General features: G+C 36.9%; 1 protein-coding gene across 1 annotated transcript; it reads right to left on the bottom strand.

Moving 5' to 3' along the window:
- Nucleotides 1–62,271: 62,271 nt before the first annotated feature.
- Nucleotides 62,272–64,183, bottom strand: LOC110864483 (metal tolerance protein 1). Its single transcript, XM_022113557.2, has 2 exons — nt 64,110–64,183; nt 62,272–63,607 (listed from the first exon to the last, which is right to left on the bottom strand). The coding sequence occupies exon 2, from the start codon at nt 63,578–63,580 to the stop codon at nt 62,456–62,458; it is 1,125 nt and encodes a 374-aa protein (XP_021969249.1). The 5' UTR covers nt 63,581–63,607; nt 64,110–64,183; the 3' UTR covers nt 62,272–62,455.
- Nucleotides 64,184–72,089: the final 7,906 nt, after the last annotated feature.

Genomic DNA, 72,089 nt, shown 5'->3' with positions numbered 1-72,089 from the left:
ACCTACCCACATAACATTTAATGAAACACACGTGTAACCTACTAAGTCTTGTACGATCGTGATATAAAAATATAAAAGCAATTAAGTTTAAGGGCACACGTCAAAGGTCGTGGAGCTTAAACAATGCTAACCTTGTGAATACGGGTTGTCACAGTATGAGTATAGGTACGAATAATAAAGATTACGTATATAATATATGTTAAACATAACAAATTTACTCATAGGAAATCTTTGAGAAATTTGAGTATGTAAAATGTATGATATAAACAAAAACGTCGCGGGGTATCGACTACGGCGTGTATGACGACATGCATGTATAGTTGTTTAAGCGAAACGTGGAGTTTGTCAAGGAAAAAAAATAGATTGAGTTTGATTGGGAAGGTAGAATGTAGTTTGTAAATGTAAGAGGATGTAAAGTACTCATTGGTTATGCATAACGTATTTTGTAATGAATGGAAATGCTACTTTTGTTTTAAAAGAGTTTACGAAATCCGAAGATGGTCGGTCCCCATGAGTCATCTTGCCCACGTGTTTTGGAAAATCGGTGTAGGAAAAGGTCTTCGAAAAAGTAAGTTTGTTTCATCAAAACAAGAAATTTTGAATTTAGGAGGTTTTTGTGAATACATTGATCCTTGGGAAAGGGATTTAGCAAAGGTCTTAGTGTTCACTTTAAAGGGTTTTGACAAATGATTCGTTGATGTTGAAAATAGTCTTTGGTAAAACGATCTTATAACATCTATAAGATCCTATAAGTAATTGAGAAAGGTTGGTTTGTTCAATTAAGAATGGAAGTCTCTAGTATGACGATATAATGTGAGCATGTTTTAGTGATTAAGTCGAATATGAAGTTCATGGGCAAGAGTTTCATTGGACCGATTAAATTGATAGGTAGCATTTCGTAAGGTTTTGAAGTTCGAGTAATAAAACGTTTTAAGACATGATTAAGAATCTCGTGTATATGAGTTGAGTGAAAATAGATTGTAGAATAAGAAGTACGTTTGATAAAACAATGTATTTTGAAATCGGTATGAGTAGGTATTTTGAATAATGATAAATGATTTAGGTATAACACATGATCGGGTTTGCATAATAAAATATTTTGAAGGAATATTTTGGTAACGATCACCTAGGTAAGGGAATCACCCCTAACTCGTTGATGAGGTCGTTTTAAGAAAAGGGGAGTGGAGTTAATTGTCACGGTAAGGAAATCACTCCTATCTCGATGATATGTCTCCATTTGTTGTTATAAGAAATATAAATAAAATTTTATGAAATCATGCATATGTATAAATGTATGGAAGATTCAATATGATGTGTGTGTGAGAAGAAAATATCGAAAGTAAATTCGAATTTGAAAGATTGCATTGTATAAAATAAATAATAGAAACACATGTTTGATTGAAATTTGGATGGTTCCAAAACGGAACTTTGACTAACCAAAGTGGTCGAAAAGTCTTTCGAATTTGAGGAGCATGCTTTGGCCTAATAGGTGGAATACTCTCGCCGACAAGTCGGTTAACGGTATTTACCCTTCCGGTTACTACATATCCCAAATCAATTGAAATTTTGAGACTTGGCGGGATTTATGAAAATCAAAGAATGGAACTAGTCGACAAGGTGTGGGTTTCACCCCTAACTTGACGATTTCGTATCCTAAGTGTGGTTGGTACTCGTGGGGTCAAAATTTAATTTCAACACTTGACGAGGGTCCACTAGAATTTGAAATTTGAATTTCTCCATCATGGAGAGGATTGCACTCCTAACTTGATGGTGAATTTCATGTAAAAGAAAAGTAGATGGTTTGAGAGTTGTTCACCAAATTGTGGGTTTCACGCCTATTTTGGTGAAGTCATCTCGTTTGTGTATTATGAGTGTTTGTGAATTTAGAATAGTCGAGTAAAATGCTTGAGGAAAAGCGTATGTTGAAGATTAAACAAACAAGTATAAACATGTCAAGAATGACACATAAAGAATGACATATTAAAACAAATATTAACACGTAAATAAACATGTATTAACACATAAGAATAGCATGTCAAGTATGATACATAAGGATAAAAATGACATATACGTTTAAAAGGCTCAAAGAGAACAAATAAGAAACACATAAAGTGGCATGCGTGTAGTTTCAAACAAAACATAAAAATAAGGCTCCAAAACTATAGACTAGGTAAAAGCATTCCTACTTTTCCTAATTCCCTATAGTTATGGCTCTGATACCAATCTGTCACACCCCAACCAATGGCGGAAACATCGGGATGAGACGAAGTGTGAAGATTGCTAGAGACATCATAACGCTATTTGTGACAATATTTAATAAACCGATTTCATTTCATGATTCATTTGTCAACATTACAGAGAAATCAAATAACGTCAAGTTCAAAGGTAATACAATACAACATAATCAAAATTGATACAACGATTAAACCTAAACGTCTATATATGTATCTAGGCATCAACGCTACTTCATTTCATAGCATCATCATCCTCAACCTGTAACATGTTTAAAATAAAGTTCAATGCAAAAGCAAAGGCGAGTATACAAGTTTAAGCATAAGTATAAGTATAAGTATAAAAGTTTAAAACGAATCCACATGGTAACTTAGTTTATACGAGATCAACCTAATGTGGCATGCAATATTTCTAGCCAACCTCTGTTTACGCAAGAAAGTTTAATTAATTCAACATGACCCAAGTTTAAGGGGGCGGTGCGTTACTCCTATAGCGCTATACATGTCGAAGGGAGGCTCGTGAGAGCTAATGACTAAAACATATCACATAAGTATGGTCCACGTAAGCATCGAGTATCATAACATAGTATTCATGTATAAGGATTGTTTTGTGCATTGCATAAAGAATAAGTTTAAGTGTAGTTTAATAGTAAAACATGTTACACCCCAAAAAGTGGTAAACATAAAAAGGGGGTTGCGAGTATACTCACAAAATTCGCATATGCTTTCCGATTATCCAATGTGACGAAGTTGATGAGGTTAGAAGGTTGAATATGTTCGTTTAGGGATTTAGGAAGTTAAAACACAAGAATATATGTATTCGAAAGTAATCATCTTTTAACACCAAGTACTTGTCCTTGACACTATGAAACCTCAAGGGTTGATGTTTTCATGAGTAATATACTCATTAGAATCGTAACAAGTCTTATGCCTTAGATGATGTTATTCTAATATCTTGATGAATGAACACAAGTCCACCATCAAGAGTTCGAATAGTATATATGTATAAGTATTATATGTATTATTTAGTCCATTAGTCAAGCATGAGGTAGAAGATAAATCTTCATTTAGGTACCTCTATTGTGTCATAGAATTCGTGTAGGGGGTAGAAAGAACAAGCTTCCATTTAGGTACCTCTTATGGTTCACCACTACACTTGATGTAAAAACATACAAGGAGGGTCATGAACTAATATCAATACAAGAATAAGAAACAACTACACTATGAGAAATCATCAAGGGATGTGGGGATTTTATGTTGGACAACCCAAGTTAGTCCACAATCACACCTTTATCAAGCTTGAAGCTTGAACACCACTTGTGGGTTAAAAACCCTAAACAAAACAGAAAGTATATGAGGATTAACCTCTGATTTTGAATGTCTCAACCTTGTTTTTAAGCCTAACTAACCATAGAAGTGGTTATAAGCATAAGAACATAGGTTTGAGATGAGTTAGACTCAAGTTGAACAAGTTTAGTAAAGATTAGATGAAATCAGAAATGAACAGTGAACTTTGAAGCCTTTTTTCCAGAGTTCCAGGGACTTATTTACTGTGAAAAACCCATGGAATCGAAGCTAAAGTCAATCCAAGCACATAGGAAAAAGAATGGACTAAATCGGACAAGTATTGAGTGAGTTATGCTCACTTTAGTGAAGCTTGCTGAATCTGCCCGAAATTATGTTGTTGTTGCGAATTTAGAGTGGTTTGGGAGTGATTAGAGAGAGTTGAGAGTGTTTAGAAAAGTGAAAATGGCTTGGGGATAACTTGATATTTATAGGGAAGAATTAGGGTTAAGTGGTTGGGCGTTAATTAAATTAGTTGGAGGTTAAATATTAAAAACAAAACCACAAACCTGCCTTGGCAGATCTGCGGCCGGAAACAGCTTTCAACCATCCTTTTCTTTCTTTGTGTGACATAATGGATAAGGCATTACACATATTATATTATGTGATATTAGATACATATAGTTAACTATTAAGTGTGTAGGTGTTTAATAAAAAAAATGCAATTAAGATTTGTTTGGTAGGTCCGATCAGAAGGCTTTAAACAGCCAACTACTTTCCCCCTTTTTTTTGTTGTTTTAACAATTTAGATATAGTATTATTATGTTAAATTAATTAATCATAAGACTAACTAACAATATTGTGAGATTAGGTGGTTTTTTTTTTTAAAAAAAAAAAAGAACAATTAAATGCCCATGAATGCTATTCGATTGGGGCTATAAACAGCCATGCTTTACTTTTCTTTTTTTTAATCCTTTCTAATCATATAAGTTGTGTATTGAGACCATTATATTAAGTTAGTTAACATATAACTAACTATATAAACATGAAGTGGTAGTGTTTTAAACAATTAAAAAAAAGGAGCGTTACAGTGTTCTTCTTTTGTTCATCAAGTTCTTCATAAGTTCTGGGTTTTGTTTGTTTGAAGATTGTTCGAAGATTGAATTATTGATCTTGATTATTATATTATTAATTGACAATTGGGTTTATCAAATGATGGATATTGGCTGAAAAAGTAAGAGTGTTTGACAATTGGGCATCTTGGGAATCTTTGTGTCAGGAAAAGATAAGATTTGGTTTTGTGAAAATATCTTTTCTGTCTGGTCATCTTATCAACGAAGATTAGGGGCGACGAACAATCTAACCTTCGTCAAGTGTATTCTAGACGAACATTCTAACCTTCGTCAAGTGTATTTCAGACGAACATTCCAATCTTCGTCATACTTGACTTCGTCGAACAAACTTATACTTCGTCTCACCTTGATCTTTGACGAACAACCAATACTTCGTCAACTTGTCTAGGACGAAGAATCCATTGTTCGGCTGTTGGAGTCTTCGACGAAGATTAGAGTTCTTCATGGCTATCTCTTTCAATTTTCAACAGAATCTTTGTAAAACTATCTTAACTATTTGTTTTGAGCTTTGTAAGCAGGTATTCATCAACATACATCCAAAATGAGTTCAGATTGGTGGGGTGTTCCATCCAATACAGAAAGCAAGTATACGAGCAAGGGTTTATCGCCATCATGGGCCGAATCTCCCGCACCCGCATCTTCGTCAGTTCCATCTCAAGCGAATCAAATTTCGACAAGTCAATGGGCATTCGTTTCCAATCAAAATCAAAGTATTCAAAGTATACTTTTAAGCGAAAGTGAAACCGGAAGCAATAATCGTCCACCAAAGCTAATACACATGAATGAATATCCGGGATGGGAAGACAGATTCCATACATATATTCTTGGGCAAAACACGGAATTATGGTTATGTTTTACTACAGATTTCGATCAAGCTCTTGATGTTGCCGCTTCAACTGCCGCGACATTTGCAGATCTTACGGCAGACGAGAAAAAGGCATATGATTTAGAAAAGAAAGCATTTTCTATTCTAACTCAAGCGTTGAGCAAGGATATATATCATCAGTTTGTCAGCTTCAAGACGACAAAGCGGTTATGGGATGCACTAAAGACGAGAGGTCTAGGAAATGAAGCATCACGCAAATTGCGACATGATCTACTCAAGAAGGAGTTTGATGGCTTCACATGTATGGAAAGGGAATCTTTGGGAGACTTGACAAGTCGATTTTATCACTTATTGACTGAGTTAAGTAACTTTGGGGTAGTAGTGACTCCAGAAGAAGTTGTCATCAAGTTTGCCGACGCATTACCAGCTCAATGGAATGGTTTCTTTGAAATCTTGAAATACAATGGCACTTTGGCTGTGACAAACATCAATGATTTCGTTCAGCTCTTGGAGAACAAAGATCAAGAAGAAATCAGGAAGGCCAAAAGGATTCCAGTTCAACAGAATCCTGATATGCATTATGGAAACTGTGGACGTTCTAGCACTGCTGCAAGACCTGCTCCACGTGCTCAGCTTCAAACGGCCTTTATATCAAGAGATATGTACGGAAATCCACTACCAATTTCCTCAACTCAAACGGCTTTTGTATCAAATACTGACATGTATGGAAATCCACAACCAGAAGTCTCAAAGCAAAGCTATCAGTCTACCGGAGCAAGAGATATGTATGGAAATCCACTACCAGTTCCACAACAAGCTTGTTATGGAGGCACTTCATCTGCTGGTCAGTCATCTAATCCAAATATAGTTCGGCTCGAGACTTATCTCGAAAGTAAGTGTTGAAGTAGCTAAGGATCATATGGAGCTATTAAACACATTGGTGAGCGCGTATTGTGGGTTAATAGCAGGTCAGATTGGAAACATCAATCTGACACAAGAAGATTATCAGCAGATTGATAAGGAGGAAATGGATATGATGGACATCAAGTGGGCTTTCGCTAGTGCTGTTAGGCGAGCTAAGGACTTCATGGAAAGGACTGGTAGAACCAGCTTGGAAAGCAAGAAAGACACCAAGTACGAGTTCGATAAACAATCAATCAAGTGTTTCAATTGTGGTGAACGAGGTCACTTCAAGCGGGAATGTACCAAACCAGCTCAGTATGGGAACCAGAATCCTTTCAGGAATCAAGGCAACCAGTAGAATCAGAATCAAAACAGGAATAACGAGCGCACCTTGATACCTGTAAACAATCAAGCAGGACCATCAAACAACAATCAAGCTCTTGCAGTACAAGTCGAGGAAGATTTTGACTGGTCAATGCAATTAGGCATTGATGTTTAGGATGTAACAGCTTGTTTCGCTGAGGTTGTCAAGGATCTGAAGCACACCAGTGGTGGAGAATCTTCCGCCAGTGGTGGTGAATCTTCTGAAGATGAAGACAGTTCTGGTTATAGTAGAAGCTCAGATGAAGAAACCTCAACTTCAGGCAATGATCTTTTGGATGAAGCGTCAAGTGTGACAGTCGATGCAGATGATGATGAATTGTTAGGAGGAGCTGAAGCAGGGAATCATAGAAGATCAATCTTGGTGGATGAAACTGCTTATTCTTCTTCTTCTAATCATTCAGCCTTTATGGCTAATGTTGGCGGTTCATCAAACCAGGTATGTGTCGATGATCCAACTTCTAACAAATGTGATAAGTGTGTTAATTTAGGTGATAAATTGTCGGACTTGCAAAGCAAATATGATAATTTGCAAAGAAAGTATGACGTGACATATATCCACAATCAAAAGTTGATAGTGGATCTTTCAAAATGCACAGAGGCTAACATGTTTTATGAAAACCATGAAAAAGAGTTTAAAACGGTGGTTGAAAATTTAAGAGAAGATAAAACCGAGCTAACTAAAATGGTTTCAAGAAAACAAACTGACATAAACTGTTATATCAATCGTCTCGAGGTCATGCAAAAAGAGTTAGCCTGTGTAAAGTGTGAAAGTGAGGCGATCCAGCTTAAGCTAGATAGTTACTCAAACTCTAGGTATGTGCTTGTAACACCTCGAATTTTTGTGTCCAATGATGTGTTAACACGTGTCATTTGATTACACGTGGCATTGATATTAAATAAAGGACTAATTTTGACAAACCTTGAAAGTATGTAAATTCGAGGGTTATAAATGTCAACAAAGGGTAAATATACTGTATAGTAACCCTAAATGATGCTCGTACCTTCAAACGAATAAATCATGGATCATACGGAAGCGAAACGCGGAAGAAAGTGAGAGATTACGAGCTACAGGGGTTAACCGTGTCAACATGTTTAAATTATACCCCCGAGGCTTTTTAACGGTATTATACGCTCACCAGAATATACTATATAAATTCCGCGAAGTTCCGTTTTAAAACGGGAAAGTTATGATCAAATTCGTATGAGAAGGGTTAAAAGCACCAATAATATAATTTAAGGCTTTTCGGATAATAAGTAATATATCCGGGGGCTTAACAATACGGGTAAATAACGTGAGGTCCTTAATTGTAATTAACCGAGGGCCAAATCGCAAAGTTACCCCTTCAAACCCGAAAGGTCAGGTAATTAATTACCAAGATTTTATAATCATTACAAAAGATTTAAAAAGATATTCATTTTAACCCCTTACGGACCGTAAAGGTTATGCCTTACGGACCGTAAGGAGGGGAATGATTGATTTTGATCCGCCTCTGGCTTACGGACCGCAAGGCCGAAGCCATACGGTCCGTAAGCGATGCCCAGCGACAGAAAGTTGGCTGTTGGCTGTCCAAAGCGGTAAAACATGAAGTAATGGGTTTCTCAGGGTCATGGGTGCCCCCTACTCGACCCATAACTCTCTAGGCCACCTGCCATTCATCCATGGTCACTTGTAGAGTGTGTTGTGATGATCTTAAAGCCCTTCTTGCACTATAAATAAGCACATTGTGTGCATAAGTTCATCACAACTCAAAAACACTTCTCTGGTCACTTCAAAAGCTCCCAAGTGTTCTTCTTTGTTCTCTAAGCAAGCCTAAGCTTCTGTAAGTCGTTTAGATCCTTTGTGGTTCAATTTTACTTAGTAATGTAGCTAAAAACCAAACCGTCGTAACTACGGTTTGACTTCAAAATAAATCCGTAATGGCTCAGTCTTATGACGGATCAAAAGTAGTTATGAGTTGGTATTTATGTGGGTAATAAACCTCTAAAAGGGTTCACTCTGATCACCACTCTAACTAGCTCAAATGTCGAGTCAAACGAATGCTTAAAAAGTCAACAGAAAGCTATTTTTGCGATTCTTGCATAATCTGTGATATAAATGATATGCAACCTGTTTAGACACTCATAAAACATGATATTAAGTATATAAACTTGTTTACGCTCGTTTGAATCGACCATTTGCTATATTGACCCGGTTCGGAGCCGAATGTCGCAAAAGTTTGACTTTTGCTTTGACTTCAGTTCTGACCCGTTTTAGTGAGGTATAGATATGCCTTAGGACTCTATTAGGACCAGGTTACATGATGGTATAAACCTCTATGACCGGTTCGTTGGTTGTCCGAGTCTTTTACGCATTTCCGTTAATCGCCTAAAAGTTGACCGTAACGGCCTTTTTAAAATAAAACGAGTATTTCGGACGCGTGAATGGACCATAACCTTGCTTAATAAATTATAAGCATGTCCTTAAAGTTTCACGTCAATCCGAGGTCTAGAATGAAAGTTATGCTAAATAGCGCATTTATAAGAAACTTTTGTAATAAACGGCGCAATTAGCATAACGCCTATCTAAACCAAGATTTCGTCACCAAAACTTTTACCCACTGTTATAAAATAATATTTTTGGAATTTTAAAGATTTTTAATAATTTTTACCTTGCTCATAACCTGCGGTTATGGCTACGGTTCGGTAAATACCGAATATGCCCTTTTCGGCCAAAACTTGAGTTCTACAAGGTCTTTTGACCCGATTCCAGTTGCTACTGATTTTAAATAGTAAATAAAGTATTTTAGACTCTATAAACTATTCGGGAAACTCAGATTTCCTGTGGAACTCGAAAAGCTCTTTAAAAGTCTTTAAAATGACCGAAAAACCCCTACGGGGCGATACATTAACTAAAACTCGTTACGGGCATCACGGAAGGTATCCTACTGATACCACAACCTCTTTAAGGCATATTGACTTTGGAAACAAGCGTAGGACTCTCATGGTTAACCGTTTCGCCTATTGCGCGCACGGTTCGGCTTATGGAACTAGTTTTCATAAATTAGCCGATATGGGTCAAACCATATTATTTTGACCCTAAAATCCAGAGTGTGAACTTTAAACCCATATAAAACAAGTCTCTGAACTTGTTGGGTCAGAATCACACTCCATTCTCGGTTTTCGCCTTTTCGCGCGATTAAACCATATCTACCTTTTGAAACCGACCGGTCTAGGCTACGGCTAATATAAAGACCCGTTAGGATTCTAATAGGTTAATTAAAACCTTCGTTCCAGAATAGGAGCCCCAGTAAAAGCTATCTGTGACGTAATCCATTAAGGAATATACTTACAAAGGTAAATACTTTTAACTTATTTTCCCTTATACGGGCTTGGGATACGGTATATTAATACCGCTTGATTGAGCATCATATCTTCCATCGCTTAGGTGGTTAATTGAATAATGTGATCGGCTCATTTAAACAGTCTTGTTACTTAAAAGCCTTTGGGGGGTTAATGACCGTTGTCCCGGATATCCTTGGCATCATTTTACGAAATGGCCACGACCTCGACATCCCGGTGTAGGCGTACACCCGGTATATTATGTCGACATTATTATTATTAAAAGACGTAGCCGTTGGTTTTTACACCACGGTTTTACGCAATGTGGTGTGTCTATTAATCTTTAACCCGGACAGGATCCGGGCTACTGAACGCATAAAAGGACATGTAATTCGTTCACAAGATTTTAATAATTTTCCCAAGTTATAAAAGAGTTTGTGCCTCGTGCATTCAAATCAATTTTAATAAACATTTTCAAATGTGTCAGTTGAACGTATTTACCAGTGTAAACTGACGTATTTTCCCCAAAAGATTAAGTGCAGGTACTACACGAAATTTGGCTGGTAATAGCTTCCTAGCATCACGAATAGTCTCGCAAACTTGATGCTGTATCTGACTGAACAATACTTTATTTTATTTATGATCCCCTGTGGATACAATTCGACTTCTGTAATACACTTGATATTACATTCAAAAGGTTGAATTATACTTATCTTTATGCTTCCGCTGTGCATTCATATAATTGTGTGGTTTGACTATATTGTTGCCAACTACGTCACGGTAATCCCCCACCGGGCCCACCGGCGATACACGTGGAAATCGGGGTGTGACAGGTTGGTATCAGAGCCAACATTGAGTGAATTAAACACTATCCTAATGGGTTTAATCTCAGTGACACAATTGCACATACTTGAGTCTAGACAAGAACATAGGACAAATTCGAATTTTTATTCCAATTTTGCCTTTTCCTTTTATTATTGGTATTTAAAAGTTTTATAAAGCAGGAAATATGCCGCCAATGATTTTCCGAGGTAGAGGAAGGGGAAGAAGAGGCAGAGGAGAGATCGTTACTCATCACGATCACGAAGCCGGGCCTTCAAATACGCGAGCTCCTTCGACCACGAGGAGTGAAGAACCGCAAAGGCGAAGAGACCTTTATGAACCTGCGAGGCATTCCACCTCGCACAGCTCGACGCCATCATACCGGCACTCATTCGGGCCAAATTCAGAAAATGATCCCAACAACCCGCAACCCTCCTTCATACCTCTACAACGTTCGGTATCGCACCGAAATTTTGACGACCCTACTCCATACTTCAGAGGTCAGTTCAATCCAGCTGACTACATCCAGGAACCTTCAGGCTTTGTCCCGTTAGGGCCACAAGATCATTTCTCCGAAGATCATATGGACGAGGATACTGATCCGATAGAACCTGCTCGTGGTACGCCCACGCATCCAATAGAAGTCTCTGATGGGTCATCCTTCCATGGCACACCCTATCAGGGACCAGATAGCTTCCAAGCGTTGTTCGACCGACATGAGTGGTACTACACACCACCTCAGCAGACATCACAACAACCGCGACATCCGCAGGATCCCTCCGAGGATTCATGCTTCGTGGCAGTTACGCCACCACCTCCGCCACCGGTACAGCTAGTAATGCCTGATCCGCCAAGGCGTAGGAGAACAAATGCTCGTATGTCCACACGAGGAGGAGGGGATTTCCACTTCAGCACCCCTCGACACTCTAGTAGTAGCCACTACCCGCCACTACAAGAAGAAGGACCTTCAAGTCCTGTACAGGAGGCGAACTCCGCACCAGCTGCACCAAATTCGCCACCATTTGGGTATGACCAACCCATACCTGCTTACACGGGTCCAACGGCTTACAACCCGTTCGAACCGTCATCACAAGCGCATTACAACTACAATTATGAGCGCGACCCATATGTGGTGTCGGCTAGGTATAATGCACGCTATCCCGACGGAGCTCATGGGAACATGGGAATACCGGACTACTCAGCACATGGGTATCCAGCACCTCCCAGACCTCCAGTTCTGCAACAAGCGCCACAACCACGTTTCTCTCCTCCTGAGCATGAAGAGATACTCCACCGACTGGATCGTGTGGAGAGAGAGTTCGAGGAAGAGAAAAAGAGCCACCGAGGATTTCTCAAAGGCTTGGCGAACCTACTAAAGGGCAAAAAGAAGAAACGTGACCACTAGCCCTTAATAGTTGTACTAATGTAATTTCTACTTTGAAATAAGTCCCTGCGTGGACACTTATCGTATTTTAGTCCCTACTTGGACTTATCCGTTAATTCCTACAAGGACACATGTCGTGTACTAGTCCCTGTATGGACCTATCTTTTATTTAACCTTTATAAAGGTGTGTACTATTTAAAGACCCGCTTAGGGCAATATGTGATTGTATTTGAGATTATGGAATGTATGTTATGAGTTTTGTTTTAATATGTATGAAATAAATCAAAACCATTCCTTTTAAATTGATCTGCCTAAATAAAGAATCTTAAGAGTGAAACCTAGCCTGGTATCTTTTAAGATCCGGCCAAGATGGTACGACCTAATTAAAAGATTCAGATTCCCTGTTAACCTCTGCAAGCATGTTGACGATCATGGCAGATGTGATTCGTTAAAATCACACACGTCATTCTTATACAATAATCCTTTAGAGGATTTCAAAGACCCAACTAAATGATTTATAAATCATGGGCAAAAATCACCAATAAAGGTGATCAAATTATCAAACATCCACTAGCGATGTAGTGCCTACGGGCCAACCTTATTAAACGTCCATTAGAGATGTAGTGCCTACGGGCCAATCTTATTAAACATCCATTAGCGATGTAGTGCCTACGGGCCGACCTTGTCAATACGTCCATTAGTGGTGTAGTGCCTATGGGCCATAATAATTATCTTATAAAGACAAAAGACAGTGGTGGTCTATGACTCCCTGTCAAAAAGGGGTAAAAGAACTACGGTTCGAACCTCTATGCCTTTGATTCTCTGAAATCTCGGCTAACATTATAAAACATCCTCGTGATTAGGCTTTACGCCGCCGATATTATTGTTATAGCTAAAATAGGATATATTCAGATCCTAAAACTAAGTGAGTGATAAGTTAATCAGATATGGTCTCTGTTACCATGATTAACAAATTGTCATAAAAGAAAATCCTATAATAAACTCCTAAATAAAATTTTGTTATCTTCTGTAACAGATACAAGTTACAATGGCGGATCCCAACGGAGAAAACAGCCATACAAACGAAGATGACTACGATAATGCGCAAGTGCATCTGACAGGCGCACAGCTAAAGGCTCTGATTGACAACGCTGTTCAGGCAGCTCTTGATCGCCAATACACCGAGTCTCATAGCAGAACCGTATCAAAACCACCCTCCAAACCAAAGTCACAATCCAAACCACTCTCCAAACCCAAGAAAGATGACGATAATCACTCGTCCGCTGAGAATAGTATTCGTCGTGATCGAGAATATACTGATGCATCCGGTGCCAAGGGTTGCACCTACAAGTACTTCGTGTCTTGTAAACCCCGGGAATTCACAGGGGAAAAGGGTGCTGTTGATTGTATCACCTGGCTGGATAAGATGGACACTATTGTGGACATCAGTGGGTGTGCGGAGAAGGATGTGGTGAAGTTTGTGTCACAATCATTTAAGGGCGAGGCCCTAGCATGGTGGAGAGCGTTGGTACAAGCATCGGGTAAGTCGGCTCTATACAAGATGACATGGGAGGAATTTATTGCTCTCATTAAGGAAAACTACTGCCCTCAGCATGAGGTGGAGAAGATCGAGTCTGATTTTGTGTCATTGGTAATGACAAACTTGGACTGCCAGGCCTACTTGACGAGCTTCAATACGATGTCTCGCCTGGTTCCGTACCTTGTGACACCAGAGTCCAGAAGAATCGCTCGTTTCATTGGGGGATTAGAACCCGCGATAAAAGCTAGCGTGAAGGCCTCTCGGCCGACGACCTTCAGGTCAGTAACTGACCTCTCCTTGTCTCTCACTTTAGATGTTGTCCGTCTGAGGACGCTAAGGAGCAAGGAGGCAGAAAAGAGGAAACGTGAGGATGATACCTCACGAAGGTCAGGAAAGAAACACCGTGGAAACGGTGATGGCAAAAGAGGGGCGGAAGCAAAGAAAGATGGCCAAGCTGGAGAAAGGCCCAAATGCAAAATCTGCCAGAAACCCCACTCTGGGAAATGTAGGTTTGGGTCGAATTCACAGTCCCAGCCAAAGTCTTTTGCCTGTGGACTATGCAAGTCCAAGGACCATAAGACTGTGGACTGCAAGAAAATCAAGGATGCAACATGCTATGGTTGCAACGAAAAGGGGCATATTAAGAGTAACTGCCCTAAGAATGCCAGGAAGCCGGAAGAAAACAAGAAGACTAATGCGAGAGTCTTCCGTATGGATGCAAAGGAGGCTGTGCTGAACGACAATGTACTTACAGGTACTTTTCTCGTAAATAATATATTTGCAAGAGTACTTTTCGATTCTGGCGCTGATAAGTCCTTTGTAGACCAAAAATTTTGCGAACTATTGAATATGCCTATCAAAACCCTAGACGTAAAATACGAGGTAGAGTTAGCAGACGGCACGATAGAAACCGTCTCCACTGTTCTAGAGGGATGTGAAATGTCCATTAAGAACCACTCTTTTCCTCTATCTCTACTTCCCTTCAAATTAGCAGGTTTTGACGTTGTTCTGGGCATGGACTGGTTGTCCCGCAATCAGGCCCAAATCATTTGCAACAAAAGGCATATAGTACTAAAGACTCCGAGTGGTGAATCGCTTACCATTCGAGGAGATACACAGTATGGATTACCCGAGGACGTATCTATGCTCAAAGCTTCTAGATGTTTGAAGAGAGGCTGTGTCATTTACATGGCTCAAGTGATAATTGAAGAGCCCAAGCCAAAGATAGAGGATCTTCCCATTATTTCTGAATATCCCGAGGTTTTCCCCGAAGAACTACCTGGTTTACCACCAGATAGACAAGTGGAATTCAGAATAGATATCATTCCTGGAGCAGCTCCCATAGCTAGAGCGCCCTACAGGCTAGCTCCTACTGAAATGAAGGAACTAAGGACCCAGTTGGATGAACTGTTGGCAAAAGGTTTTATCAGACCTAGTTCGTCTCCCTGGGGAGCACCTGTCCTATTTGTAAAGAAGAAGGACGGATCAATGCGGTTGTGCATCGATTATCGTGAGCTGAATAAAGTTACCATTAAGAATAGATATCCGTTGCCAAGGATCGACGATCTGTTCGATCAGCTGCAAGGAGCGAGCTACTTCTCGAAGATCGACTTAAGGTCGGGCTATCATCAGCTAAAGGTCAGAGATGAAGATGTGCCTAAAACAGCATTTAGGACTCGCTACGGTCACTATGAGTTCCTAGTGATGCCTTTTGGGCTCACAAATGCACCGGCTGCGTTCATGGATCTCATGAATCGCGTCTGCAAGCCGTACTTGGACAAATTTGTCATAGTCTTCATCGACGATATCCTGATATATTCAAAGAACCAAGCTGACCACGAGAAACACCTCCGTTGTATTCTCGAATTGCTACAACGTGAGAAACTCTACGCCAAATTCTCTAAATGCGAATTCTGGCTACGAGAGGTTCAATTTTTGGGTCACGTTGTAAGTGAGCGTGGTATCCAGGTGGATCCCGCTAAGGTAGAGGCAGTCATGAATTGGTAAGAGCCAAAGACGCCTACCGAAATTCATAGTTTCCTGGGGTTAGCAGGATACTACAGGAGATTTATTGAGAATTTTTCGAGGATTGCTGCGCCCTTGACTTCCCTAACCAAGAAGAAAGAAAGGTTCATTTGGGGCCCAAAGCAGCAAGAGTCCTTCGAAATTTTGAAGCAGAAACTAAGCAACGCACCTGTGTTGACACTACCTGAAGGTTCAGATGAATTCGTAGTTTACTGCGATGCATCACACACAGGCATGGGGTGTGTGCTTATGCAGAAAGGCAAGGTGATTGCCTATGCTTCAAGGCAATTAAAGGTGCACGAAAAGAATTACACCACCCATGATTTGGAGTTGGGTGCCGTTGTATTTGCACTAAATTGTGGAGGCATTACCTCTATGGTATTAAATTTGTGATTTATTCTGATCACAAAAGCCTTCAACATCTGTTCAACCAGAAGGAGTTGAACATGAGGCAACGCCGTTGGATGGAAACCTTGAATGATTATGATTGTGAGATCAGGTACCATCCCGGCAAAGCAAATGTAGTCGCTGATGCCCTGAGCAGAAAGGAAAGGGTGAAACCTATTCGGATCAATGCCAAGAGCATTGAAGTCAGGAATAACTTGATTGAAAGGATCTTAGCTGCACAGCGAGAGGCTGTGTTGGAAGCTAATTATCCTAAGGAAAAGCTAGGAGTAACTGAAGAGCAGTTAACTCTTAGCAAGGATGGAATCCTTAGATTGAACGGACGAATATGGGTTCCGATTTATGGAGGACTACGGGATGTTATCCTCCAGGAAGCCCATAGTTCCAAATATTCTGTCCATCCTGGAGCAGACAAAATGTATCAGGACTTAAAGGCAAATTATTGGTGGATAGGCTTGAAAAAGTCTGTAGCCGCCCATGTAGCAAAGTGCTTAACTTGTGCTCAAGTCAAACCTGAGCACCAAAAGCCGTCTGGCTTGCTACAACAGCCTGAACTTCCCGAATGGAAGTGGGAGTGTGTAACTATGGATTTCATTACCAAGTTACCCAAAACTAGGAAAGGAAACGACACAATATGGGTCATAGTTGATAGGCTGACTAAATCAGCTCATTTCCTACCCATCAAGGAGACGTATAGCTCCGATATGTTAGCCCAACTTTATGTTGATAAGATTGTAGCCTTACACGGCATACCTGTGTCTATTATCTCCGACATAGATACTAGGTACACGTCTCATTTCTGGAAAAGCTTCCAGCAATCTTTGGGCACGCGTTGGAACTTCAGTACGGCTTACCATCCACAGACGGACGGTCATAGTGAGCGTACCATTCAAACGTTAGAAGACATGCTTCGTGCATGTGCGATCGATTTAGGTGGTAACTGGGATAAGAACCTACCCCTAATCGAATTCTCCTACAATAATAGCTACCATACCAGCATAAAGGTTGCGCCTTTCGAGGCATTATACGGTAGGAAATGTAGATCGCCTGTTGGTTGGGCGGAAGTGGGAGAGGTCCAATTATCAGGACCGGAGATAGTTTTCCAGACGACGGACAAGATTGTCCAGATTCGGGAACGTCTCAAGGCTGCCCGCGATAGGCAGAAAAGCTACGCTGATCCGAAGCGTAAGGATTTTCACTTCGAAGTAGGTGAAAAAGTATTGCTTAAAGTATCACCCTGGAAGGGGGTGATGCGTTTCGGCAAGAAGGGCAAGCTGAGCCCGAGATACATAGGACCTTTTGAGGTCATTGAACGTGTCGGGTCAGTTGCCTATAAGTTGAACTTGCCCGAAGAGCTCAATGGAATTCATAATGTGTTCCACATCTGCAATCTAAAGAAGTGCTTCGCCGATTAATCATTGGTGATCCCACACACGGATGTGCATATAGATGAGAGCTTAAAGTTTGTGGAGAATCCTTTGTCGATTGAAGACCGACAGGTGAAAAAGCTCCGAAGAAAACATGTGCCGATAGTAAAGGTCAAATGGGATGCCCGTAGAGGTCCCGAATACACGTGGGAAGTTGAAGCCACAATGAAAGAAAAATACCCCTATTTATTTGAGTAAATCTCGGGTCGAGATTTATTTTAAGGGGGTGAGGATGTAACACCTCGAATTTTTGTGTCCAATGATGTGTTAACACGTGTCATTTGATTACACGTGGCATTGATATTAAATAAAGGACTAATTTTGACAAACCTTGAAAGTATGTAAATTCGAGGGTTATAAATGTCAACAAAGGGTAAATATACTGTATAGTAACCCTAAATGATGCTCGTACCTTCAAACGAATAAATCATGGATCATACGGAAGCGAAACGCGGAAGAAAGTGAGAGATTACGAGCTACATGGGTTAACCGTGTCAACATGTTTAAATTATACCTCTGAGTGACCCTTTAACGTTCCCGAGGCTTTGTAACGGTATTATACGCTCACCAGAATATACTATATAAATTCCGCGAAGTTCCTTTTTAAAACGGGAAAGTTATGATCAAATTCGTATGAGAAGGGTTAAAAGCGCCAATAATATAATTTAAGGCTTTTCGGATAATAAGTAATATATCCGGGGGCTTAACAATACGGGTAAATAACGCGAGGTCCTTAATTGTAATTTACCGAGGGCCAAATCGCAAAGTTACCCCTTCAAACCCGAAAGGTCAGGTAATTAATTACCAAGATTTTATAATCATTACAAAAGATTTAAAAAGATATTCATTTTAACCCCTTACGGACCGTAAAGGTTATGCCTTACGGACCGTAAGGAGGGGAATGATTGATTTTGATCCGCCTCTGGCTTACGGACCGCAAGGCCGAAGCCATACGGTCCGTAAGCGATGCCCAGCGACAGAAAGTTGGCTGTTGGCTGTCCAAAGCGGTAAAACATGAAGTAATGGGTTTCTCAGGGTCATGGGTGCCCCCTACTCGACCCATAACTCTCTAGGTCACCTGCCATTCATCCATGGTCACTTGTAGAGTGTGTTGTGATGATCTTAAAGCCCTTCTTGCACTATAAATAAGCACATTGTGTGCATAAGTTCATCACAACTCAAAAACACTTCTCTGGTCACTTCAAAAGCTCCCAAGTGTTCTTCTTTGTTCTCTAAGCAAGCCTAAGCTTCTGTAAGTCGTTTAGATCCTTTGTGGTTCAATTTTACTTAGTAATGTAGCTAAAAACCAAACCGTCGTAACTACGGTTTGACTTCAAAATAAATCCGTAATGGCTCAGTCTTATGACGGATCAAAAGTAGTTATGAGTTGGTATTTATGTGGGTAATAAACCTCTAAAAGGGTTCCCTCTGATCACCACTCTAACTAGCTCAAATGTCGAGTCAAACGAATGCTTAAAAAGTCAACAGAAAGCTATTTTTGCGATTCTTGAATAATCTGTGATATAAATGATATGCAACCTGTTTAGACACTCATAAAACATGATATTAAGTATATAAACTTGTTTACGCTCGTTTGAATCGACCATTTGCTATATTGACCCGGTTCGGAGCCGAATGTCGCAAAAGTTTGACTTTTGCTTTGACTTCAGTTCTGACCCGTTTTAGTGAGGTATAGATATGCCTTAGGACTCTATTAGGACCAGGTTACATGATGGTATAAACCTCTGTGACCGGTTCGTTGGTTGTCCGAGTCTTTTACGCATTTCCGTTAATCGCCTAAAAGTTGACCGTAACGGCCTTTTTAAAATAAAACGAGTATTTCGGACGCGTGAACGGACCATAACCTTGCTTACTAAATTATAAGCATGTCCTTAAAGTTTCACGTCAATCCGAGGTCTAGAATGAAAGTTATGCTAAATAGCGCATTTATAAGAAACTTTTGTAATAAACGGCGCAATTAGCATAACGCCTATCTAAACCAAGATTTCGTCACCAAAACTTTTACCCACTGTTATAAAATAATATTTTTGGAATTTTAAAGATTTTTAATAATATTTACCTTGCTCATAACCTGCGGTTATGGCTACGGTTCGGTAAATACCGAATATGCCCTTTTCGGCCAAAACTTGAGTTCTACAAGGTCTTTTGACCCGATTCCAGTTGCTACTGATTTTAAATAGTAAATAAAGTATTTTAGACTCTATAAACTATTCGGGAAACTCAGATTTCCTGTGGAACTCGAAAAGCTCTTTAAAAGTCTTTAAAATGACCGAAAAACCCCTACGGGGCGATACATTAACTAAAACTCGTTACGGGCATCACGGAAGGTATCCTACTGATACCACAACCTCTTTAAGGCATATTGACTTAGGAAACAAGCGTAGGACTCTCATGGTTAACCGTTTCGCCTATTGCGCGCACGGTTCGGCTTATGGAACTAGTTTTCATAAATTAGCCGATATGGGTCAAACCATATTATTTTGACCCTAAAATCCAGAGTGTGAACTTTAAACCCATATAAAACAAGTCTCTGAACTTGTTGGGTCAGAATCACACTCCATTCTCAGTTTTCGCCTTTTCGCGCGATTAAACCATATCTACCTTTTGAAACCGACCGGTCTAGGCTACGGCTAATATAAAGACCCGTTAGGATTCTAATAGGTTAATTAAAACCTTCGTTCCAGAATAGGAGCCCCAGTAAAAGCTATCTGTGACGTAATCCATTAAGGAATATACTTGCAAAGGTAAATACTTTTAACTTATTTTCCCTTATACGGGCTTGGGATACGGTATATTAATACCGCTTGATTGAGCATCATATCTTCCATCGCTTAGGTGGTTAATTGAATAATGTGATCGGCTCATTTAAACAGTCTTGTTACTTAAAAGCCTTTAGGGGGTTAATGACCGTTGTCCCGGATATCCTTGGCATCATTTTACGAAATGGCCACGACCTCGACATCCCGGTGTAGGCGTACACCCGGTATATTATGTCGACATTATTATTATTAAAAGATGTAGCCGTTGGTTTTTACACCATGGTTTTACGCAATGTGGTGTGTCTATTAATCTTTAACCCGGACAGGATCCGGGCTACTGAACGCATAAAAGGACATGTAATTCGTTCACAAGATTTTAATAATTTTCCCAAGTTATAAAAGAGTTTGTGCCTCGTGCATTCAAATCAATTTTAATAAACATTTTCAAATGTGTCAGTTGAACGTATTTACCAGTGTAAACTGACGTTTTTTCCCCAAAAGATTAAGTGCAGGTACTACACGAAATTTGGCTGGTAATAGCTTCCTAGCATCACGAATAGTCTCGCAAACTTGATTCTGTATCTGACTGAACAATACTTTATTTTATTTATGATCCCCTGTGGATACAATTCGACTTCTGTAATACACTTGATATTACATTCAAAAGGTTGAATTATACTTATCTTTATGCTTCCGCTGTGCATTCATATAATTGTGTGGTTTGACTATATTGTTGCCAACTACGTCACGGTAATCCCCCACCGGGCCCACCGGCGATACACGTGGAAATCGGGGTGTGACAGTGCTGTATCACATCATTGACATACAGAAAGAGAAAAAGGATGTCACGTGCATTGGATATAAGAAGTGTCCACCACCTGTTAGACACAATTATGACGCAATGTCGGATGAGGAGAATAGAACTTATTTTGAGCAATCTCTTCCTTTAGACATTGAGGAATTTGCAACCGGACTCGGATACAAAACGGAAGTATCATCAGATTCGGATGTGTCAACAGTTACAAGTGTGTCAACTGCTGAACAAAATCAGGATCCTCCAGTTGTTGAGGATGCTGATTTTTCAGATGATGAATCCTATGATACTGACTCAGCACAGTCTAATGCGGTAATCAAAGAAGAGGACATACCTCTCGAGAATCATATTCTATGTAATCCTCCCGCAAAACCTGCTAAGATTGTTCTGGTCGAGTCCACTTCCTCACAAGAGTCTGAGAGTGTGAATTTGTTGTACACTCATGTCGGTGATAATAAAATCTATTCTAACAAAGATTTTCCTATTAAGAATGTAAATCAATCTTTAATTAGTAAAATTTTTGAGGATTCGACAAGTAGGTTTCTGGGAAAGTCGGGTTCACATGTTGTGGTAACACAGTGTCCTTCAATTCCAAAAGCTGAAGTTCGAAAACAACATGGAAATCAAAGATTGCCAACAGTGAAAAAGCAGCAAAATCATACCAAACCAAAAGTTAAATCAACGACCCAAGGTTGAAAGGAACAGAACCAAAAGAAGAATCAAAGGGTGAACTTTGTGAAATCGAAGGGAACTGTTAACTTGAAACATTTGCAAACAAATCCAATTTAGATCATATGAATCAAGTTAAAATGTTGAAAAGAAATGGTCAAAACAATTCAGGACCAAGTACCTCGCAATCACAAAGTTCATCACCAAGACATCAACATGATACTTCGGGGTTTATAGAACGAAGATCATGTTTCAAGTGTGATAAAGTTGGACATATTATTCAAAATTGTCCATATCTTCATAAACTAAAAGCCAAAGTTGATGATCCCCATGAACAAAATTACCGACAGCAATCTGTTTCTTCAAAACAAGATCCCCATCTTGTAAAAGAAAGGGAAAAGAAACAGAAACACCAACAAGTCAAGGTAATTGAGAAGGCAAGTTAAACCGTGTGTTTCACAAACAATCTGTTTCAGTTAAACCAGAAATTTCAAACACTTCTAATGATCACGAAGTTAAGATTTCAAAAATTCAAACTGGTAAAACACAACAGACTTGGAAACCAAAAACGGTTACTAATTCAGGGGTTCCTAACCATCGAGAAGTTGAAGTAACTTTTGTCGATGAAAATGGAAGACCCAAGACCACAATGGCTTGGGTCCCCATCTACAACTAATCATGTGAGTACATGTGCAGGGTGGTCCAGGAGGAACTTTCAGCAGTCATTGGATTGTTGATAGTGGGGCATCCAGGCACATGACCGGTGACATGAAGCTTCTCTACGACGTTAAATCTATTAGAGGAGGTTATGTTGCATTTGCTGGAGATAAGGGCCGATATATTTTAGGGGAAGGAATGGTATCCAACGGGGTTGTAAGCTTTGATAAGATCAACTTTGTGCAACAACTTGATCATAATCTTCTCAGCGCTTCACAAATTTGTGATAAGAAGTTTTCAGTACACTTTGATGCAAATGGATGTTATGTTATGAAACCCGGTTTCAAAATTCCAAAAGACTGGATTCTCTTATCTGCTCCAAGGATTAATGATTTGTATGTCCTTGATATGAGCCAAGCAATTACAACTTCTGCACAAGCAACTTGTTTCGTTTCCAAAGCCATCTAAAAGGATTCAATCTCTTGGCACAGACGGATGGGACACATTCATTTAAGAAAAATGAATTAGTTGGTGTCAAATGAATTAGTGACTGGTGTTCCTCTTAAAAGTTTCCATCTTCAAGACATCTGTGTTTCATTCCAGAAAGGGAAGCAAAGAAAGAAGTCGCACCCGACTAAGAAGATCAACACCGTGGTAGATCCGCTTGAACGTTTGCACATGGGTTTGTTCGGTCCTGTCAAGCATAAAAGCATCAGGAATGATCAGTACTGCCTCGTGGTGACTGATGATTATTCAAGATTTTCTTGGGTAGCGTTTATGGCACACAAGAATGACACTTTCGGAATTATCAAAAACTTGATCACAACGATTGAGAATTTGTATACTTTGAAAGTTAGACGGATACGCAGCGACAATGGAATTGAATTTAAAAACCATGCAATGGCGGAGTTTAGTACATCCAAAGGTATTCTTCATGAATTTAGTGCAAGTTACACTCCTCAACAGAATGGCGTCGCTGAGCGTAAGAACCGTACATTGATCGATACTGCTAGGACTATGTTGGTAGAGTCCTAGTTACCCATTCCATTCTGGAGTGAAGCTGTGGCCTCTGCATGTTACACAATGAATCGAGTCCTTACAGTTAAATAACACAACAAGACCTGCTTTGAGCTTCTTCAAAAACGGAAACCAGATTTACAATTTCTTGAACCGTTTGGAGCTCATTGCACAATGATCGATCCGAATGGAAAGTTTGGGGCAAAAGCAATTGAAGGATATTTCTTGGGTATGCCACCCCGAACTTAAGAGTCTGGAATCTAGAGACAAAAAGGGTCGAGGAATGGTCTGAAGTCAGAGTACAAAGGCATACATTGCCAGTCAAATGTCCTGGTCAGCCTTGGATGTTTGAGTACGATGACTTTTTCAATTCGATCAATATTGAAGAAGTTGCAGTAGATGATGCGGCACAGATGTTTTTCAAGAGTGACAACGCAACATATTCAACGTTGGTTCGTCCACTTATTGTCAACAATCAAGAACCATCTTCAGTTAACAATAATGCTCTCAACAATGAGGATTTTCACGATGCTACCGAACTGAACGAATCTTCAGAGGATGATGAATTTCTCGATGAAGACCAAGAAGCTGTTCATGGTACTTCAGAGGCTACACCTCCAGTGGACGCCCCCAAAACAGCTGAAGCTACTGCATCATCCTCTTTGCCAGTTCAGGGTATTGATTTGGTTGTTGATCTCAACTTCAACAATCTGGGTACAAATATTCAAGTTCCAGATAATCCAGAAACAAGGATTCATAATACCCACCCGCAACAAAACATCATTAGTAATGTACAAAGTGGCGTACAAACGAGAAACCAGTTGCGAAACAACAACAATGTGGGCTTGTATGCAGCTATTCGTGAATCGGGTTTGCAGAATGATTGGTCCTTCACGTGTTATGTATCACAAGAAGAACCAAAATCTTGGAAAGAAGCTTTGAAAGATAATTCTTGGGTGGAAGCTATGCAGGAAGAACTGCAGCAATTCCAAAAGCTAGGTGTCTGGAAACTCGTTGATAAACCTGATGATTACAAGAAGATTGGTACCCGTTGGGTTTATAAGTGCAAAAAGGATGACCGTGGGATTGTCATTCGAAACAAAGCAAGGTTAGTTGTACAAGGGTTTCGTCAGATTGAAGGGATATACTACAATGAAGTTTATGCACCTGTTGCACGTCTTGAAGCTATTCGGATTTTTCTAGCCTATGCTTCCTTCAAAGGATTCAAGGTCTACCAGATGGACGTGAAAAGTGCATTCTTACATGGTATAGTTGAAGAAGATGTGTACCTTGAACAGCCTCCAGGTTTTGAAGATCCTATTCACCCTGATCGTGTTTGGTTGCTCCACAAAGCTCTATATGGATTACATCAAGCACCGAGAGCTTGGTACGCAACCTTATCTAATTATCTGCTGGAGAATGGATTCCGCCGAGGTCTTATCGATTGCACTCTTTTCATCAAAGAACAGGATGGAGATCTTCTACTGGTTTAGGTATATGTGGATGATATTATATTTGGTTTAACTAACAATGTTATGTGTAGGGATTTCGAGCATGTTATGCAAGAGAAATTCGAGATGAGCGCCATGGGGGAAATGACTTTCTTTTTGGGCCTACAAGTGCAACAAACAATGTCTGGGATATTCATCCATCAGACTAAGTATGTGAGTGACATCCTGAACCGATTCCAGATGTCCGAAACAACGCCCATTGGTACCCCACTTTAGCAAAATCACGGAATTAATCTGGACTTGAAGGGTGAAGTTGTTAACTCTTCATTTTACCGCGCCATGATCGGATCCCTTATGTACCTCACAGCCTCAAGACCAGATATAGTGTATCCTACGTGCCTGCTTACCCGATATCAAGTCAACCCGAAGGCCTCACATCTTGCAGCCGTGAAAAGGATTTTCCACTATTTGAAGGGATGCCCGGACACCGGTCTCTGGTACCCTAGGGATGATAGCTTTGACTTGATCACTTTCAGTGATTCTTATTTTGGCGGATGCAAAATCGACGGCAAATCCACAACGGCTGGATGTTAGTTTTTAGGAAATTGCCTAATCACATGGCAGTGTAAGAAGCAGACTTGTGTTGCTACATCAACATGCGAAGCTGAATACATTGCTGCCTCAAGTTGTTGCTCCCAAGTCCTGTGGATCCAACAACAAATGCGCGATTATGGTTTTGAATTCCTAACTACTCCTATTTTCGTTGATAATTCTGCTGCCTTACAAATCACTAGAAATCATGTGCAACATTCAAAGACCAAACACATCGAAATTAAATATCACTTCATAAAAAATTGCTTTGATAAAAAGGTTATCGATGTTGTTAAGGTCCATACCGATGACCAACGTGCCGACCTTTTTACAAAAGCATTTGACAAATCACGATTTGACTTTTTATTATTGGTAAACGACACTAAGGTCAAGCAAGAGTAAACCGACATCGGAAAATCATTTTTGTAAATATATTTGTGTTTTTAATTTATCATAGTTTTTTACATTTTAGGGGGAGTAAATCCAAATTTAAAAAAAATTCAAAAACATCAAAAGAGTCAAAAACACAAAAACAACGGAAAAACAAAAATGAGTTTCCTGGCAAGCAAAAGAGAAAATGATAGTGCATCAGTGGTTTGTTGAAACCTCTTTAAACTGAACTTAAAATGAAAAATGATAAGTAGCTCTATATATGATGTATCGGTAGGCTCACAACCACCTTAAAGAGTGCAGGGTGATATAAACCTAAATCGACTAAAGACTGTGTGGGAACCGCTCATTGGCATATGGTCTTAGTACCGAAATTTCGTTTGAGAGATTGCCGAGTTTCTGAGATATGTGGTTTTTATGCTGTTTATCATCTGGGTATCATGGTTGTTTCTTTTACCGAAATTTAACGGAGACGAAGTCTAGATCTTCCATGATACCATACATACGTGTACATATTGCATACGACCTCAATAAGTGATCAACAATCACATGTCCAACAAAATAAGTGATAATATATCACAGCTTTTATGCGGGAGTCAAGTTGTCTCTTTGTCTGTACGATGGTACTAACCTGTTCACGGACTTGCTTCTATGCCCTGCATGCATCTGAAAATCAAGTTCCTCATCAATAAGTGATTCTATCACATAGGGCTTGTTTTCAATTCAAAATAAGTGAGTATCTCACAACATTTTATACGTCAAAACAGATGATAAATAGTATACTCACCAGTAAGATGAACTCTCGTGCATACCTTGATACGGGAATGTGTCGTGTGTGGATGAACACCGGTCGGTAAGTATAAATCATACCTTAACGTATCCCCATGTCGCATGATTATATCTGATAAGTTGAGCTTATGTGGACAACAATACCGATAATCGTTATAGGATGTTTATTTAAATGTTAACAAAATGAACAACAAGAATGTTTTGGCATGACCATATACTGATATGATTCTCTTACCCTCGAAACTCGCAAAAAGAATGTTTGTATATACTTTCTTTCATTTCTTAGTTTCTGCATCTCTGTTTATATTTATTTATTGCTTTCAGTCTTTACATTTGAAATATTCAAAATTCCGAAAGAGTTTAAGTGTGTTTTAATATAAACTTTATAAAAGCCAAAAAGATTTTATTTCTAATTTCTTTTGATTACCTGATGTTGGAACTCGAGTCTTCGTTACTTGAAATCTGAACGAAAACCAAAACAACTGAATCTTCATAAACGGTCGAAATTTGCAAGTTTTGAAAGTTAAAAACCAAAATTGACCAATTTGTTAAACTTTTAATCTGTCGGACGGTAGTTGATTGAAAACTGGTCACATGTGTGTCATTTGTTTATGTTAACTATATTCCAAGGGGTTGTTCTCATCACGTGTTTAGCTTTCTTGTATGTGCAGATGTGACATTCAAACCAGCTAAAGGCAAAGAGAACGTGTTAGATCACAAGCTTCGGGATGAAGACATGACATTAATGCAATCAGAAGATCAAGATGATCGAGTTGCAGTTGACCACTCATCAACACCAAAAGGATCAAAAGTATTTGTGATAAAAAGATTCGCAAGCATCATTCAAGGGGGAGTTTGTTGATACACTCCCTGTTTGCGACACGTGAAGACCTTTTTAAATATCCGACAATGTGAAGAACGAACCATCACGAGCAGCGTCCAAGGGGGAGTTTGTTGATACATTTTATGTGGACGCGACTCAGTTCGGTTCAACTTGGTTCCGTTCGACTCGGTTAGTTTCGGTTCAAGCCTGACGTCACGACATTCCTCCGTTGTGTGCCCCAAAGATCGAAACGCGAAGCACGAAGATCCGCAAGCTGACATCACCATGACATCACCATGATGATGTCACCTAATATCATAAAACTTCGCATGTCTACCACATGTACGTAGAACATGTATGTGAGATCATGGGCCAATAGATGTCAACATAGATCTATTTGAGTTTGGGCCATTTATTTCTGTTGGGCCTGCTACATCATGTGACGAAGTCTGTATGACGAAGACTGGTCCCATGTTTATTACTACGAAGTCTCTATTGTGGACGAACACTCCTTTGTTAACGAAGACTCATCGTGTGACGAAGATCTTCATGACGAAGGTCGATCTTCGTCAAAGATGTGTATGTGATGAAGATCCCAATCTTCGTCACTTGGATTGTTCGTCAAAGGCTAAAGACGAAGAGCCATGATCTTCGTCATCTTGTAGTCTTCGTCGCCATACTTCGTCGCTGCAAGAGGTTCGCCGAACCTGTTGTTATATAAACAGCAAACAGAAGGAACACAGTGAGAAGTTTGAACAGACTAGAGAGAGTTTAGTGTGAGAGCTTTATATTGTATAATCTTGTAACCTGAACTCTGCTGATATACAAGTGTGAGACTAGAGAGAAAACACACTGTATGAACACACACACACTGAGAGTTTACAGAGATTGTAAACACTGTTTTGTAACGGATACGTATTAATACATCGAGTGTTAATCGTTGAATCGTGTTTGTGTATTTCGTGTTCTAACTTGGTTTAACTTACCCGTTTGGATTCCGCACTCTCGGGTTCATCCGAAAGGTTGTACTCGATCCTCCGGGTGGACCTACAAGGTGTTGCAGGATTTTGATGATGATGATGATGATGATGATGATGATGATGATGATGATGCACGGAATCTAGTAGGATGCCTAGAAACGCGCCTTAACCTTTAATACTTGTTGTATTTTATTTTGTTTCAAACTTGTTGTAATTCTATTTCGAACAATGTACTTTATGTTAGCAATGAAATGAAATTTGTTTATTAAATACTTGTCACATTTAGTGTTATGAGGTCTCTTGCAATCTCATTTTCGTCTCACTCCAATTTTTCCGCTATCGGTTGGGGTGTTACACCTTTATCGTGTGGGGTTGTCATTTTCTTCTTGATCAATCTTCCCACTGTTATAAAGATTGTGGAAGTATGTTTACCATCTCAACTTGATGTCATGTTCTTTGACTAACACTCGCCCATCCTTTCCCTTTATAAACGTTACAACTCCTAGATGTTGCCTTCTATGCTCCCTAGCTTTGGCAACCTTAAACATATCATATACTCCCCATTAATGTCTAGTCACTCATACAACTATTTATAGGTTGCGTTGTTCTTTGCATGTTTATATCTCTCCCTCGGGATGAGGTTCATAAGTGAACAACATCCTTGTTTGTGAACAGAGTGAACCAATCCTAACCATTCATTTGATTAGTTGATGAAAAGGTTAGGATTGTAATTATACATTTAATCCCTTTTTTTTAAATTTGTTTTTAATAATTTACTAGCAGTTACATGTCCTTTATTTTAGGAAGTTAGGAGATCTCCTTTGATTATATCAAAGATTCGATTATATCTCTATCCTTTTTTTTCGAAATTATTGTGTATCATCCTCTAACTTTTTTTGTTTAACTTACATTGGTGACTGTTTTTAAAAGCTTTGCTACTTTGTTTTATTACATTTTTCATTTAATATATTCATAATGTTAACTAATACTTTGCTAATTAGTTTGATTATATCTTAAATTTGAAACAACAAGTTTACATCTCCATAGACCACAGTTTAAGTAATAAAAAAATTCTTAAACTACATCAATACACTTGTGTACACACTAAAGCTTCTATGTACATACATATATACACTTGTGTCTTTTTTAAGCCATGCACCTATGTTTCAGTAGCTACACAAATCATGTACAAAACAACTATTTGTTTTTATTCAAATTACTTGAAATAATTAACTGGAAACTTTAACCAACATACACCTCTATTTCATTTTTGAAGCCATGCACCTATGTGTCAGTTGCTACACATTTGATAAATCCCCATAGTATAAAACAACTATTTGTTTTTATTCAAATCATTTGAAAAAATTAACATGGAAGCTTTAACCAATGTACCCCTCTATTTCAGTAGCTACACATTGACAAATCTCCATATAAACACCTGTGTATTTATCGTTATTACATCTGTGCACTTCACGCATGTACACATGTGTATATTCATAAAATAACCTTTGTCAACACAATCTACATTTTAAATTTTGTTAAAGCATATAAATTAAACCATACAGTGTGATCTTCTACAGCATTATACATTATGTCCCAAAAAAACAAAACCATAACCACATTAACCTTAACACAAACCAGCTTAACATCCAGTTTCAAGAAAAAAAACCCAACTACATCACGTACGCACATATCGGAAAATCAAAAAGACAAAGTCATCACTACAATTGTCTGCATTGAACATTTTAACCAGGAAACCTATTCGCCACGTTGTATGCAACCACTTCAACCATTACTTCATCACGTAGCGTGTTAGCCTGTGAACACGCAATCTTTACAGCATACTTTTTCCTTAACCTGGTCAGACACGCCTTTTTTAGCGTGTGCACAATCGGAAACCCACTATCCCATTTTAATTCTATTTCTCCAAACCAAGTCTCCATGTGACGCATGGCGAACACCCTACAAAGAACATTAACCACACAACATGTTTTAAATACTTACTGGTTCTCATTTGGAGGATTGGTATATCAATTGAAATACAGCAACAAAAGTATAAACGACATGCGTCAGTGTATTTAACAGCTATAGAAAACAAACATTATTCATTTACAATACCACTAAACATATGTGTATACACAGTGTATTTATAAGTTATAACTATTGTGAACGATATACACAAGTGTACAGGATCAAGATTATATACAAACATAATTCATTGACATAAACGTTACATACAATATTTTTTGTTTAAATAACCATATACAATACTACTATACATTTATGTATACACAAACAACACTGCTATACATATGTGTATGCTTAGTGAATTTGTAACTATAGTGGAAGATATACACAAGTATACCACATCAAGATTAAACCACAGAACACAAAGAAAACAAACTGCATACCATCACGGCGAATAAAATTCTAGAAAACAGAGTAACATCATCACCCGTCTTCACATAACTCTAATCTACAAACCAAGTACTAATGTAATCGAAATCAGTTTAATCGAAATACAATAGCGTACCAATAACTGGTGATTAAACAACCATTACAACCTCAAAATGATCTCACAAACAATGAAGGAACGAAACCCTAACTTTTCTATTTCAAAAAATTAAAAGAAGTAATACTTATACACAGCCGGAATCGATGTACTGGATATAAACTTACCAATGATAAGCTTTTGTTGATCTTCCTCTCCGAAATGCCGCACGATGTATTATACTGAGTATCTCCGGTCGCCAAAAGAGAGGGAGGATGGCAATTCTGTTCTTATTTTTAGAGAGAGAATGGAATCATTTAAAATCAATTACGTTTGTTGGTTCCCAAAAATACACTAGGTGTAAATTTACCTAAATATCCCTATTCGTAATTTTTATCTATTATATTTTTCCAAATGATTACAAAATTGCCATTAACTTTAAATCTCATCATCTAATAAATGAAGGGTCATGATCTGTTCACTTTGTTCACAACTAAATCATTGTTCACTCTATAACCCTACCCCTCTCCCTCATTCTCATTTGCTCCCCATCATCTATGCACCTCAATATCTTTCTATAACACCCTTGTGTATCCCTATTTATTTGTTGCACGTCCTCACTCCACCCACCATTTAAAATTCCAATTTTATTCCCTATACTTGTATCTTTGCATTAGTTATAGTTTTAGTCCCTCGACTTTTCCAAAGTCAGTTTTGAAAATCAAGACCAGCAGACATGTGTCAGGAATGATAGTATGCGTATGAGGTTTTTATACGGATGTTACACCACAATATCTCCAAGAAAGAATCTCATCCACTTCTTGAGAAATGATATTCTATTTTCATTATGCAACTTGCATAGGAGTAACATTATACAATCGAAGGAAAGCTAATGTAAAATAAACCATACTCCATAGGGCTTAGCCCCCTCGGACCCCATACAAAGATTTTTCCCTATGAGCCCCACCTTGGCCTTACCCGTGACCCCACCAAGAGGGTTCCCTATTGAACATCCCAATGTTTAATGACTTCTTACCTAGAACTGAGAGGTTCCTAGGTTTCTAAAATCAGAAATCTGAACGAGCATGCACTCCACATCTTCAAACTTGTATTATTTTTCATTCGAATATCTCCCTTTGCTTTTAAGTAGATCCAGTTATACTAAAACGACATAAAATCAACATGTCACATAGTAACTTAATATAAAACTTGAATTTCTTATGGTACGGACCTGATCCTTGATCTCCTTAATGTTTTGCTATGACTTTTTAACCGCATGTTTGCAACGAGGTTGATCCTTTTTTTCACATTCCTTTCTAACTTAAACCATGTATCCCGTGCTTTTCAGAGATTCCCCTTAAAAGCCTCCATGTCACATTATACGGATGTTCCATAATCTAGAAAATTATATTTTTCTCTTTTGTTGATTGTCCACAATATGGTCTAACAAGAGACCACGGAACTCCACTTTGAGTTCTTGACAATCACTAAATGTTCATGAATATATTCATACCGCCAAGTTATCAACATGTTAGTAAGATGTCTTTAATAAGAATATTAGATGCATTAGTGCATATAAGATATAACCATATTTTTTTAATTAGATCTAACAATCAATGAATCATCCTCATTTGCCACTTACTTGTCAATGACATAAATTTATCTTTTATCCAAATAAAAAACAGCAAGCAAAAGTGTTCTCTCATTTGTTGGGTTAATCGGTTTGTTCGTTGGTCAACGGGTGTAACACCCTAACACGCTTTAACGGAAAAGGCGCAGCGGAAATTTGTACCATAAAAATTTCTTTCATTAAAAACGTTTTGACCTACTAGCAAGTTCATTATGAAACACTTTCTTACATTATATGCATCTTTTATACTCATTTACATAACAAAAGCATAACTTATAACTATCAATTTACATAGTCAAGTATTCCCGTACAATCTGACTTGTGACTCGGTCTTTGATTGCTACTCCTTGTGATGAAAATCTGTGATTCGTACTACCTGCACCCACCACATACAATCGAAACATTAGCATACATTATATACAAACAAGATTCTTAATCGTGTAGTCTCGATTTGTTCTATCCACATATTCTTTCCATCCCGTTATCTTTCTAGATATAGTCATTCCATCCGGGTGCCTAATCCTTAGCGAACCTCAATGGAGTACCTGCACCACATTTCATTCTCGAGGCACACTGTTAATAACGTCAATACTTAAGTGTATGGAAACCACGTATGCCTTACATACATAACTACGTTCATACATACCTACACATATTCATACATACATTACTTCTTACAAACATACCTGCTCACATACTTACATTCATACATGCATTACGGCGTACAAACATACCTACTTACATGTTTACATACATACATACATACATTACTACATACAAACATACCTACTCACATACTTACTTACATGCATACATACATTACTACATACAAACATACCTACTCACATACTTACTTACATGCATACATACATACATTACTACATACAAACATACCTACTCACATACTTACTTACATGTTTACATACATACATAAATACCTACAAGCATACCTACTCACATACTTAGTTCATTACCCCGCGTACACGCTCACACATCCCGAACTGAATCACATGTCATAAATGCTTTTAAAATATCTTTCAGATATGTTTCGGATCTTAAAAGTGAGTTTCATACTCATCCGTAACTTACCAAGCCATTTGGTAGGGTTAAGGAACATTATAAAGACTTAACGAGGCTTGGAATGGGTTCACGGGGTCCGAGTTCGAGGAAAAACGAAGAAATTACATAAACAATACAATTGCATCAGACCTCCACCGTAAGCTACGGTGGCTACCGTAGCTTACGGTGGCCCCCAAAGTCTTACGGCAGTCTTATACTGTCTTACGGCAGAAATCAAATCCCCAGCACCCACCGTAGCTTACGGTGGGCACCGTAAGCTACGGTGAAGCCCAGAATCAGCCTTCCTTTTTCACACTAAAACTCGCATAACTCGTTCGTTTTGCGTCCGAATCACTTGGAACTTGTTTCTAATTGTCCGTAAAACATTTCCCTACATCTTATACTAAGAATCCTTACCCCGGGTCCTTAATCTTTACAAACTTCATCATTGCTACCTTACTTATACACGATTATTCGACCCGTTTAATACTATCAAATTTCCTTTGTTATAACAATTCCTTCGTTATACTAAAATATCACTTAACTTAAAACTCACAATCATTACATATCCCTTGCATGATTCTTATTCACACGCATAAATATTAAAATTCTACATTTATACTAAGAAGTGAGTCGGGATCACTTACCTTTTTGCGTCCGTATTCGCGTTCGCTTTCTTGTGTCCTTTTGACCCTTGAGCCTTCCGTGCTTACGTCACTTTGACTAAATGCTTATCCATACATGTCACCACATTTACATTCTTGTTAGCATACGAGATATTACATATCAACGATCATAACAAATGCATATCTCACATTTGACCTTCATTAGTCAATTCTAACAAACATAAGGCATATATTCAAAATCACATCCTTTTAAGCTCATATAATTCATCATGTCATTCTATATAGCAAGTATTGATATAACATAGACCATATGACTTTCTAAAATCTTACAATTATGACAACAAGTCTAGTTATGCTTCTTATGCATAGTTGACTTTCAGAAGTCAATGGTTTATATATGAACTTTCGACTTAACCTCCTATATTTGTGTCATCATGTCAGGCTTATACTAATGACACTATATACATTTCATACTTATTATGCAATATGTTTTCAACCACGTGATCATCAAGTTACATCTTGCACATATACAACTAAATCAATACAAACTAAAGCTCTCATGATCCTACAATTGACATTCACATTCAAAGCTAGTAATTTAACATAATCTCAACATCGTTCTTTACTAGTAAGTCCACAAACCACCCATTTAGTGTATATCCATATCCAAATTACCATTTAGTCACTAATCCGACACATGGTATGCACCTCATCATTCAAATATAGAGTGCAACTCCTAATGCATAATTCAACCCCAATCATACCATCAACTATCCCATCTTACGAAATCCTTCTTCAATATATCTTCTCATGTTTGTTTATCATCAATCATGTTATTATCAAACTCTACGCATGTTCATCCATTATTTAACGTTTAACTTCACATGCTTGCTTATACTAGGCATTTCATCAAACACTTGGTGTGCGTACACCTTTTAATGCACAATGTACAACTAATTTATACATATTCTTCTAATCTCATACATAATTCATCAAAACCAATTACTAATCATCATGTATCATACCAAATGAACATTAAACATAACATCATCATATTCCTATACTTTCATCTAACAATAATCCATCATACCCACATAATACATCATTCTTTCAACAAGAATTAAACATAAATGGTGATTCAAGTCATCATCCTCATCATAACAAACGGGTTTCACATCTAAACTTCAAATTAACACAAACCTTACATGACCCATGTTCTATATGATGTTTCTAACCCTTATACATAATCAATTTCATATTATCTCACGGATTAGAGCATAACCCACTTCACCCATGATCACCAATCTTAGATTTAAAACATACCTTATGATCTCCTCGTGTTGGTGATCATTAATCCATGCTTGGTTATGGATTTAAGCATCATTTAGCCTTTTAATTTGGATGATCTTTCATGTTTAGGGTTTGGAGCTCTTGAGAGCTCCTGAAGCTTCACGAACACACACGTATGTGTGTTTGTGTGTGTGTTGATCTTTTAATTAGTAAACAACTTTCATTTGTTCCACTTTAGCCCCTCGGGTTTTCCTTTAAAACATAACTGACACTACCTTTCATCACTTAATACTTTTGACCATACCCTTAACTAGGTTAAATAGCCTAGTTATTTATTTCATGACGTGTCATAAAGGAACATCCGACAAATATTAACATTCAGATTTTGGGGCGTTACAAGTCTACCACCCTTAATTGAGGTTTCGTCCCCGAAACCTTTCTTACCTTTATTTAACACTAATTATTCCTTCTCTACATCCACTCGACACAACCACGAGCTCATCACAATGACTATCATCCAATTTCAAGAACATTCCTATTAATGTTTCTTTCATGTTTATTTCTTTATTCATATCATTGACTTCTCCCTAACAATTCCATACCTTCCTTATCATAATTTCGCATATCATTTTCATTTCCTTGATCTAACAACCACGGTTCAATATACATACTTCTTTGACTTGTAATCACACACACCTATGTACTTAACTCTAACGTGATCATCCTTCTACGTTTTCTACAATTACTTGTACCATGCATACCTTTACGTTACTTTCCAACCATCTTTTTCATTTCACTTAACAATTACTCTCACTTCGTGCGTTATTTAATTTACATACGTATGTGTATCATGCAGTTCATCTTACGAGAATTTAATCATTACCCGAAATGTATACATACTCATATATGCTTAACTTTAACGTTAACCTTTTTCTACCTTTTCTACAGTTGCGTATACCTTGCATACCTTTATATTATCTTTAAATCATTTCGTTCATTTCACATTACTATTGCTTTCACTTCATGCATTACTTAATTCACGTGTATAGATAGTTCATATTTCTCCAATCATGAGTTAGACATTTTACTAACCTCTTTTTCATTTCCCAACCACGATCCGCAACCCTGATCGATCATCTTCTCCTCGAGTACTAGCCGTACAGGCTAAGTTTCATTCCTTCGTGTTATGAGCTTCCGCTCGTGCACGTCCTTTCACCAATACGATTGGTTTCATCACATCAATAGTTCTAACATTATCATCAACAACATTGGCGGTTAGCATATGTCATTCAAACATTCATAACACTGGGTGATTACACACCTATAACTCTTCTACAATTTCCTACGTACCTGCTATAACGTACCGCACATTCTATTTCTTACATGCAATCTTTTTATTCAATTAATTATTTTGACACTGAAGTACACGTTCGTACTTACTTCCATTCATGCTTACTTGCAAAGACCTTATTACATCGTTTCAATATTTCTTACTAAGCTTACCATTCCCGCCCATACTCAAGTTATTGTCCGGGTCACCGCCCGTCATCATTCTAATTTCTAAGAGTCAATTACTAACACATCTAACACATAACTTATACAAAACTTCGTCTATTATACTATCACTTTTACTTTATACTTATTTCTATGACCCGTTCGACTCCATCGTGGTCAAACTATCGACATCTTCTTAGGCGGATTAATTTCGTCTTTTTATATTTTTGAATCCATCTCACGGATTCAGGCGCATCATTCATGCTTTTTCATTCATTGAATCCGCCTTACGGATTCAAACATTCATTCATGCTTTCTAATGAGATTCAAGCATACCCCTTACAACCCGGTAACATCGGGTTAATTGCTTTCAACATAAATCTTTCGTTCTACCCGTATAACGGGTCGAGTTTCATACATTTATTATTGCATTCACGACCACCCGTTCTAAACGGATAGTACCTTATCCTTACTCGACTTGTTCAACTTGAACCGGTCGACTTGTATAGCTTATCATAACCCTTTTTAGCATAATCAAATCCGCAAGGGATTTGCATCATTCGTATCTTTCATTCCTTGAATCCGTTTCGCGGATTCAAGCATTGCATTCATAAATTATCAATCCATACTTTCTTATGGACTCAATATTTCATTCTTATCACTTATACCTTTCACCCTTACATAGTACTCTCAACCTTCCGAGAGTCTTACTACCCCTTTCACCCACACGCCTAGCCGCTACCAAATTCTATCGGACATACCTGTAACAATTATCGCGGTCTCACGAACGTCATACGTTTCTTGTGTACTGGCCAGGTACACCTTCCACGTACTAGTTTCGTGTCTTCGCGTAATCGCCACCTTATGTCCGAAGGATTTAGTTTCGGGATGTGTGACATTTTCAAAACCTATTTACCATGTCGTTATTATAATTTGTTTAAAATTTTTTTTCTTTCACTTGGTTAACTGTACCATTTCATACGCCCACACGTTAGATTTACGTACCTGGGGTCAACTCGCCTCATTACTTGCCTTGATGCCGGTCCCAGACCGCATTCACAGTTCATCTCTCTCAACAATTGCGCTTACCCTTCACATAACAAACTATTAGTATCCTTCAATTACATAATCTAATACTTACTTACATTCGCTTTTGCCTTTAGGCCTCGATCGAGTCTTGGATTGTACGGGCTCTTGGTCACGAGAGCACACCGGTTTGAGTTCAAGTATTTACCTCCCGTTACTTGATTCTCTCAAACCAGGGCTCTGATACCAACTTGTAACACCCTAACACGCTTTAACGGAAAAGGCGCAGCGGAAATTTGTACCATAAAAATTTCTTTCATTAAAAACGTTTTGACCTACTAGCAAGTTCATTATGAAACACTTTCTTACATTATATGCATCTTTTATACTCATTTACATAACAAAAGCATAACTTATAACTATCAATTTACATAGTCAAGTATTCCCGTACAATCTGACTTGTGACTCGGTCTTTGATTGCTACTCCTTGTGATGAAAATCTGTGATTCGTACTACCTGCACCCACCACATACAATCGAAACATTAGCATACATTATATACAAACAAGATTCTTAATCGTGTAGTCTCGATTTGTTCTATCCACATATTCTTTCCATCCCGTTATCTTTCTAGATATAGTCATTCCATCCGGGTGCCTAATCCTTAGCGAACCTCAATGGAGTACCTGCACCACATTTCATTCTCGAGGCACACTGTTAATAACGTCAATACTTAAGTGTATGGAAACCACGTATGCCTTACATACATAACTACGTTCATACATACCTACACATATTCATACATACATTACTTCTTACAAACATACCTGCTCACATACTTACATTCATACATGCATTACGGCGTACAAACATACCTACTTACATGTTTACATACATACATACATACATTACTACATACAAACATACCTACTCACATACTTACTTACATGCATACATACATTACTACATACAAACATACCTACTCACATACTTACTTACATGCATACATACATACATTACTACATACAAACATACCTACTCACATACTTACTTACATGTTTACATACATACATAAATACCTACAAGCATACCTACTCACATACTTAGTTCATTACCCCGCGTACACGCTCACACATCCCGAACTGAATCACATGTCATAAATGCTTTTAAAATATCTTTCAGATATGTTTCGGATCTTAAAAGTGAGTTTCATACTCATCCGTAACTTACCAAGCCATTTGGTAGGGTTAAGGAACATTATAAAGACTTAACGAGGCTTGGAATGGGTTCACGGGGTCCGAGTTCGAGGAAAAACGAAGAAATTACATAAACAATACAATTGCATCAGACCTCCACCGTAAGCTACGGTGGCTACCGTAGCTTACGGTGGCCCCCAAAGTCTTACGGCATTCTTATACTGTCTTACGGCAGAAATCAAATCCCCAGCACCCACCGTAGCTTACGGTGGGCACCGTAAGCTACGGTGAAGCCCAGAATCAGCCTTCCTTTTTCACACTAAAACTCGCATAACTCGTTCGTTTTGCGTCCGAATCACTTGGAACTTGTTTCTAATTGTCCGTAAAACATTTCCCTACATCTTATACTAAGAATCCTTACCCCGGGTCCTTAATCTTTACAAACTTCATCATTGCTACCTTACTTATACACGATTATTCGACCCGTTTAATACTATCAAATTTCCTTTGTTATAACAATTCCTTCGTTATACTAAAATATCACTTAACTTAAAACTCACAATCATTACATATCCCTTGCATGATTCTTATTCACACGCATAAATATTAAAATTCTACATTTATACTAAGAAGTGAGTCGGGATCACTTACCTTTTTGCGTCCGTATTCGCGTTCGCTTTCTTGTGTCCTTTTGACCCTTGAGCCTTCCGTGCTTACGTCACTTTGACTAAATGCTTATCCATACATGTCACCACATTTACATTCTTGTTAGCATACGAGATATTACATATCAACGATCATAACAAATGCATATCTCACATTTGACCTTCATTAGTCAATTCTAACAAACATAAGGCATATATTCAAAATCACATCCTTTTAAGCTCATATAATTCATCATGTCATTCTATATAGCAAGTATTGATATAACATAGACCATATGACTTTCTAAAATCTTACAATTATGACAACAAGTCTAGTTATGCTTCTTATGCATAGTTGACTTTCAGAAGTCAATGGTTTATATATGAACTTTCGACTTAACCTCCTATATTTGTGTCATCATGTCAGGCTTATACTAATGACACTATATACATTTCATACTTATTATGCAATATGTTTTCAACCACGTGATCATCAAGTTACATCTTGCACATATACAACTAAATCAATACAAACTAAAGCTCTCATGATCCTACAATTGACATTCACATTCAAAGCTAGTAATTTAACATAATCTCAACATCGTTCTTTACTAGTAAGTCCACAAACCACCCATTTAGTGTATATCCATATCCAAATTACCATTTAGTCACTAATCCGACACATGGTATGCACCTCATCATTCAAATATAGAGTGCAACTCCTAATGCATAATTCAACCCCAATCATACCATCAACTATCCCATCTTACGAAATCCTTCTTCAATATATCTTCTCATGTTTGTTTATCATCAATCATGTTATTATCAAACTCTACGCATGTTCATCCATTATTTAACGTTTAACTTCACATGCTTGCTTATACTAGGCATTTCATCAAACACTTGGTGTGCGTACACCTTTTAATGGACAATGTACAACTAATTTATACATATTCTTCTAATCTCATACATAATTCATCAAAACCAATTACTAATCATCATGTATCATACCAAATGAACATTAAACATAACATCATCATATTCCTATACTTTCATCTAACAATAATCCATCATACCCACATAATACATCATTCTTTCAACAAGAATTAAACATAAATGGTGATTCAAGTCATCATCCTCATCATAACAAACGGGTTTCACATCTAAACTTCAAATTAACACAAACCTTACATGACCCATGTTCTATATGATGTTTCTAACCCTTATACATAATCAATTTCATATTATCTCACGGATTAGAGCATAACCCACTTCACCCATGATCACCAATCTTAGATTTAAAACATACCTTATGATCTCCTCGTGTTGGTGATCATTAATCCATGCTTGGTTATGGATTTAAGCATCATTTAGCCTTTCAATTTGGATGATCTTTCATGTTTAGGGTTTGGAGCTCTTGAGAGCTCCTGAAGCTTCACGAACACACACGTATGTGTGTTTGTGTGTGTGTTGATCTTTTAATTAGTAAACAACTTTCATTTGTTCCACTTTAGCCCCTCGGGTTTTCCTTTAAAACATAACTGACACTACCTTTCATCACTTAATACTTTTGACCATACCCTTAACTAGGTTAAATAGCCTAGTTATTTATTTCATGACGTGTCATAAAGGAACATACGACAAATATTAACATTCAGATTTTGGGGCGTTACAACGGGTACGGGTCGAATAATTAAATGGGCCCGTTAGGTTTTATTTTAGTCACATGGTGCTAAATTAGTCTAGAAGAGGACCGAGTATTTCGGAGCAGGTTTTATTTTAGTCACATGGTACTAAATTAGTCTAGAAGATGACCGAGTATTTCGGAGCATGAATGTTGCAAGTTGTTGGCTAAAGGGTATGGGGGTCATGGGTTGGGTCATTAATCGCCACATAGGATCATTAATGGATTGCTACACCACCTCCTTGTCTCATCCACCATGGTTGGCATGGATTAAACCATGGCAAACATAAGCCTCATTTCCTTTTTTAATATTTCCTTTTCTATTTCACAAATATAAATTAAAATAAGAGAATAGTGGTTTGGATCATGACCACACCCTTAGGGTAGTGATTTTGAATGATGGATTACAAATGGATGACAAAGCGCTAATGTGGAGGGTCATGGTGGCCATAAGGGTTATAACCACACCCTATAGCCTTAGCTGAATTTAGGGAGATCATGGACTAAGTTATTTGGCATGTGATAATTTGTTAGTTTTGAGTTTGTTGGTTACGTATGCATGTGTAAGGCTATAAATAACCTTATGATTTTGTGAATAAAACAAGCTTTTCTCCATTTTCTTTTCTTCTGCAACAATTCACATATTCTTTACTGTAAGTGAGTGTGTTTGCAAAAGGGCCTGAACCAACATCGTTTGCCTGCATCAACAATTATTTACAAAATTATAATTGTCAGTGTAAGATTAAATATATTATGTTTAATATTTAATCATGTAGCCATTATAATCATTTACATAATATGGATCAAAATATATAATAACCTATTAAATAATTAGTTGGTAATTGTTGATGGACCATATTACCCTTATTAACTAATTAGGTTTCCTCCTGGGTGCTTATATAAGGAGAATTATGTAGAGGTCATAAGGTTACACACTTAATCAGACAACCTAATCATAACATCATCATCATCATCATCGACCTCCCTCTCCCATAACCGATTCCCTTGTCGGTTTTCTTAGTCACCATCATCAGTTAGCACCCTAAGGTGGAACCAGATCACACTGACACATATGTTGAACACGATGGGATCATCTCTGACTAGATTCTCCACTGCACTGTCTGCTGTGACAGGTATGTTTTAATGTTTTCCCTCATGTATAAACAGAACTGAACCAACATGTGGTATCAGAGCATATGTTGATTAGTCAGTTCTATTTTCTATCCGTAAATCTGGATTAAAACTGGAAAACAGGTTTTAAAACGATATTTAAATTCGTTTTTCTGTCATCCGAAATCATTAACTGTTCAATTTCTATCATCCGAAATTGCATCTCGGATGACATGTTCATTCTTATGTTACTTTCCGAAATCATAATGTTCAAGTATTGTTTAAATGATTGATAAATTCCAAGATTTCGGATATAGTATTAAGGTTATTTTTATTTAGGGTTCATCATGTTCTTAGTTAAAATTCGAAATTTCCTTTATGTTTTGGAATATGATTTGAATTGTGGAATGTTTTCCTATTTTTGATCTAATTTTATCTAATAAGGTTTTCGAAATCTGTTAATAGGATAAACAGATTATGATTTTCGAAATTTTCTGATAAAATTAGATCAATGATAAAATAGGAAACTCTATCACAGTTCCTAAGATTTCAAATTTTCTGTTATGTTTTCACATTAACAGTTGTAACAGCTTGAAGAAAACATTACGGATGATCATTCCGGATAAGCATTGTTCACCCATTACGGATCAGCAACTGTCTGATCATTTCGGATGAAGTTTGTTCGCCCATCACGGATCAACAACTGTCTTATCATTCCGGATGAATGTTGTTTGCCCATTACGGATCAGCAAATGACCATTTCGGACTAAGCATCACAGATGATCAAAGAACTGACCATTTCGGATGAATCTCGGACTAAGCATTACCATCCGAAATCCATCAGGGATCATCAAGAACTGACCATTTCGAATGAATCTCGGACTAAGCATTACCATCAGAAATCATCCGAAATGACTCGACTTACGCGTCTTGGACACATCCGAAATCATTCAAAATCATCCATTTCGGATAGTCCGAAATGATTCGAAATTAGTCATTTCGGATGAATCCAAGACATGATTCATCCGAAATCATGAGTGTTTATAAAATTTGGCAGTTAACGGGTGGTTTGCTATTAAATAATTGGTTTTGTAATTACTTAGTTAATTAATCAGAATCAGATAATGTTTTACAAAACCAAAATGGCTTAACTTGAATGAGTTTTTGATGTATCATTTCTGGCCAAAGCTGACTAGATACATCTACTTATCGTTCAAGTATTACGAAAGCTATGTTAAGTGTGCATCGTAAACATGAATGTCTTAATATCTGGCCAAAGATGATTTAATTCCTTCATAGATGGCATACTTAACAAGTGCATAACTAAGGTGATTGTCTCAATTTCTGGCCAAAGTTGATTTGTTACAACCAGTTTGCACATATGCTTAAATGATTACACTTCTGGCTAAAGCTGATTTGTCTTCGTTTAAGTAGAATTTTTAACTAAGTCTATTATTTTGATGTTAGTAATAGACAATATCACAGCTTCATAATGCAAAATGGTCATTATTTATGCCTGCCTTAGTTTAACATGCCCTTAGATCACATTAGAACTTCTTCCTTAGTATCATAACTTGCTCATCTTATTTCCACTATCAGCACCAAATCAGGGGATTCCACCTTTGACTGGTGATAACTTTGCTACATGGAAGGATGCTCTTATGCTAACTCTTGGGCTGCTGGATTTCGATTATGCCTTAAGAGAGAATAAGCCAGCGGACCTTACTACTCAAAGCACTGCTGCTGAGTAGTTAACTCATGAAAAGTGGACTAGGTGTAACCGCATGTCTCTCATGTTTATGAAGCAATCCATCAGCAATGCAATCAGAGGAACTATTCCTGATTCTGAAGATGCTAAAATCTACTTGGAACATGTGGAGTTGGAACATGTAGAGGCGCAGTTTAAAGGGACGTCTAAAGCACACGCTAGTACGCTTATCCTCAAGCTGGTGACAACTAAGTATGATGGGAGGAGCGGCATTCGGGAGCACATCATGATGATGAATGACATGGCCAATAAGCTGAAGGGGCTGGAAATGGAGATCAGTGATGGTTTCCTTGTTCATTTTATCATCACTTCGCTTCCTTCGTCCTTTGAAGCATTCAAGATCAATTACAACACTCAAAAGGACAAATGGACGATGAGTGAGCTGGTCGCTATGTGCGTACAGGAGGAAGAACGTATAAGGATGGATCGCACTACTGATCTTGCTAACTTCACCACCTCCAACACTAAGAAAAGGAAGAACAATCATCAGAGGAATGATGCTTCTAAAGTCCAAAGGCCCAATCCTAATACAAGTGCACCTTCCAGCTCTAAGAACTCCTTAGGCAGAATCCGCTGCAAGTTCTGTAAAAAGGCAGGACATATGCAGAAGGAATGCCCTGACTTTAAGGAGTGGCTGGCTAAGAAAGGTAACGATTATTTTATGATACTTGAGTCCTATAATTTAAGTGTTCCTGCTAATTCTTGGTGGTCTGATTCTGGTTCTATGGTTCATGTTACCAATTCAACTCAGAGATTCCTTTCAATCTGGAAGCTGGAAAGAAACCAAAGAACGCTTAAGTTAGGGATGATCGAGAATTAGAAGTGAAGGCCATTGGAACATTACAATTAGTTATGAAAACTAGTTTATGTATTAAACTTTATGATACCTTATATGTTCCTGAGGTAACTCGGAACCTTGTATCAGGACCAAAGTTAGACATGGACGGTTTTATTGTTTCCCATGGTCATCGCAAACTCTTTATCCTCTATGATTCTGTTCTTTATGGTACTGGTATTCTGGATGGTGGTCTCTATAGATTAGAACTAGATGATGGTTTTTCCAAATCTTTGTTGTCATATAACATTAAAGAATCACTCACAAAGATGAAAGAGAAACGAGACTTAGAAACTTCATCCATGTTGTGGCATCAACGTTTAGGCCACATTTCAAGAGAACGATTAAATCGTCTCGTAAAGGATGAAGTCTTACCTCCTCTCGATTTCTCTTATTTTGGAACATGTGTCAAATGTCTTAAAGGTAAAATGACATTAGCGAATAAGAAAGGTGCCACCAGGAGCTCTAATTTATTAGAACTCATTCACACTGATATTAGTGGTCCCTACCAAATCGCTGGCATTACAGGACATACTTCATTTATCACTTTTATTGATGATTATTTTCGTTACATGTACTTGTATCTTATTAAGGAGAAATCTGAATCTCTAACAACTTTTAAAGATTATAAGGCTGAAGTTGAAAAGCAATTAGATCGTCAGATTAAAGTTGTGAGATCAGATAGAGGCGGTGAATATTATGGAAGACATACTGATGTGGGTCAAGCTCCTGGTCCATTTTATGAGTTTTGTAAGGGCTAGGGATTGTGAACCAATACACCATGCCCGGTACACCTCAGCAGAGCGGTGTCGCTGAAAGAAGAAATCGTACCCTTATGAACATGGTGTGCAGTATGTTAGCCAACACTAATTTACCATTATTCCTCTGGACTGAAGTGTTAAAAGCAGTTGTTCATATACTCAATAGAGTTCCTTCTAAGTCTGTCCCTAAAACTCCTTATGAACTTTGGACAGGAAGGAAACCGAGTCTTAACTATATGAAAGTATGGGGCTGCATTGCTGAAGCAAAACTTTACAATCCTTTCCTAAGGAAACTTGACCCTAAAATAGTTACCTGTTTCTTTATTGGGTATCCTGGTAATTCAAAGGGTTATCGTTTCTATTATCCTTCCCATGTCACCCGTATTGTTGAAACCAAGCGTGCTGCGTTCCTGGAGGATTTCAAGGTCAGTGGGAGCAGTACCAACCCTTACGAAGAATTGCAAGAAGTACAAGACACGGGGGGGAGAGACTCGTCGCTTACCATTACTCCGTTTACTCCTCTTGTACCCAATGCAACTACTGCACCTGAAGCTACTGCACCAACTGCAAATTCACCTCTACAATCAGAATCCATTATACCTCATGACGAAGGCACATCAAACGCTCAAACCAAGACAACGCTGAACCCGATAATCCACTCAGGAGGTCATCTAGGCAAAGAAGGCCTACTAATTGGGATGATTATGTTACCTACCTGACTGAAATGGATCCCGGAAAGCTCAATGATCATATCTCTTACAATGAAGCCATTAGCAGTGATCAGTCTTCTGAATGGAATAAAGCAATGATTGAAGAGCTTGAATCCATGAAGAAAAATGACGTTTGGGATTTGGTAGAATTACCCAACGGTGTCAAACCAGTAGGATGTAAATGGGTGTTCAAAACAAAACTGGATCCGAATGGGAACGTTGAACACTACAAAGCGAGATTGGTTGCAAAGGGCTACACTCAGAAAGAGGGAATTGATTATCAAGAGACGTTTTCACCTGTCTCTCGTAAAGATTCATTAAGGATCGTTATGGCCCTGGTAGCTCATTTTGATTTAGAGTTGCATCAGATGGACGTTAAAACCGCTTTCCTTAACGGAGACTTAGACGAAGATGTTTACATGAAACAACCTGAAGGCTTTAAACCTGAAGGTCAACAGCATCTAGTCTGTAAGTTGAAGAAATCCATTTATGGGTTAAAACAAGCATCACGTCAGTGGTACCTCAAGTTTGATGAAGTCATGAAGAAACAAGGTTTTATGAAGAATCAAGTGGATCAGTGCACCTACCTCAAGATGAGTGGGAGCAACTTTACTATACTTGTCCTTTACGTAGATGATATTCTATTGGCAAGTAATAGTTTAGACATGTTGCATGAGTCGAAGCGGTTACTCTCGCATAACTTCGACATGAAGGATCTCGAAGATGCTTCTTACGTCATTGGCATCAAAATTCACCGAGATAGACACAAAGGGATCTTAGGATTGTCCCAAAGGGCTTACATAGACCGTGTCCTTACATGTTACAACATGCAACGTGCAAACCCTCCGTCGCTCCAGTAGTTAAGGGAGATGTTTTCGGTTCATTCCAGTGTCCGACAACAGAGGTTGAGAAGGAGCAAATGAGCCAGATGCCTTATGCGTCAGTAGTCGGGAGCCTGATGTATGCTCAAGTCTGTACTCGCCCAGATATCGCTTATATTGCTGGAATGCTAGGCCGTTATCAGACTAATCCTGGGCTAGATCACTGGAAAGCAGCTAAGAAGGTACTTCGATATCTGCAAGGGACGAAAGACTATAAACCGACTTATAGAAGAAGTGATCATTTAGAAGTGGTGGGCTATTCTGATTCTGACTTTGCCAAGTGCAAAGATGACAAGATATCCACTTCGGGCTATATCTTTATGTTAGCAGGCGGCCCAATCTCTTGGAAGAGTCATAAACAACAGTTGACCACAACTTCCACAATGATGGCAGAATACATTGCTGTTTATAGCGCAACCTGTGAATCTGATCACTGGACTCAAAATCATTAATTCCATTTCTAGACCATTGAAGCTTTACTGTGATAATTCAGCTGCCGTTAGTTTCTCGAACAGTAACAGTTCGACTGGAGCTGGTTTATATCTCGATACAAAATATCTGTTCGTACGAGAACGAGTTGAGGAAAATAATCTTTGTATCGAGTATATTAGTACTAAAGATATGCTTGTGGATCCGATGACTAAAGGTCTCCCTCCTAAGGTTTACGAAGAACATGTTCGGAATATGGGATTTAGTAAAGACCTTATTTGAGCATATTGTACTAGCTTATGTTTTATGTTAATGAAATTTCCCCAGTTTAATTTTGTATGTCTCTTAGAATATGTTCAACCGGTATAATGGCATATAGACAAATAAAGTTACAAATCAAACAAAGGGCTTATGCGTATTTTGATCATGACGATTAGGTTTTAAATTAAGGCTATAGTATGATTAATGGGGGTCCTGAATCGCATAATGATTCAACGGCTGTATTTCTCTGCTATAGTACTTGTTTAAGGCTAAAATGAGTGTTAACTCCTGATCAGGCTTATCTAATACTTATAGTAAATGATTACTCGGCTAAGTGGGAGAATGTAAGACTAAATATATTATGTTTAATATTTAATCATGTAGCCATTATAATCATTTACATAATATGGATCAAAATATATAATAACCTATTAAATAATTAGTTGGTAATTGTTGATGGACCATATTACCCTTATTAACTAATTAGGTTTCCTCCTGGGTGCTTATATAAGGAGAATTATGTAGAGGTCATAAGGTTACACACTTAATCAGACAACCTAATCATAACATGATCATCATCATCATCGACCTCCCTCTCCCATAACCGCTTCCCTTGTCGGTTTTCTTAGTCACCATCATCAGTTAGCACCCTAAGGAGGAACCAGATCACACTGACACATATGTCGAACACGATGGGATCATCTCTGACTGGATTCTCCACTGCACTGTCTGTTGTGACAGGTATGTTTTAATGTTTTCCCTCATATATAAACAGAACTGAACCAACAATCGGCACCAAAGAGACCACTTTATTAAATAACTTTTCCTGAACATACATAAAAAAGCATATCATGTTATGTTGAATGTTTATTAACCAAGTCAGCTTGAAGGATAGAAGCAGATATGGTTGCAAGACTATATTCCATTGTTTATCTAAATTGAATAGTTCTTTTGTCAAGTGTCTCATTTTTACCCAACAACTTCTCACATTACGCTGTGCAAAGGTACATTTATTTAATATATTAAACCACTGTATTAATAGTAAACTAATTATTATTTTTGGAATAACCCATAATATTGAGGAAACAAAATATATATTTTATTTGGCATGATCTTCCCTAGAATGAATGAGCAAACACATCACATTTGCATCAAGTTCACATTTTGAATTTAGCTTTCAGTCATTAATTACCCTTCCTACTTCAATCCCCGATTTAATCTTGTAGATGATAAAAAAACAGATTAATAAAGATATCGATAGTGTTAAGAGTATTTAGTTTATAGGTATGTATATCGTGTATATATGTCACTGGCTACATAACTAACCATTAGTCGATGCACCTCAAAAAAACGGAGTACCAAAGATATATTTAGCGTTATAAATTTATGGATATGGATATTGCGTATATATGTCACTAATTACAGAACTAACCGTTAGTCAATGCACCTCGGAAAAAAAGGATTAACAAAGATAGTGTAAGAAAATTTATAGATATGAATATAGCGTATAAATGACACTAATTACAGAACTAACCATTAGATGCAACTCGAAACAAGGGATTAATAAAGATATGGATAGTGTTAGAAAATTTTATAGATATGATATCGCGTATAGAAGGTATGGGGGCCGGCTTGGCCCGGCTTGGCCCGGCGCCGGACCCCCACACCGCCCCCCTCTTCCGGCTTCCGTCACAAACGGCGACCCACAGCCGGGTCCGGCCTGCCTCCTTCTTCCTTTTCCTCTCACATATACCTATACATATATACATATATATACATAAAGGGGTTCATCCCCCACCCCCCTAGGTCCATCCCCTCCAAGCCACTCCTACGTGGCGCCTATGTGGCGGCTCATCCCCTCCAAGCCCATCCAAACCATACCTTCTAGTCTTATGTCACTATATACTTTGAAATTGTTGGTGGATATTTACTTTATACTAGCCTATTAAAATATGGCCACTTCATCGCACATGCTACGTTCATGGTTCTTTTGTGTTTCTTCAAAATTTCCTTCTTCAGGTCTGCATATGCAGTTTTCCATTTTCACCCAACTTCCTCTCTTGTTTACCTTCCTCTTGGCTCAACTTTTTCCTTCTTCGAACATCTCAATGATTTATTAAATTGGTATTTTTTGTTGACTACATGTTGCATGATACATATTCTTTGCTTTCATGTTATGGAACCTTAATAATGCATTTCTTCTTATAACATGTGTAGTGTGAGTGAAACAAAAGTCTCACCCTTGGGCATGAAAGGTGCTTGAAGTTAAAAAAGGGTGTAGTTGGACTTGAAGATCAGATATTATAATTAAATTAAATAAAAAACAAAAAAAATCACAAAATTTCTATTGGTCATCCACTTTTAATCCGGCGTTTTAAATAACACGCCTTTAATTTTTTTTTTTTTTTTTTTTTTGTAAAACACACCGAGGGGGCAGTGGTAGCGACATTATTGAGCGTTTTTTTGCCCTTCACTTCATTTCAAAACCCCACTGTGGGTAGGGCTGCAAACGAACCACACGAACACGAACAAGACCTTGTTCGTGTTTGTTTGTTAAGAAATATATGTGTTTGCGAACCGTTCACGAACACTTATCGAACGAGATTTTATATTCGTGTTCGTTTGTTAAAGAAATGAACTTGTTCGTGTTCGTTTGTGTTTGTTTGTTGATTTTAGCCAACGAACAAAAACGAACACAAATGAGCACAAACTAATGTTCATGAACACAAATGGAAACAAACGAACACAAACAATCGTTCATGAACAGAATATATAACACACTGACACTTATTAGATATTTAATTGTCGGAATTTTGAATTATTTAAATAAATATAAAAACTAAAAACACTAATGAACTGTCGAACACAAACGAACACGTTAACGAACGTTCACGAGCATAAACGAACGAACACGACCTTTGTTCATGTTTGTTCATTTAACTAAACGAACAAAATTTCTTGTTCGTGTTCGTTTGTTTAATAGACGAACGAACACAAATGAACTTCCCACCGAACGGTTCACGAACTGTTCGCCGAACGTTTGGTTCGTTTGCAGCCCTAAGTGCGGGTGGTCTTACAGTGGAAATTTGAATGATGGCAATTAGGAGTTTGTATAACGGGGACGGAGTTGAGGGGTATTTTTACACTATGGAAACGGAGTTAGGAGGTATTTATACACTACGGGGACAGGATTGAGGGATAGCCCGTGCTACCCCTGCTAACATCTATATTCGCCCCTGCTTGAAATAGTACCTTAAACTAGTAAAAATGCCAACAACTTGTGCTCGTAAACTGAAAAATAACTTCTATGTTCCTAAATTGAACAGCATACACAACCAATAAGCATAGCATAAAGTACATTTATCAACCCTTTTATTTAAATCTTGAATTGATAGGAGCTGGGATTGTTTTTATTTCAAATTAGTTAGCTTCCTTTCAAGTTATGTAAACCTATAAACAGATGATAGGATCTTGTAAACTTTGAGTTTTGTTTTGAGTTAAATAAAAACAAAAAAAGACGTCTTAGGAAGTCCCTCCACAAGACTCGTGTGTCGTTTATCGTTCTTGTTTTGATTAACTAACTAATTGTACCCAACAGATCCCACTACACTTTCATATACCTATACGGTTAATTAAACGAGAATTAACTAATGAATTATTCTGTATGTAAATCAAAAAACGTACAACCAGGTCATTGTAGGCAAGATCTATTATATACTATTTTCCCAATATTGTAATAGCACATAAATCTCTCTTTAATCATTATATATGATATTTAATCAACTACAATTCGCGCCTGTTACAAAATATCTAGACACGGCTAAAAATTATAATAATTAAAAGTGTATCTTTATTTTCACATATAATATGATTCTAATCTCGTGTCCTCGGTCACATCATGAGACTAGAACCAATGATTCTAGACTATATCCACAAAATATTGACAAGTGAATTAAAGTAGGTAAAAAGAACGTAGCGCACATGTTATTAAATTGTTGTTAATCTAATCGTATTTTAATTTAGCATAAAGCTACACCTTTCCTTTGCTTGTTTATTCCAAAAAGTCTTGTTATATATTATAAAAGAATGGTGTAGATAGTCTTTTGAGTTTTGGAATCATGTTAAATCTACAATCACCGCTTCCATATGGAAAATAAGCCATGTGTAGATGCGGACTTGTACAAGTTTTTTTTTCTTTTAGGTGGTGTTTGCTTTTCCAAAAAGGATCTGCGCAGCTTCTTATGTCTGTGCCACGCAGACATCGCCATCTGGAGACTGTTTGTTTTTCCGAAGACGTTTTATTAAAAAACGGCTGTGCAAGCTCTTCTTGGTACAGACTTGGCCCAACCACTCTTAAGATCTTCTAAGGTCTGCAGAGTGTTAAACACCACCACCCATCACAGCCACCACCACCGTCCACCGTCCACCACCCATCATTGTCAATCACCACCGCCACCGTCCACCACCCACCACCGTCCATCACCACCACCACCCACCACCGTCCATCACCACCACTGTCCACCACCACCACCCACCATCACTGCCCGTACACCGCCACCAGTTTATATTAGAAGTCTACATACGTTTAAAAACACAATCTTCTTCATGTAGACTGCAGTGGTTTGGTCCACTTCTTCTTCTGCAAATGTAGTTCGCAGACCGCAGACATTTTACCTCTCAAAAAACAAACACCTTAGTCTACGTCCTGAAGTACTGGTCCATTTTGGTTTGCCCTTTATCAGATATTTGATAACCTCTAATCAGTGGTGTACATAGGGATTTTTCTTCATGTATTCATATATAACTCTAGAATGTGTTCTTTTGAAAGGGATGCCTCAAAAAAGCTACGAAAAGTAACCATGCAGAATATCAAATGACACTCGGACAATAAAATAAGAATACCTACTGACCTACATAAGTTCGTTAATCTTCTTTTTCTTTTTTTTTTTTTTCTTTTCTTTTTTTTTTTGTTGTGTTCAAAAAACAAAAAAAATGAGAACTCTCATATATAAGATTTTTCTTATGATATTCATTTACTTTGGGAGTTAAAAACTCCTTATAGAACATAGATCGAATATGACACCCTCATCAACATTCTCGCAAATATACTTATGAAGAGAAATTTGTCTCACACTAAGATCTTGGACTTCATCATCGTAAATGAAATTCATATGGTCACCATTATGCTTTACCAATGGCGGCTATAATGGTGTGCAGGAGGACCTCCACACAAAGCCTCTGAATTCGAGGGGCATATGATTTTTTAAAAAAAAATCCGATGTGTGTGTGTGTATATATATATATGCTAACTAGGTTAGAACCCCGTGTATTACACGGGTTTACTAAATGTAATTTTATATACTACATAATAAAAATAATATATCCTTAAAAAAGTCGTGTATTGTATGGATTTAACAAATGTAATTTATATATTAAATAATAACAAAAATTATATCTTTAAAAATCTTGTGTAATACATGAGTTAAATAAATGTAATTTTGTATAGTAAATAATAAAAAGTTATTTTTCTAAAACCCTATGTATTACACGGGTTGAATAAACCTAATTTTATGTACCAAATAAGAAAAAAAGTTGTATCATAAAAAACTAATGATAACAATTAATACAAAGTTTAGTTTTCGTGATAATAAGAAAAAGTTATAGCATAAAAAACAAACGATTTCATTATAGGGAAGCATTCTGTTTCAAAATGGCCAATGAAAAAACTTAGTTATAAGAAAAATATATCTATCTATAAAGACACCAAGTACCTATAGTTAATATAATAATATGTTTAAGTTTCTTAAAAGTTATGGGAACTTATGAATGCACTATTCCTATCTCTATCTGTAAACACAAAAAGTAACATTCGCCATTGAAAAAATTAATAAAGAGAGTTGTAACACCTCGAAATTTTGCGTCCAATGATGTATTGACACGTGTCATAAGTTTACACGTGGCATTAAATACTAAATAAAGGACCAAAGTTGTCAAACATTGAAAGTATGTAAATTCGCGGGTTAAGAATGTCAACGAGGGATAAATATACTGTACAGTAACCCTAAATGATGCTCGTACCTTCACACGAATGAATCATGGATCATACGGAACGAATTATGGGAGAAAGTGAGGAATTACAAACTAGAGGGGCCAAATGTGTCAACATGTTTAAGTTATACCTCTGAGTGACCTTTGGGCATACCCGAGGCTTTGTAATGGTAAATTATACTCACTAGAATGCATGATTTAAATTTTGCGAAGTTCCGTTTTAAAACGAGAAAGTTATGATCAAATTCGTGTGCGAAGGGTTAAAAGCGTCAAACTTTGAAAGTGATGACTTTTCGGCTATTAATAAATTAACCAAGGGTTAATAAGTTGGGTAAAAGTTCCGAGGCCCTTATTCGTAAATAATCGAGGCCCAAAACGCAAAGTTACCCCTTCGAAACCGAAAGGCCAGGGCAATAATTATAAAAGATTTGAAAATCTTGAAATATTGGTCTCAGGCGGGCCGCGTTAGCGAACCAAGCAATCTTACGTGGGCCGCATGGTCAGTGGAAGATATGGGTTTGTCAGAAAGATTCAGACAACCCGTGTAAGAGTTAAGTGATCTCTTACGCGGGCCGCGTCAACCCCCCAGTAACAGAAAACGTGGACAGGAGCACTGTTTGCTGTTTTAACCGACTTAGAATGCCATTATGAGAGCATGGGCGCCCTCTGAACGACCCCTAGCACTCAGCGACACTTGGTGATCATCCAAGAACACTTATAGTACTTGTTGTCAAGGATCTAAAGGCTAATGAACACTATAAAAGGTCACCTTGTAACCACAAGTTCTTCACACCTTCAAACAACTCTTCTGATCATTCCTGGAGCTCAAGTGCCTTCATTTCTCATCCCTAGTCGTGCATAGGACTCTTGTAAGTATGCTCCACCCTTTCTTGGTTAAGTTTTACTTAGTTTTAGCCCAAAAGTCAATCCGTCGTAATTAACGATTGACTTTACGATAAATCATAAATGGTCCAGTGATTTGCCGAATCAAAGGTAGTTATATGTTGGTAATCATGTGGGCATTAAACCCCTAAAAGGGCACCCTCTGATTCCCACTCTAACTAGTCCGAATGTCAAGTCAAACTTGCTTAGAAAAAGTCAACAGAATGCGATTTTGCGATTTTATGCATAATCAGTAATGTAGATGGCGTGTAACCTGTTTTAACACTCATATAACATGATAATAAGTATATTAACTAGTCTAAGCTTGTTCGATCCGACCATTTACTGTTTTGACCCGGTTCGGAACCGAAAGTCGCAAAACTTTGACTTTTGCTTTGACTTCAGTTCTGACCCGTTAAGGTATGAATTAGATATGCCTTAGGACTCTCTTAGGACCAGGTTACATGATGGTATTACTCTCTGTGACCGGTTCGTTGTTTGTCCGAGTCTTTAGCACATTTCCGTTAAATGCTTAAAAGTTGACCGTAACGCCCTTTTCACTTTAAAACAAGAATTTTGGACATGTGAAAGGACAATAACCTTAGTTACTGATTTCTAAGCATGTCCCTAAAATTTCACGTCAATCCGAGGTCTAGAATGGGAGTTATGCTAAATAGCGCAATTACGGAAACTTTAGTAATTAGACGGCGCAATTAGCATAAAGCCTATCTCAACCCAAATTTCGACACCAAACCTTTTACACACTGATGTAAAATAATATTTTGAGATTTTAAAGATTTTAATTATTTTTAACCTGCTCATAACCTGCGGTTATGGCATCAGTTCGGTAATTACCGAATATATCCTTTTCGGGCATAACTTGAGTTCTACATGGTATTTTGACCCGATTCCAGTTGCTACTGATTTTAAATAATAAATAGAGTATTTTGGACTTTATAAACTATTCGGAAAACTCAGATTTCCTGTAGAACTCAGAAACCTCTTTTATAATCTTTAAATTGACCGGAATACCCCTACGGGGCATTTATTGGATTTAAACTCATTACGGGCATTATGGAAGGTATCCTACTGATACCACAACCTCTTTAGAGCATATTAACTTAGGAAACCTGTGTAGGACTCTTGCGGTTACCCGTTACGCCTTTTGCGCGCACGGTTCGGTTTATGTAACTAGTTTACATAAACTAGCCGAAACGGGTCAAACCTTATCATTTTTACTTCAAAATCCAGAGTGTGGTTATTATACCCATATAAAACAAGTCTTCAATCTTGTTGGGTCCAAACCACATTCCATTCCCGGTTTTCGCCTTTCACGCGATTAAACCGTAATTAGCCTTTGAAACTGACCGGTCTAAGCTAAGGCTAAATTAAAGACTCGTTAGGATTCTAATAGGATTGTTTAAACCTTCGTTCCAGAGTAGGAGACCAGTAAAAGAAACTTGCATTTATTTGATTGAGGTTATTACTTGCTCAGGTAAATACTTTTAACTTATTTTCCGTTATACGGGCTTGGTTACGGTATTTAAAATACCGCTTGGTCGGGCAATTGACCCCAACTCATTAGTAGTTGGGTATTATCAATGTGACCAGTTTAAAAAATTGGTTTTGTTGGCTTTACGCCTTTGGGAGCTTAATGACCATGTCCCGGATATCCTTGGCATCATTTTACGAAATGGCCACGACCCCGACACGCGGGTGTAGGCGTACACCCGACAATGTGTCTATAATTATAAAGGTATAACCGTTGGTTTTCCTGCCACGGCTTTATGCTTTGTGGCGTGTCTATTAACCTTAAACCCGGCACGACCCGGGCGACCGAACGCATAGTGAACATGTAATTCTTTTACAAGATTTGATTGATAAATTATCCCAAGTTATAAAGAATTTGTGCCTTGTGCATTCAAATCAATTTTATTAAACATTTTTACAAAAGTGTCGGTTGAATGTATTTACCAATGTAAACTGACGTATTTTCCCCAAAAGATTAAATGCAGGTTCTGTACGAAATAGGCTGGCCACTCATTAAGCATCGTTAGAGTCTCGCAAGCTTGGGATGCCATATCTGTTAAACAATATTTATATTTTTATTTTGATCCCCTGTGGATTATATTCAACTATTTGTGATACTTGGATATTACATTTAATGGTTGGAATATATCTATCTTTATGCTTCCGCTGTGCATTTAAATATTGTGGTTTGACTATACTGTTGCCAACTACGTCACGGTAATCCCCCACCGGGCCCACCGGTGAAACACATGGAAATCGGGGTGTGACAAGAGTGAATCAACATAATAGCATGGATAGATTAGGATCTATTTGATGTAATTTAGAAGTAAAGTTATTATAACATTCGCCATTGAGAAATTAATAAAGAGTAAGAAAATCAACGTAATATATGGTAGAATAAATTAAACAAAAGGAAGATATTAGAATTAGAAATAAAAAAATTGAGAATTGATTTTGTTGACCACATTGACACAATTCATTTCCAATGAAGATTTCTTCAAATAAAGTGTCGATCCAATCGCTTGTAGTTAAATCATTTATCCTATATATTTCCGATTTGTCAACTTCTCTTAAAGCCCTCTACACATATTAATTTTGTATAACCGAGTCATTTTTATATCATCCAGGGATAAAAAAAAAAAGCATACAAATAGTAGTGTATGAGGTATGATTCATCATATCTTATTATATCATATGTGTAATATGTAATATATGGTTTGAAATTATGACCATATTGTCAAGTCTCAGAATCCCTCACTTGAACTATCTTGTTTAGAATTAAGCATAACTTCTACGGTATGATTTATCTCACATTAAAATTATCCAACCAATAATATTGAATAAATAATTTAAAACCCAACACTAATGTTTGATAAAATTTGAATGGATTAAATTATCTTTAAATCATTAGGCAACAAACAACCATGAATTATTCATGGATTAAATTATTTTAAATCATTAGGCAACAAGCAACCATGAATTATTCAAATATTGAACAAAAGATATTATCACACTTAAATAATATTTATAAAAAACCTCAAATTTTGATAGCCTCGTTGATTGACATGTGTCCCCAAAAAGGTTTCTTTTATTATATGTATAGATTTCTTTTAAATAGTAAATACATATTACTAATTCCAATATATACCCATTTACAAATCATTTTTTATGGTTTTGAATTTAGCTTACTTGACATTAGGTTTTATTGGGCCCAATTAATACAAATTTGATTTTAAAAAATAAAAATAATAAAACATAATTGTAAAGGCATAAGGGTATATTTTTTTTCGAGCTCGGACAGGGTATATGAATTCTCAGAAACGCCACTGTGCTTTACGATTTAAGTTGATGAAGGCCAATTACTAAATCAATGAGAGAAGGTCCTCTTTCTTGGCGACCTCTCAAACTAAAGCTAGCTATTCGTTGTTGTTAGATCATCCCAATAGTTAGCTTTTGGTGTTTTAGAGTAGGGAGAGGGTCAGGTGGAAGAGAGAGGCGGTGAGGTGAAGGTGAGAGAGCGTCAGGAAGTTCATGGCCAAGAACACTCAAAAACAATCATGTGATAGAAAGGAAGGAAATAGAAGAAAGAGGGATGGTTTTGAGGAGAGAGAAAGGGTGTCAATCGGGCAAGTGTGGGCAAGAGAGTGTGCTAGGCAGCGATAACATGGTCGTTTACTAGGGACGTTAAAACGGTATTTTTGTGGATAGTCTTAATAATCACAAAGGAACAACATATGTGGCGGTTGGCAATAAATCGCTATTGGAAATGACAAATTCTTTAGCATATTAATTTTAAATGGTTCGAAATGGCAAATGACGCTTGCACACTATAATTTAATATTTCACTAAGTAAATATAAAATTCTGATAGTTTGAAGAAAAATCATGGTAAATGATTATATAATCAAGAATTCATCTCATTGAATTGAATAAATTAAAAATAGATAAATATGATGAAATCAAGGATATTTAGATTAGGATATATGAAATTCTTGTATATCTGTGTTTTTTTAATAAAATGTTCTTGACGTGAAGACAATTCTTCATAAAATGCAAGCAACAAACAAACGAATTGGTTTCATGCTGCTTTGCATAAGAGGTGCACAAAAAACCCGCGGACCTGGACTAGAACCCGGGAACTCAAACCTGACCCTACCCGTAGGGTAGGGACCGGGTATGTATATTTTGTTCAATACCTGAACCCGGGTTTTTTCATGCCCAGTTTGTACCCGGGTTTTCGTAACACCCGAACCCGTTGTGTTCAATAACTTTTTTTGAATGTTTAGAGCTTGTGTGAGACTTTTTTTGGTAGATTTCAAGGCATACAAAATGTATAAATAAAGGTTTCCATCATATTTCTATGTTTTATGCCCAAAAATTGAATCAAAAAACCCTATCTATACCCGAACCCGGACCCGAAAATAGGGTATTCTAATACCCGCGTATTGAAAACCTGAACTCGAACCCTACCCGAACTGAGTACATAGGGTATGGATCATCTGGCCAATACCCAGACCCGAACCCGACCCAGGTATGACGAATACCCAAAAAGTCAAAACCCGGTCATACCCGTACCTGGGTATATGCTCGAACCCAGGTATTAAAAAAAAACCTGGTTTGTGCACCTCTATTTGCATGACTTTAAGAACCATCCACTCTTGAGTAGTATGATATTCACTAATCAAGACATTCGGTAAATTTTTAACTTTTAACATGTTGGACTATAATATGTGGCCCAAAAACATGTTACATATCCAATCAATAAAATAATGTCCAATCATCGTTGGGCCGTTAGTTCCCGGACGCTAGAAAAGTCTCTTTAGAGAGTTGGCCCGATAAAAACATCCACAACTCAACAAGTCAGTGGAGTGTTAAAAGTCATACTCAAACAAGTTGGTTTGAGATAATTATCAAGTTGGATAATCATATGTAACGACGTTGTATATCTTTTTTCACACTATATAATAAAAAAAACTAAAGAGTGTGACACGTGTTATATTGGAGACATCTTTTTTTTTAGTTTTCTCGCTTCTCTCTCTTACTTATTTATAGATGATTATATTTTGTAATTAAACAATCTAAAACTTCATAAAACAGAATAAGTATGGTGTATGTAAGCATGACATTTAAAAATAAACTATAGAATAGTAACAAATCACATTTTAACATCTAAGGCACATAACATTTAGCATATAACAATTAAAGGTGCTGACATTAGGAAATTTAAAACATGTGCAATTAAAAATTTATAAGCTAGGACAAAATAAACAATTAAGCGCCTAAGGCACCTAATCAAGCTATAGTCTAAGTCTAAGGGTTATAGTCTAATAACGTAAGTCTAAATCTCTATAGTCATTGGCTCTGATACCAATTTGTCACATTCCGACCCGTGACGGATTATCGGTCGGAGCGAGATGATTGTCCAAAGCTTATGGCAACTGTTAAAAGTTAAATCTTTAATCATGTCATAGTTAAAAATGTCACATAATCATATAAGTTTCAAATAATCCATACAATATTTCAAAACATAAACATAAATAAATTACCATTTATTTGTCTAAGGCACATCCTAGGTGTCTTCATCTTCATCTCATCAAACCTGATTTCCTGTATCATGTGTAAAATAATTTTGGGTCAACTAAAAAGTTGGTGAGTAAATCTATATTTAAATAAAATAATTTATTTTGTTATTTTAAAAGGTTACATGCAATACCAAATGTTAGTGATATAATCATAACAAATAAACAATAACAATAATCAACACAACAAATGAGATAATACTATAACGCAAGATTCAAGCCCCAAAGAGCGAATCTAAATGATGTTGGTGTTACCTAGTTCAACCCATGGTCGTAGGGAACCGATCTGTCAGTGGGTCCACATGTAAAACAAGAGACACAAAGCGAGTAAACAAACAAGTACAAGCATATATAACACATAACTACACATTTATTTTGCATGTTGATGAATAAAGTGAATAACATGATAAATTGTGATGCATCCACATCAACAGCAAGCAAGAAACAAACCCTGTTTGTATATCAATGAAAACAAAGCAAGGTAAATAAATAGACAAGCTAATTAAATTTTCTAGCTAATCGGTCAAATAACAAACTCTATGAAAAAAAGCCCAATAACTGGTCCTAATCATTATGAAGAAAACCAAAAAGTAGAGACTAACAATATCATCATCCTCTTTACCCATTCTTTTAGTGAACATTATGTTATGTAGTCTTATCAAGGCCTTAATCTTACCATCATGATGCATCCACATCAACAGCAAGCTAGAAATAAAAACCAACAACATATAATCTTTAAACGATCGCATCTTTTATCGTCTAATACAAAAAAGGAAATAAGAAAATATATAAAAACTCCAAAAGATAAGATCTTTATATACCAAGAGAAAAAAGAGCTAATGAGAAATAAAGTCAGTTTACTTAAAGTTGGGATCTTTTGGCTTACAAAACCGACAGGATATAAAGATCAATCGTTCTAAAAGTTAATATATACAATTATTATACATACATATACACACACACATATATATTCACTTATTGATTGATGAGAATTATGTGTTGTGTGACTCTTGGTTTTTTTGGTGTGACACACTCCAGAATTGCAGTTAAGTCTTAATTTTCAACATGGAGGCTAAACCACCTTAACGAACCCGAAAATCACCAAAAAAAAGGGTTTAAAAAACGCTAAAAATCATTAATTGTGTTATGTAAAGGCTAACTAAAATAAGATTACTAATTAACCAAAAATAGAAATATAAACTATCAAGAGTCAAGACTTTTCCCATAATAGAACTTTTAAACCACAATTGGTCAATTCCTACACAAAGTACTAGCTAGAAACACTATAAAGAATACCATGTGTCCAAAATTTCTTCAAGCCAGAACCAGATGAAAATAAAAGGAATTAACCGCTCAAACGAAAATAAAAACATGATCGATTTATTCACGCTCGATCTGAATTGTAACATGACTAATGTTATACTCCTTGTTAATATACCCAACCACCTTATCGAGCACCATATCAGCATCCGCTTCGGGCCCGATTCTTACATGACAAGCTAACAACACCTTCCCTACAGTAATAGCCCATATATGCAATTCATGAATAGCAACCACCTCCTCTATCTCACATAGACCCCTTTCTAGACTCGTCGCATCTATCTCTCTCGGCGTGCTTTCCATCAAAACCTCCAATATGTCGCGCAACATGTTGATGGTAGTATACAAAACTATAACCGAGAACAATAGTGTGCATATCGGATCAATGATTTTCAAGTTGGGGTTATACCATATGGCCGCCGCACCAAGCATTACACCGGTACTTTGGATTAAATCACCTAATACATGTAGATAGGCCCCTTGAACATTTATATTACCCCCCTTCTTCTCCTTTGTTTCGTCTTTTGAGTAGGTTTTTAATAACGGCTGGCTATGTTCTTCATGATCATGATCATGATCATGGTGATGCTCGTGTTGACCATGATCATGACCATGATCGTGCCCGTGCCCGTGACCATGACCGTGACCATGACCATGACCAAGTATGAACATCATTAGTAAATTAACAACTAAGCCGAAAGAAGCGATTCCAAACATAAGACTACCTTCAATCTCAACCGCACGATAAATAAGTCTATCAATCGCCTCGTAAACAAGAATACCAGTAATCAACCAAATTATCTGAATCGAAACAAGCGTCCCAAGTATTTCAATTCTAAAAAACCCATACGACTGGCGAGGCGTAGCCTCCCACCCCGAAGCCCAAACAGCAAACAACGATATCGCAAATGCAGCAATATCAGATAACAAATGAGCAGCATCAGTGAGAATAGCAAGACTGTGGGCTTTGATCCCACCAAAAACTTCCACACCCATAAACACAAAACACAACACAACCCCACCCCACAGCTTCCACATTGAATCCGACCGCTCTCTTGCTTCTCGAGAGCTTGTTCGCGCATCCGAGAACCCACATGGTGCACCCCCACACACTTTGGATGCACCATGTGTTCGGTTCTCTTTAGAAGACACATCAGAAGATATATCAACAGTGTGTGCATCCATGTCTGTTTGTTTGTTTCACTATATCACCTGAAAGATGAATCATAAGATGAATCAAGAATTAATATACAAGCACAGTGGACTGATTATTATTATTCTATATTAAGATTGGGGATTAAAATAGTGCTGAAAGTAAGGGATATGCAAGATTCTGAATCAGAATTTTAAAAACCGGTTTTTAAATTAAACCGGATTAGGCTAAAAAATGGTTCAACCGGTTGAACCAGGTTGTACTGAGCGGTTCAACAAGGTTGACTAGTTAACTCTATAATTTCATAAATTACAACGTCAACTCAAAAGTTAATCCAAAAAAGCATGATTACATATTAAAAAATAATCCAAAACCTTATGCTGTTTCACTTATTTACCGGGGTGTTTCGTACCGGATTTACATCTGGAAACGGTAATAATAACCGGCCGGTATTTACCGGTTTTTAAAACACTGATTCTGATAAATTTTTTTTTGTGGTTCCCAATAATAATTTTATTCGAATCAAGGATGCAAAGAAATCAACAGAATCGGATGGTTTACCTGAGAGGGTTTGATGGATGAATGAATGAACGAATGATGGTGTGTATGAAGCAGGGGTTATAGATACATGGTGGCTATATATAAAGCGACTCCTCATATGCAGGGTTTTGGGCTTGGGCATGGTAGTATACATAGACCCACCAAGTATATTTTTTAAGGGATAATTTCATATTTCTTCTAAAAAAAACTGGTTAATTGCCTTTTTTTACCTAATTTAAAATTAAAATTGCATATATTCCTTTCCTTAATTAATATATTTGCAAATTTACACATTTTAATTTATTTTATTAAAAACAAGTTATATAATGACTTTTTTACCCTTATTTTTACTAAACTTGGAAAAAAACCAGATTTATTCAATTTTTACTAGTCTTTGTGGATTTTTCACAATTCTTTAAAAAAAATACATATTTATTCATTTTCACTATTTTTACTAAAACTTAAACACTGAAATAAACCAGTAAACTAGTAAAAATCTACAAAAACTTGTAAAAATGAATAAATATGTATTTTTTAAGTTTTAGTAAAAATAAGGGTAAAAAATCATTATATAACTTGTTTTTAATGAAATAAATCAAAATGGGTAAATTTGCAATTTTATTAGTTAAGGAAGAGGATATATGCAATTTAATAATTAAGAAAATGGATATATGCAATTTTAATTTTAAGTTGGGAAATACGCAATTAAGCAGCTTTTTAAGAAGAAAATGCAATTGTCCGTTTTTTAATATTTTTTTATTCCAACAAAATATTAATATTTAAAAAGTAAAAGAATATTCTTGAAATCTACTTGTATAGTTAATGGTAACATCTATATATAAATATATATATATAGTATAGAGAGAAGCTGAAAAAGAAAGAAAATCATGATTACAAGCGAATTTTGAACGAAAAATCAGAAAGAGACTCTCGAAATCCAATATTTTACACTAAAAAAATCATAAATTTTTGGTAAAAATATAATTACGAAGCGAAAAAACAGAGCGGATGGGGACCCCCGGCCTTAACGAAGCTCCGACAATGACAGCACGTCAACAAAATATCAAACTCTACCTGTTGGGTAAGCCTGATCCAAAACCCATGAATCTATCGTGTAACTATTAATTAATTACATTTAGCATTATTACTATAAAAATGTATCAAATATGTATATAAAAAACTCTCAAATGCTTTTATGAGTGATTTTAAAAAATTTCCAACAATAAAAAATGCTCAAATGCTTTTAGTAATAAATAAAATAGTTTGTATTAATAGATCAAAGTTAATTGAAAAATTAAATTAACAAAATTATAACTACACGTCAATGTTTATTTTTTTAAATACCTATCTTGATAACTGTATATATTAATATGTTACATTATATTTTATTAAATTATTATTTAACCGTCTAATACATATGTTTTTTTAAAATCATATATAATCATATATACTTTATGGAAGAATTTCAAAAGCTAATTTTGCAAAATACTTTATGGAAGAATTTTAAAAGCTAATTTTGCAAAAGTTTATTTGGTATAATTTGTTTTGTTTTAGAACTTTTCTGAATTGTATAAGGATTTTGTATGTGATTAGTTATAGGTAGAGGATCCTGTAAAAAGTGCTCAAAGTGTGAGAAGTGTAAGAAGTGTATTATAATACTATATATAATACTATATAACACCATATAAACACCGTATAACAATATATAACACCATATAATACCATATAACACTATGTAAAACTATATATCATTATATAACAAATATAACACTATAGGTTGTCTGATAGCATGTCTATTATAGATGTATAGTGTTATATTTGTTATATAATGATATATAGAGTTACATAGTGTTGTATGGTATTATATGGTGTTACATATTGTTATACGATGTTTATATGGTGTTATATAGTATTATATATAGTGTTATAATACACTTCTTACACTTCTCACACTTTGAGCACTTTTTATACTATCCTTACCCATTAGTTATAATCATATATACTTTATGAAAGAATTTCAAAAGTATACGACATTGATATGAGTTGTATTTGTTTGACATAGCAAAATAAATACTGTTATTTAAAAATAAAAAAAAAAAGGACTGTTTACGATGATTTTTAGATTCATCTTTCGATTCCCTATTGTCACATCATAAATTGAAAATTCTACTTTAGAAAAGTTCGAACTTAAAAAAAGCTTCTTGTTTCAAGAAAAATCAAGGTATCGTTGCATCAAATCATTGCCTACTTTCAAAAATTAGAATAATCATCAAAAAAATAAAATATATCAAACATAGTGAAAGTATCATATAAATGTTGACATTAAAAGGAAGATCAAAGTTCAAAAACTTAGGGTGTGGGAGAGATGGCATGAGTTCAATGTGAGAGACGTTGTGATGTAACTGTATTGCTTGTTTTTTTTTTTTTTTTTTGTATGTTTTTGAGTTTTTACGACATATATGTTAGCCTCATTCTATAATCATAGAATTTCGTTGTTGAAAAAAAAATCTAAACACCTAAATCTATTTTATGTCCTCAACTTTGTGTTTTTCATTTTGATTTATGAAATTGGGTATAACAAATCTTAAGATCAACAATAGAGTGGGTCATTGGATGGGTGTTACATTAGCAATATGAAGAATCAAGACGCCTATGTGAAGATGAGGATGGCGCAGATCACACCACGCCTCTTACTGCTTCCCTTGAATTTTTTTAGGCTAGCAGTACCCCAATCCTGCTCATCACGCGTCAATTCAAAGGATTTGGAGTGTTGCGGTGGGAACAATCTTATATGAAGGTAAGGGATGGCGGGGAACGCCACACCCATAACACATAGTCTGACTACGCATTCTTTCGAAAACCATCAATTTTCTCTCTCTAAAAGTCTAAGAATCATTTTAAAAACTTTCTTCATCACTCTCAATCTTTCTCTCTCCTCTAAAAAGCGGTCTTTCGGCCAAACATTCATTCTTTACCTTACATATATGCACATTCCAGTGTCTCTTTTCCACATGTGTAGATGACTACAAAAACTTTTCATTGTTGATGCTCTTACATAGATAGGTAACTCAACTCTAATATGTCACTCTTGTTTGGGCGTACGTGGTGTTTCTAGCTATCTGGATCGGTTTGTAGTTGTTAGAGGGTTTGTTTTTCGTTGTCAATTCATCAGTACCAACAATAACATGGCAACAAGATAGCCAAAACAAAACACAAATTATGAACATTAGAATTTCCTTGGTTTAATGTTCGTTTAATGGATTTTTGACAACATCATACCATGATTCATCAACTCCTGACAATATGTAATGCATTTAAATGTTCAGAGAACACATAATGAGTGTTAAAGAGATTAACATTCTCAGTTTTAATACTTTGTCCTTTCCTTTTCTTTTTTATTTTTTATCTCATCTGCTCTCTTTTGTTGCAAGGATGGGCCAACACTTCTTGTCTTTTGCTTGTGGTCTTTAGCTTGCTTGTTGGACCAGGATTTGGACTGTGGGCCATCTCTAAAGGCTGCAAAGGGGCTGCTAGGGTTTCTTTATGTTTTTATATTTTGTTTGTTGGGAGGTGTCGGAGATATCAAGACAATCTGCCCATCTTTTACAAACCTATTTACTTTCTCATTCTCACAAGTTATTCGTGAGAGTTCTGCTGCAATCATTTGCTTATCAATATTCAATGTCATCAAGTCAATCTGTGATGACCAATTACTTTGTACTTTGAACAAATTTTGATAATAAAAGATCCAGTTCCTCGGTTTTGTGCATTGTTTGAGTTTTCTGATATGGTATCAGAGCTCAAAGGGTGAATCTTGATTTCTTGGTGTGTTCCGCTGCCAGTTATCGTCGAATCAACAGTCCCTGTGAATCCTTCACCTTTCGCTCTGCAGTAGGGGTTCTAGATCATTTTTTCGGATCTGTTTTTTCGGACCCAGGTTGTCGGCTGTTCTCGGTTCAGACCAGATCTGGTTCAAGGAAAGCTTTTATTCTCGTCGTAAAGCTTCGGACTGCTCTTTTTTTTTTCTTTGCCTCACAGTTTGTAACCCTAAGTGAAGGTTACAACTGTAAGTTATTTATTTGGCGAACCCTAACTTGGGAAATCCCCTCGGTGAGATCTTTCTGTTTTTTCTTCTTTGTAGTTATTGTGTTGGTCATTGATTTGGTTTTTTTGTTTAGTTACTCAAGGTTTGGTGTCTTAGTTGATCACTTGCTTGGTTCTCTATATCTACTGGTTCTGTGTTCTTTGCTATCTTGTTTGGTTATTGTGTTTTTACTACGTGAGATAATATGGAAAAAACTGAATCATCTGTTACTTTGGTTAGTAAACTTGATGCTAGTGATCCACTTTATTTGCATGCCAGTGATTCTAGTGGTCTTACTGTTGTTAATATTAAGTTGAAAGGAACAGAAAATTATGTGGTGTGGTCAAATGCTATGAAACTTGCCTTAATGGCTAAGAATAAATTAGGGTTTATTGATGGATCTTGTAAGAGGTCAACAACTGATGAAGTCTTAGCTAGTCAGTGGGATAGATGCAATTCAATTGTTTTAACTTGGATTTTGAACTCTGTTTCTGATGAACTGTATGTTGGTCAAGTCTATTCTAAACTTGCATCTGAGGTGTGGGATGATCTTAAGGAAACTTATGATAAAGTAGATGGCTCGGTTGTATTTGGTTTATTTCAAAAAATTAATTCTGTTAGCCAAAATGGGACTAGTGTCTCTGAATATTATCACAGAATTAATACTATGTGGAAACAATTTGATGCTATGCTACAACTGCCTTCTTGTACTTGTCAAGCTTCTACTAAGTTTAATGAGTTTAATCAGTTAATCAAACTCATGCAGTTCTTGATGGGATTAGATGACATTTATCAACCGGTTAGAACAAATCTTTTAACAAGAGATCCTCTTCCAACTGTCAAAACTGCTTTTTCTATAATATCTAGAGAGGAATCACATAGGGATTCAAATAGTTCCTCTAAGGTTCCTAATGTTGGCTTTGCTGCTAAAACTAATCAATTCAATGATAACAAAAAACGTTTTAACAAAGGTCCTAATCCCAACTTGAAGTGCACTCACTGTAATAAGATAGGGCATGTGGTGGATAAATGTTTTGAGCTTCATGGATACCCATCTAATTTTAGACCACGACCTAATCAGAACAATAATCAATGGTCTAAGCCCAATAATACTGCTAATCATTCTGTGAGTGACAAATCTGTTAGCAACTCTTTGAATTCTCTTACTTCAGAACAGTTCTCTAAGCTCTTAGGTTTGCTTGGTGAGAAAAAGATTGATGATGGGTCTAAGACAAATGTTGGAGGTAAAAGTCACAATGTGATTTCATCTTTAGGTTGTTACAAGAGGTCTTATTGTTTTAACAGTAAAGCTTGGTCACATAATAATATGAGTTGGATTATTGATTCTGGTGCTAATCAACACATGATTATGTCAAGTGAAAATATGTTTAATAAAGTTGATGTCTCTGATTATAATATAACTGTTAAACACCCTAATGGTACTGATGCCAAAGTCACTACAATAGGGTGTTATAAATTATCCAACTCTGTTATTTTAAAAGATGTCTTTGTGGTCCCTGAATACTGTGTCAATTTGATCTCTGTGCATAAATTAGCCAAGGATAATCAACTTAGGGTTGTGTTTGATGAGGACACTTGTTATATTCAGGATTTGTACTTAAAGAAAACCCTGGTGACTGGTAGACAAACTGATGGTCTTTATTTCTGTGGTAATTCTTTCAACTCTGTGATTGCTTGTTTTAATAAAGCTGAAACTATAAAGCTCTGGCACTCAAGACTTGGTCATCCTGCTGATCAAGTTCTAAATGTTTTAAATTTTAAATCTGATAAAACCAATATAGATCCTTGTGAAGTTTGTCATAAAGCAAAACAACACAGAGTCCCCTTTCCTTTAAGTGAACATAGAACTTCTAGAATAGGTGACTTAATTCATTTGGATGTTTGGGGTCCCTATAAAGTCTCAAGCATAGAAGGATTTAAATACTTTCTCACCATTGTTGATGACTTTACTAGGTCGGTTTGGGTGTATTTGATGAAATCTAAGGTTGAAGTTTTTGAAAATATTCAAAGTTTTTATAATCTTGTGAAAACTCAATTTGAAGTAAATATTAAGGTTTTTAGGAGTGACAATGGAACTGAGTTTGTTAATTCCCAAATGTCCAACTTTATTAAGTCACATGGAGTTAACTTAATACTTTGTGTGTTCTGTTACCTTGGAGTTAACCAGCCAAGGTAAAATTAACCTAGCTTACCTACCCCGTTTGACACATACTTAACACATGTTATGACTTATGAGCTTTGACCCAATATGTTGGTACAGAAAAAATATATGCCCTTCACTGAAAACCGGATCTAACCCATAAAAAGGTTTAATAATTACAACAAAATCACATTGAAACATCTGAAAAGGTGGTTTCATAATATTTTATTTAGTAATTTATTTATAGCAATGATTATGTTTTTGTTTTTGTTTTTTAAGGTGGTTTCATAATATTTTATTTAGTAGTTTATTTATAGCAATAATTATGTTTTTGTTTTCGTTTTTTTGGGTCCTAATAAATCTACATGGTATCATCTTATTCTAACATGGTTGATACGGGCCGTATAAGGTTATACGACCCGTATAAAATAAAGTGAACCGACAAAGGCTGTGCCAGCATAGAATGTTTATGCATAGAATGTTTATGCTGGCACAGCCTTTGTCGGTTCACTTTATTCTATACGGGCCGTATAACCTTATACGACCCGTATCAGCCATGTTAGAATAAGATAATACCATGTGGATTTATTAGGACCCTTTTTTAATTAAAAAAAATAACATTCTAACCGCTTGAGAGAAACAACAAGGGTGAAGGGGGCACCCCCCTAATTAGGTGAGTGAAATTTTTTTTTAACCCAATCATACGTTGCCATGTCATTTCCCCTCTATAACTTTCCTCTTGTCCAAAAACGTACGGGGTACACCCCTCTTAGGGGACTGGTTTTTTTATTAAAAAAAAAAAAAGAAAAAATGTCATTGGTTGAAATAAAGGCTGGCCCACCTTCTCTCCCCTTCCCTCTTCGGTGCCTCCACCCCGAAATTTTTCCCCGATTTCACCCCGCCTTAATGGCGGCACCCCCCATTTCGGTAAAAACGGTCCCCGAAGGCACTCCCCGAAGGTGCCCCGGGTCCCCCCGCCAAGTTGACAGTCTGTTTAATGTCATTTCCAAGCAAAATACATTTTTTTTAATATCCAGGTATTTTTATATCATTCTTATTGGAGGTGCAGGGGAAATGTTTAATGTCATTTCCAAAGTTAAAACAGTATAAGCAAGCAGAGCATATTCAACTGTCTCTCTTTGACTATATCACCTCCCAATGCCATGGATGTTTATCCAAGAAAAACCTTTATTTACATGAAATTCAGATCAATTTTAATTGTTTAATTAGATAAATAATAAAGATTAGATTATGACTTGAGTTGTAGAGGCTCACGACTCTTAGTGGAAGCTTTTGGGTTCAATTTCAAATAAGGAATAGATTAGGATTTATTTGGTGTGATATAGAAGTATGTAAACGATGCAATTCAAAACAATAGATTCTGACTTCCTACCCATGGCATTATAGCCTAGTGGTATTTTGGTGGTGGGATAAGGCTTATGACCATTAGGTCATGGGTTCGATTCCCACAAAGGGGTTTTTCCCAGATTTATTGGGTTTCCTCCTGAATTTGTGTATAGGCATTAATGTCTAGTGGAGATGGATATGATCGGGTGGTTCTGCTGGTGGCACGATGATACTCCAGTGGTCCGTCAGTGATCCAAATTTGCCGTTCAAAAAAAAAAAAAAATCTGACTTCCTAGGACATCCAGTGGTAAAGTTGTGTGTTTCTCAACCAAATGGTTCTGAATTCAAATTATGCGTTATATATGTAGTTTCATATAGAAATTTTTTGGGTATATACGTTTTCGACCCC

Source organism: Helianthus annuus, chromosome 6 (assembly GCF_002127325.2).
Source record: "Helianthus annuus cultivar XRQ/B chromosome 6, HanXRQr2.0-SUNRISE, whole genome shotgun sequence".
NCBI lineage: Eukaryota > Viridiplantae > Streptophyta > Magnoliopsida > Asterales > Asteraceae > Helianthus > Helianthus annuus.
Note: the sequence above shows the minus strand (reverse complement) of the source record. Positions and strands in the feature narration are given on the sequence as shown.

Excerpts from the sequence above, each read along its gene's own strand:
- LOC110864483 (XM_022113557.2), bottom strand. The coding sequence starts at position 63,580 with ATGGATGCACACACTGTTGATATATCTTCTGATGTGTCTTCTAAAGAG.